At 36.6% G+C, this 68,861-nt stretch overlaps 1 protein-coding gene across 2 annotated transcripts; it reads left to right on the top strand.

Annotated features, from left to right (window-relative positions):
- The first annotated feature begins 22,989 nt into the window (after window positions 1-22,989).
- LOC121779553 (PH, RCC1 and FYVE domains-containing protein 1-like) lies at window positions 22,990-31,362 on the top strand. 2 transcript variants are annotated; one of them, XM_042176896.1, is made up of 9 exons: window positions 22,990-23,635; window positions 24,597-24,683; window positions 26,668-26,757; window positions 26,841-26,927; window positions 27,014-27,133; window positions 27,583-29,676; window positions 29,778-29,924; window positions 30,359-30,912; window positions 30,991-31,362. In XM_042176896.1, the coding sequence occupies exons 1-9, from the start codon at window positions 23,588-23,590 to the stop codon at window positions 31,148-31,150; spliced, it is 3,387 nt and encodes a 1,128-aa protein (XP_042032830.1). In that variant the 5' UTR covers window positions 22,990-23,587; the 3' UTR covers window positions 31,151-31,362. The 2 variants fall into 2 exon arrangements, with proteins under 2 accessions (XP_042032830.1, XP_042032831.1); XM_042176897.1 differs by lacking the exons at window positions 22,990-23,635; window positions 24,597-24,683; window positions 26,668-26,757; window positions 26,841-26,927 and having other exon boundaries at window positions 26,976-27,133; window positions 27,583-27,624; window positions 27,725-29,676.
- The last annotated feature ends 37,499 nt before the right edge of the window (window positions 31,363-68,861 follow it).

Consider the following 68,861-nt stretch of genomic DNA (forward strand, 5'->3'; position numbering starts at 1 on the left):
ATTTATTATCAATTTCTCTAAACACACGTGAGAAAAAGAAATGTGTGAAAGTGTGTCCATGCAAACTACTGGAGCTCGGCTTCTGAGCTCGGAAATGAAGCTCGGCTTTGAGTCCGGTTGTGATCGAGTGGTGGAGCCTCGGCAGCTCCGAGAAGAGATCAAGAAATAAAGCTCGGCTTTGAGCTAGCCGAGAAAGGCAGTTCGGTCGATAGCCGAGAAAGGCAGTTCGGTTGATAGCCGAGAAAGGCAGTTCGGTTGATAGCCGAGAAATGCAGTTCGGTTGCTAACCAAGAATGGCAGTTCGGTTTTAGCCGAGCAGCGGTTATAACTAACTTTGGGAAATAGAGTTAGTTGGATTTTATTTCTTGATTGCATCTTGTATAAATAGCTCGATAGAGCTCAGTAGTGAGAGAGCAGAATTACACCATATACACACACTCAGAGAGATTAAATCTCAAGATAGCAAGCAGTTGTGAGCGGTAGCGTGTGAGTGTGAGTTCGTTGTAATTGTAAAGAGTTCGTCAATAAGATTCCGGTCATCTTCTCCGTGGACGTAGGTGGATTATCACCGAACCACGTTATATCGTTTGCGTGCTTTATTTCCTCGTTCGTGCGTGTGTGAGATCGGCGGTATCGCGACCCAACAAGTGGCGCCGTCTGTGGGAAACGTTGAAACGTTTTCTTGATTGGTTTTCTGGGCGAGTTGAAGTCCGGGAGCTCTGTTGTCTGAGCCGATCTTGGCGATTGCCCACCGTTTGTTCGAGAAATGTCCACGGCCAGGTTTGAGGTGGAGAAGTTCACCGGCAGAAACGATTTTGGGCTGTGGAGGCTGAAGATGAAGGCCATCTTGATGCAGCAAGGCCTATGGGATGTCTTGAAGGGAAATAGTGATCCTAAAGAGAATCCGGAGGCCGACGAGAAGGAGAAAGGGAGGCTTCAAGACATGCAATACAAGGCCTATAGCACCCTGATCTTAAACTTGACAGATAGGGTGCTTAGAGAGGTTTCCAAGGAGGAGACAGCCGCAGGGGTGTGGACAAAACTTGAGTCATTATATATGACCAAGTCCCTTGCAAATCGATTGCATTTGAAGCAGAAACTTCTTGCCTTCAAGTTCTCGGATGGAAGAAGCATTGCTGAGCAGCTTGAGGAGTTCGGAAAATGTATTGATGATCTTGAAAACATCGATGAGGTAATCAAGGATGAGGACAAAGCCTTGATGTTGCTGAATTCCCTTCCTAAAAGTTTCGAACATTTCAAGGATGCGGTGCTACTTGGAAGAGAGTCCAAGGTTACCTATGAGGAGATTCATTCTGCCCTAAAATTGAAAGAATCACAGAGGATTGATCATCCAACTTCTTCAAGGAAAAATGATCCAGTAGCTGAAAGTTTGTATCTGAAGAAAAGTCAGAACAAGAAAGGCTTCAAGAAAAAGAAACCAAAGAAGGAGAGGGCTGAGGGAGAGAAGGAGACCAGGAGCTGCTATTATTGCAAGAAACCGGGCCATTTAAAGAAATCTTGCAATGCTTGGAGAAGGAAGCAAGGGCAAGAGATGGCTGGCAACCTGGAGACTGCTGATCTAGCTCAAGAGGTGGAGGCCAACGAGGCCTTGAATATACACTCAGGAGCAAAGATTGAAGAGTGCTGGATTATGGACTCGGGCTGCTCCTTCCATATATGCTCTCACAAATCCTGGTTTCAAGAATTGTCAGCATGGAGAGGATCAGTGATGCTGGGGAATGATCAGACGTGTGATGTCAAGGGCATTGGGGAGATCAAGCTCAGAATGAAGGGTGGAAGTGTCAAGACTCTCACAGAGGTCAGGTTTATACCACAGATCAAGAGAAACTTGATCTCTCTTGGATTGTTAGAATCAAAGGGGTACAAGTTTGATTCCAGTAATGGGATTCTCAGAGTAACAAAGGGTTCCAGAATCATTATGGAGGCCCAAAGAAAGAATAGCTTGTACTACTTGCTGGGAGAGACAGTGGTTGATGCAGTGAATGTTGCTCAGTCAGAGAATCTTAATATTTGGCATGCTAGGCTGGGACATGTGGGTGAAAAGGGCATCAGGCAGCTGGCCAAACGTGGTGTGATGAAGTTAGGTACATCAGAGAAACTGAGTAAGTGTGAATCTTGCATTCTTGGAAAGGCGAAGAAGCTGCCATTCACTGGTGGGAAGCACACTTCAACCGCACCCTTTGTGTATGCCCACAGTGACCTTTGGGGGCCATCTCCAACTGAATCCATAGGTGGAGGTAAGTATTTCATCTCCATCATAGATGATTATTCAAGAAAAGTATGGATATATATCCTGAAAGAGAAGTCCCAAGCATTTGAGAAGTTTAGAGAATGGCATGCTAGATATGAGAATGAGAAAGGGTCAGTGCTGAAATATCTTAGGACTGATAATGGCATGGAGTTTCTGTCTACTGAATTTGATAGCTTCTGTAAGGAGAAGGGAATAAGGAGACATAGGACAGTGCCAAGAAACCCCCAACAAAACGGGTTGGCAGAGAGAATGAATAGGACATTGCTAGAGAAAGTGAGATGTATGCTATTTTATTCTGGAATGCCAAAGAAGTTTTGGGCAGAGGCCGTTTCTACTGCAGCTGCTCTCATCAATAAGTGTCCTTCTTCAGCAATCTCTGATGAGACCCCAGATCAGAGATGGTATGGGAGCTTGGGAGATTATTCTGCATTGAAGATTTTTGGATGTGCAGCTTATGCACATATAAGGCAGAATAAATTAGAACCAAGAGCCAAGAAATGTGCAATGTTAGGATACCAAGATGGTGTGAAGGGATACAGATTGTGGAACTTGGATGGAGAAGGTCAGAATGTTATAGTGAGCAGAGATGTAATATTCAATGAAGAAGAAATGCCATTCAAGAAAAATGGAAGAGCCTCTGATGGTGGCAGCAGCTCTAGTATGCAGAACTTTGAGTTTGGTGAAGGATCTGGTGGGACAGATACAGATGAGGATGCTGATATTACAGAAAATCAAGAAGAAGGTGGAGTACTTAATCCTCAACCAGCTCAGGATGCGAGTGATCATGATCCACCAATGGAGCAAGCTGCTGCAAGTCAGGAAATTAGAAGGAATCCGAGGAGGAATGCAGGCTTGCCTAGTAGGTTTTCAGATTATGATATGAGCTTCTTTGCTCTATGTGTAGCAGAAGTACTCATGTTTTCAGAGCCCTCGACCTATGAAGAAGCCATGAGTTGCAAGGAAAGTCAGAAATGGATCAAGGCCATGGAAGAAGAAATTGAGTCCCTATTGAAAAATGGAACTTGGGTTTTGGTGATTGATCCAGGGATACAGAAACTGATCAGTTGCAAATGGTTGTTCAAAAAGAAGGTAGAGGTGGGGGAGGTTGAAAGCATACGTTTTAAGGCAAGGCTGGTTGCTAGGGGGTTCACACAAGTGGAGGGAATTGATTACACAGAGGTGTTCTCTCCAGTGGTGAAACATACTTCCATTCGGATCTTGTTGGCCATGACTGCTCATTTTAACTGGGAGCTGCATCAACTCGATGTGAAGACAGCTTTTTTACATGGAGATCTAGAGGAAACAATCTACATGATGCAGCCTAAAGGCTTTGAGAAACCTGGAGAGGAGAAGAAAGTTTGCTTGCTGAAAAAGAGCCTATATGGCCTCAAGCAAAGTAGTAGGCAGTGGAACAAGAAATTCCATGAGCAGATGGAGCTGATGGATTTTGAGAGATCAAACTTTGATAGCTGTGTGTATATCAAGAGAAAGGGAGATCTGATAGTTGCCTACTTATTGCTGTATGTAGATGACATCCTGTTGGCTGGATCTAGCAAGAATGAGCTGCAGATTGTCAAGAAGGAACTAAAGCAGAAGTTTGAAATGAAAGACCTTGGGGAGGCAAAGCGGATCCTAGGGATGGATATCATCAGAGACAGAGGAAAAAGGGAGCTGAGGTTGGTTCAAGCTGATTACATCAGGAAGGTGATAGAAAAGTATCAAGTGAAGGATGCAAGGTTAGTCTCCACTCCATTGGCAGGCCATTTCAAACTTAGCAAAGAACAAGAGCCAAAGACAGATGAAGCTAGAAGGGAAATGAGTCTGATACCCTATGCGAATATAGTGGGCAGTGTGATGTACTTGATGATTTGTACAAGGCCGGATGTTGCTCATGCTATAAGCGTGGCCAGTAGGTACATGGCTGACCCGGGCAGAGAGCACTGGGCCGCGCTGAAATGGATCTTGAAGTATCTAAAGGGATCTGTAATGATTGGTTTGAAGTTTGGTGGTGGAGCCTGGTCTGAAAAGGATGAAGTTCTTGAGGGATTTTGTGATTCGGATTATGCTGCCAACTTGGACAACAGAAAATCCCAAAGTGGCTACATATTCACGTTATTTGGCACAGCAGTGAGTTGGAAATCAAATCTACAGTCTGTGGTTGCATTGTCTACGACCGAGGCTGAGTATATTGCGCTAACAGAGGCTGCAAAGGAAGGAAAATGGCTGCAAGGGATACTACAAGATCTAGGAATGAAGCTGGGAGCAGTGAAGATTAACTGTGACAGCAACTCGGCTATATGTTTAGCAAAACATCAAATGTTCCATGAGAGGTCGAAGCATATAGATGTGAGGAGACACTTCATCAGAGATGAGATTCAAAGTGGAAAGATCAATGTGGTGAAAGTTCCTACCGAAGAAAATGCATCAGACATGTTGACAAAATCTCTGCCAACTTCGAAATTCAAACATTGTTTGAAGTTGGTTGAGATTGTGGAGTGTTGAAGCTTGTAACAAGGATTGAGAAGGGAATCCAGATATTGATGGAGTTTTGCAAGGACAAGGTGGAGATTTGTGAAAGTGTGTCCATGCAAACTACTGGAGCTCGGCTTCTGAGCTCGGAAATGAAGCTCGGCTTTGAGTCCGGTTGTGATCGAGTGGTGGAGCCTCGGCAGCTCCGAGAAGAGATCAAGAAATAAAGCTCGGCTTTGAGCTAGCCGAGAAAGGCAGTTCGGTCGATAGCCGAGAAAGGCAGTTCGGTTGATAGCCGAGAAAGGCAGTTCGGTTGATAGCCGAGAAATGCAGTTCGGTTGCTAACCAAGAATGGCAGTTCGGTTTTAGCCGAGCAGCGGTTATAACTAACTTTGGGAAATAGAGTTAGTTGGATTTTATTTCTTGATTGCATCTTGTATAAATAGCTCGATAGAGCTCAGTAGTGAGAGAGCAGAATTACACCATATACACACACTCAGAGAGATTAAATCTCAAGATAGCAAGCAGTTGTGAGCGGTAGCGTGTGAGTGTGAGTTCGTTGTAATTGTAAAGAGTTCGTCAATAAGATTCCGGTCATCTTCTCCGTGGACGTAGGTGGATTATCACCGAACCACGTTATATCGTTTGCGTGCTTTATTTCCTCGTTCGTGCGTGTGTGAGATCGGCGGTATCGCGACCCAACAAAATGTATCACTTATTAGAGATGAATGGACTAGGTAGTTTTTAACTCAATTAACTATATGATGAAATAAATTAAAATTTGACGGTATGAATATTGATTGAGTTTACGATTTTGATTATAATAATTATAGTATAATTTTTAATTTTTTGGTATGCTTTTAATATTTTAAAGCTTTATCAACAATATTTTTTCTTTTTCTTTGTACAACTATATGACTAACATTTAATTGACGTAAATGCTTTGAAGGAAGCAGTTTGTAAGATTCATAATGATTTGCATTTGATTTAGATATAATTAAATAGATATACATTAGAAAAGCAAATCTTTTTCCAAATCTATAATCTTTAATTTGAAAGTTTTAATTTTCGGATGTATTATTAAAGAACAAATATGTAATATATTAATCTATTAATCTATTTAAAAATAATTAAAAATAATAAACTGATTTTGAATTGAAATACCTAAAATATCCAATTATGTATGTTTATCACTACTAATTACTCCCATAAACATGATATTGACATGGTCGGTAGTTACATCAGTTTGAGATGATATGGTGAAATGTCATGGAATTTTTCCGTTTTAAGAAATAGATAAAATATAGATACAGTTTAATTTCAATTAAAAATTAGTAGTACTATCTTATTATTAAAATTTATGTTCAATATAAACATATGGCGGCTTATTCACTTTGTAGCTTAGTATTAAGAAAGAAAATTGAGTTTCTAACTTTCAACTTGTAATTAATATCTTTCTATAGTTAATAAATCGATAGCTGTCTTTGATTTTTCTATCCTTTGCTTAGGACAACTTGCTTTTGTCATAATAAATACGCAGAAGAAATATAACATACCTACTTATCTTAATTATTTTTGCTCAATTTTTAGTCGTGCACGTGCATCTACCTTGAGTTAGTTAGATAAATTACTTCTTTTTGTCAATTTTTCTCTCTAATCATAATCACGACAAATAATTTATCCGAAATCACTACAAAACAAAAAAGCAGACGATAGAGCACAACAAAACAGGAGCAAAGGTGTAGCCCTGACGTTATTCGTCAACCTCGTAACCTCATCCACCAAAGATAACCGGTATCGTAGCTGCTTCAAGGCGAAAAGTTGCAAACAATAATTACAGACCAAGTGAACTTAGAAGAATTACTTAGAAATTTCCTCCCATAATAACTAGAGATACACTATTGATTTTTAATTATACTATTATGTTTTTTAGCTTATACTGCATGCATGCGTTGTGTTGGATTACCAACCATCTCATATGGGATAAGCGAAGAAAGTTGTAAGTTATTTATAAGTGTTGAAGTTGAAAGCTATATATAAAAGTGGTGTTCAATCCTAATTAGTTTCAGCCATTTTAAAAGTGACTCAAACTAATATGCAGTCGACGATCATATTTTTGTGTATAACGTAGCATTGAATATCATATAGAGATTTCTGGCATAGGAACTACATATCAATTTAGATGTTTATCTTTGCTATTAACATAAAGATTAGTATTACCGTCTTTAATATATAAAGATTATATCCTAGTTGTTCCCATCTTTTTTCAAATTTATGTGTGTACGTATCTTCAATCTTAGTCAACAGTTCATCTTAAATAAAGTTAAAATTAGTTATTAATCCACCGCTAATTAATCAATTAAGTTCTCAAAATTTAACAAGTTAAAAAATTAATCAAGCTCTGACAACCATGGTAGCCGATCATTAATAAATAATTTCACATGTTCGAGTTGTCTAGGCACAATTGGAGAATGATAAACTTATACAAAATGAAGAAACTAATGTTTATGGATAATTTAAAATAGAAATTTACGGAAAATTGGTCGATATATTGATAGTGACCAAAGTCAAGGTTTGTTAGGTGCAAATAAAGAGCTGTTGATAGATAGTATATGTTTGCCGTGAAACTATTTTTCCAAATAGAAGTGTTACTTCCAAAATTTTATTACTTCAACTAATTAGCATATTAAAACTAGGACTTGGGTTCAACTACGCTTCTTTTCAATCTATAATATATATTTGAATTTTAAATTAATGTACGTATGTACCATCATTTTAAATCTCGTATTAAGTAATTTCGTCTCGTTTTGCAGCCCCCCAAAATTCATTGACCTTATGGTTTAACCAATTTTGTCACCTTTCTTTGTTACGGTGAAACATAAAAGAAAATAGAGGTAAATATATTTTCTTTTTTATTTAATATACTTATCAGAGAGAAATAGACAGATTGAAATTTTGTGTCAGAGAAAATGGTATACTGAATTTAAAGAACGATAAGGTGCAATTATTGCCATGAATTTTTTTGAATATGATTGATAAATATTTAATATCATGTGGGGACTTATTAATTGACGAGACTTTTCATTTATTATTCGAGCATACCGCGTCAATTTTTGTTCTTTCCACACTACTTTTATTCGACTTTTGTAGAGTAAACATATAATATAATTACTCCCTATTTTACATATAATTTTGTTGTAGCAAATTAGTTGGAGTAGTACTATATTTGTAGTATTATAAATAACACACTATTTTTCATTTGAATTTATTGAAATTTTAGATGCATCCATTCATGATCCAAATAAATTATAATGATTAGTTATATGCATATATACATTTAACCTTTTGATGGTCAAAACAATGGAAGACAAGAAATCTCTAGACTTTTGATGGCAGTGGTTTCATCTAAACTTGCTACTCGTAATTTTAATTTTCCTATTTACTGATTTTAAAAATAGCGACAGCTTGGGTTCATCTAACTCCAGTAATTTTTTTAAAAAATATTAATATTTTCTGTAAATTTACTTTTATATATAAAGCACACTTTTACTTTTCTGCATGCAGATTAGAATAATTATTTATACACTATCAACTTGATCGATGTTGATCGTCACCACTTAAACTATTTCTGATTGATTGCTAACTACATATGATAATTTTCAACATTTCACTAATTTTGATTATGCAATATTCAAAGCCTAGCTACTTTATGTCTATATATCAAATATTATGAAAATTACAATGGATATGATTTACAAACATTTTCAATCTTGCCACCGATGCATGTTAGCGTGTAGTGAATTAAGAATTATAATCATAATTATAATAGACAAAGTTGTCTACCTAAATTGGCCGAGCAAAATAAAATTATTTCTTAATTCAAATCCATCCCCCAATTTTAAAACCCAAGTAGAACATATTAATATTTACTTATCTTAATGCTTTTTGAAGAAACGAGAAAAAGAAAGAAATCTCCCTGAACTTTCACATTTCTTTAATTGATTGAGTTCGTACACTAGGTATCTCTTTATGTCTTTTCAATTAATCACATTTTTATCTTAATTACTTATAATTTTACCCTTAAGACTTTCCCAGTTTACGAGCACCTAATATCATCTCACCATCTAATTCTTACAAAAAAATCATAGATAAAATATGTAACTACTTGAATAAAAGTGAAATTTTATGTGCACTAGCTAAATATCCACAAATTTAATACTCCTAAGAAAGCTACTGGTTTAAATTTCTTATTTATAAACATCACAAATATTCGATTTAATCTTTATTAGTTAAAATCTGGAAATATCTTCTTAATTATTAAAAAAATTATCTGTTTCCGAATCAAACAAAACTATTAATTATATATATAATCCAAAATATCTTCTAAAGTCAATAAATCTCCTTACAAAGCCGCGTTTTTTATTTATTTATACATAAAGTTAATAATACAACTACTAAAAAATTATTGTTTCCCCCAAGAGCCCTAACTTTTAGTCAGCAATTGCAAACATGATTTATAAATTAATTGGTTTGTACTCAAGTATATAAATCGATTAGGATCCAAAGTTTAGTACTTCCTCCGTCAGCCATTAGAAATCTTAGTCACTTTTGCACATTCGTTTTATAAAAATGATAATAAATAGTTAAAGTGGAGAAATGGTAAAGTAAGGGCATTAGCAATGGGGCGCCCTAAGGCGCGCCCTAAGGCGCGCCCTATGGCGCGCCACGTTAGCAGTTTTATCCTCCTACCTCCTCACCTGCAGTGGGGCGCCCTAAGACGCGCCCTAAGGCGCGCCCTATGGCGCGCCACATCATCATTTTTTTAATATTTATTACAAAACTCATACGAATTTAACAAAATTAATACATTAAAATACGAATTTCAAAAACTTCATTTCATTGAATAAAAATTAATACATTACAATGCGAATTAAAAAAACGCGAACTCAACAACGGCGGTTGCGAGCCCACACTTCTTCGATCATGTCGTTCATGAGCTGCGCATGATCCTGTTGGTTGCGCATTGAGGCCTGTCTAGATAGAACCTCGTTGAAGCCTAACGGTAACCCTCTATCGGGTGGCTCGGTCGACGCGCCGGCCAAACTAGATGCACGATCATCTTCATTCCAATCGGTGATGCTTCCGCCTTCATTCTCGACTATCATGTTGTGCATGATTATGCACGCATATATGACATCGGCGATGACATCCTTGAACCAGAAACGAGCCGGCCCTTTCACAATTGCCCACCGTGATTGGAGCACGCCGAATGTCCGCTCGACATCCTTCCTCGCCGACTCCTGCTTTTGCGCAAATAAAACCCTCTTCTCACCAATTGGGCAGCTAACCGTCTTCACAAAAACAGGCCACCGTGGATAGATGCCATCGGCCAAGTAGTACCCCATATGGTATTGGCGTCTGTTGGCAGTGAACTCGATGGCCGGGCCGTTGCCATTACATTGATCGGTGAAGAGGGTGGACGAGTTGAGGACGTTAATGTCGTTGTTCGACCCGGCTACGCCGAAGTAAGCATGCCAGATCCATAGCCGATGGTCAGCGACGGCTTCGAGGACCATCGTCGGGTGGCTGCCCTTGTATCCACTTGTGAACTGGCCTCTCCACGCCGTCGGACAATTCTTCCACTGCCAGTGCATACAGTCGATGCTCCCGAGCATCCCAGGAAACCCGTGCGCCGTCTCGTGCATCTGCATCAGACCCTGGCAATCAGTGGCAGTCGGCTTGCGCAAATATGTGTCGCCATAAGCCTCTACTATCCCCCGGCAAAAGCGCTTCAGACAATCGCGGCCTGTCGAATAGGTCTATGGACTTGCTCAGAGGCCGCTGCCGCTGCCGCCTGGCGCTGCATCAACGCATAGCAATGCGTCATCGCCGTTTCAACGACTGCATTTAATGCTATATCTATGCTATTACTGGACTCATCAGAGGAACTAGAACTATTGGTGTCGTCGCCGGGATTCATATTGGTTGGATTTGTGAGAGAGAATATGTAGAGGTATGCACAAATGAATGACAAACGCTCTTTAAATAGAAAACCAAACCGCGTGCCATCGTCCGCGACCTATCGTCCGTGTACGCCACAATGGGGAGGACGATGGCGCGGACGATGCCTATCGTCCGCGGCCATCGTCCGTGTACGCCACAATGGGGAGGACGATGGCGCGGACGATAGGCATCGGGCGCGCCATCCTCCGCGCCCTTAGTATCGGCCGCGACGATCGTCCGCGACCTATCGTCCGTATCCGCAATGGGCGCGGACGATCGATGGCGCGGACGATGCGCGCCATCGGGCGTGCCATCGTCCGCCCATTGCGGATGGCCTAAGAGAAAAAAGGTATGCACACGTGTGGTCTCTTGGTGATACACATTTTATGACACTTTGCCTTTGTATTTTAGGACACACCAAACAGTATAATATAACTATATTTTTACCCACTTCATAACATTGAATATGTAATTGAGATTTTGCTTTTTATTTACTGATTCACGTTATAACTAACAAAATATATTGCTGAGTGATATATTAAATAAATGTGGAATCATTTTCATAACTAGCTACACATTTTATTATTGAAGGAGATATGCATAAGTTTGTACCTCCATTAGTGTTATTAATATTCGATATAGTAGTTCTTAATTAGGCCCATTAGTTGTGACAATGCTAGTTAATGTACTCATGAGTTAATTATATATAGTACCTTATATTTTTCTTTTTCAGAATATATAATTATCTAATTAACGTTATTATATTAAATTAATGTAGGATCAACTATTAATGTGATTTGGAATTATGCTCGAGCTTGGGTCATTGTTTCTCTTTTCCAAAAGACACACACAACTTATACAGTACAATTCTTTTATGTCATTTAACCCTCCAATTTATTAATTTGTACGAAAACATCTTATCAAGTTAATTTAGCTTCTCATCAATTTAATGCTAATAACTATATCAGTTGTATACTCCATTTTTTTTAGTATTCTGATGTGGTTATTTAATAGTAGTACGTATGATAAGAGTTAATGGAAAGAGTCACTATTGGACTACAACTTTTGAAATTATTTATTTTTAGGAACGAAGTGGAGAAATTTTAATTTTCCGTGTACTTATTTTTTACTGCAATATTTTTGTTCAAATAAAAGGAGGATTTCGAATCTAGAATGTGACAATCCAGTTGTGTTTGTGTGAGACTTTAGTCAAATTCAACAAATACATGTCGCAATTGAGAGGAGACTTCTTCTAGCCACGTCCAAAATTAAGTTGTGTGAATTTTATTTCTATTTTATATGTATATTTCGTGCCTATTTTAACATATAAATTTTATAATTTAAAACGTCAACTTGGGGCAAATAAAACGACATTGTCTCGACTAAATTTATCGCAATAAAATGACTAAGTTTGACGGCCATATCGGATCCATTCTACCGAAAGTGTAATCAATAGTTTGATTACGAAAAAAATGAATACACCAGCGGGATATTCTATTTGCAAGATTGTATCTCGAAATTAAATATGTAGTGTACTTGGTTCATGTGATTGAATTGCACAATTCAATCCTAGATGAGTAATCATATGCGATAATTAGTCATAACTAATCCCTCAACTGAAATAATTTCACAAACTTAAATCTAAATTATAGTTTAATACTAATATTTTATATAGAAAACCGAACTATCACCTATTAATATAATTAAAAGTCAAACTTAATAACATAATAAGGATTTGTTGACATACTATATAAAATGTCACAACTCACATCTATGTTCTTTTTTTTCTATAACAATAAGCCTTTTTCGGAAAAGAATAGTGCAAACTGAAGCCCATTTGGGAAAATTCATTATTATGAGTTGTTCTCAAAAGATGGTGGAATTAGATTTAATACTAGTATTATCTATTTGAGGTTAGTGATTTATATGACTAACCCTTTGTCTTAGCCCAATAAATTTGGATTTGGATGATAATGGTCTTTAAATTGAATTTTGCCCAAAATATATCTTAGACATAGTTGCAGATTCGGTATTCTTGATTTTTTGGACTCCCGTTAGATAAAATAGTAGTGTGATACATTATAATACTCCCTCCGTCTCTTTGTAGTTAAGTTGTATTTATTTTATTGTCTCACTGTAGCCGAGTCATTTTATTTTTTGACAAAAAACAATCCATTTCTTCTCTCTTCGTCTCTCTAACTTTTTCCTTTCTATTTTATTCTCCTTGTACTTAACTCACTTTAAAAAAATCTTAAATCCTGTGCCGAAAAGAAACGTCTCTGCTACAACGGGATGGAGTAATAGTTTTGTATAGGATTGATTGACAAGAGTATATCAATCATTATTTTTCTAAAATGTTTTGGTATGCAAAACAAAAAACAAGGTTAATTATGAATGTTGATTAAACAAGACCTTTTAGCTCAATGTATTTGGATTTGTATGTTAAATGGCTTTCATTGACTGGCCCAACTATTTATTGTTAATACATAGCCCAACCTGTTCGGACAAAATGAATCTTGGGCCGAAACATTTGAGGCCTGAATGCTCGATTAAAATTTAAATCTTGAATTTTTATTTTCGAAGTTTTAATTTTAATTGAGTCGTAGTATTAATAGATATCTGATTTCATAATTATGATAGAACATTAAATGCTAAAATATGTTTTGCAATCTCACTCAAATGACATATCTTAATTGCAATTGGGCCGTATTTTCTTTGGTTATTAGACCAATAGTATTTGTAGTATGCCACTCAACCACACTTTTTAAATGACACATGGTCTTTTTTATCAATGAATTAGTAACTATTAAATTTATGAATATATAAAAGAGTGATACTAAATAGCCATAATGTGGCCGGCCATAAAGAGTTAATTTAGTCCATTTACATGTATAAAAAAAATTAGAATTACCAATATAAACTTATATGTGTGTGAATGGACTTGTGAGTTGGTACTTATCTTTGAATTCCATTACGTAAAATACATTAATATCACGAATTACTGTATACGTTGAGCAACAATCAAGAAATGACAGTAGTAATAAGTTGAGCAAAAACTACGAAAGAGCAACACTAACATGTTGAGCAACATATAATGAAGATGATATAAAAGTAAAATCAAGTAGTATTAAACCAAAAAATTGAAAAAAAATCAAATTTTTTATTATTTAATTAATTTATAGCTGGTCATAATGTGGCCGCATAGCTTTATTCTATATAAAAACTCTAAAAAGCAAGAAACACTAATCATGATTTAACATGGACTTTTGGGAGCAAAATTTTAACACGAACCAATTTTTGAGGTAGATTTCCCTAACTTTGTCTTGCTTTTCGGCCAAAACCTAATATTTGATTCTCTTGCACTCAAAGGGACTGTTTGAGTTAATTAATTACACCTAACAACTAACTCATTTAACCTTCATCTCCCATTGTTCTAGAATAAACCAATTTCTCAAAGACATTCTTTCGCTTGTCGCTTTTTTTTTACTAGCCATCCTTAAAAAGTGAGTTTAATGGAGTCAATAATTAAGACATTAAAGCTGCAATTCAAGGATATATGAATCACTCAGTTTAATCAAAGTGAACATTTTAAGTCTCGTTGATACATAGTCACATTTAAACTACCTATAAATAAAATAACAATTTAGGAAAATAGCCACAATATAAATAAAATAACAATTTTAGCATTAAAACAATTATGCAAAATATGAAACTGCATGGGGTCAGACTAATATAGAAAGATGGAAGTGTCATTTCAAAATTCCCTTCGAACTTTAAAATTTGGCTTCTTCTCCTACAAAGTTAGTTCTTGTACAATATCTCTATAGTTAGTGTGGGTGTGTATTGGGGGTCTTCTTTGTCTTCTAAATTACTCCTATTATTTTTCCTTTTTCATCATATATTATTTTGTCTGGCTTTCTGTTTTTTAATCATTTCGATAATTTTTTCACACTGTTTATTTAGCTTTCTTTCATTCCTCACGATGATTAAAGAAACATAAGGCGGCTTTCAAACGATGGATAATTATATAATGACAACTATGATTGCCTTATGCTATCATTACAACTAAATCCCTTTTACATTATTAGAAATGTCACTTTTCATTATTTTCTATATAATCATGTAGTCGAATGTGTCAGTCATTTCTATCGTCGTCACTTGGGATGTGTAAAATGGGTCAAAATTCAGGTTTAATTATGCAATTGTATAACTAATATCTTTTGTGTTGGTAATCTCTTATACTATTAATTAATTCTAATCTTCATGTATTACACATTCACTTGAAAGGTTGAAATATTGTTAAGTCGACTTACTTTTATATAACTACCAAACAAACATCAAGGTTGTGAGGAAGATTTGGTGAAAGATCTCGACCTAGCCGTGGATCATGACTCCACGAGTGAGAGTTCGAGGGATCTGAGATTATGGGCTTTTGACAAGTTTGACTCTTTCTCTGTTTCTAATTTTTACAAGCAGGTCTTTCGCATGGTGGGACAGGGTCATGGGAAGCTCACATGGAACAATGTGGCTCCATCGCGTGCATAACTCCTTGTTTGGTTTGTCCTACATGGCATACTAAATACAAAGGAGAGACTTTTTAGATTCTGATTTCCCGGAGTTGAGGATGAGCTTTGTGCATTATGTGGGGAGGAACCTGAAACAGTGTATCACATTATCTTTGATTACATGTTCTCTAGTAGCTTGTGCTATTTCAGATACAACTGTTGGAACCTTGCTTTTTGTCTCCCCAAAGATCCAATGTCTTGCTTCTTTACATGGATGGATGCACCATTCACGAGATTTGACTTGAAGATTTGGAGTTCCTTATTCTATGAGATCTGATGGTCTATTTGGTGGCTCGGAAATAAAGTAATCTTTCAAAATATGGAACCGAACTCGAAAACTGAGAAGAGACTCATTCTTTGGAGGCTTGGAGCATGGACTAAAGGATTGTGCCCGAAATTTCCTTTTTCACCAGGCCAAATGTGTGAGGACTTACTTAAAGCTAGAAGATGAACAGAAGATAATTGCAGAAGCAACTCTGGTGAACATAAAGGTGCAATGTAGCTTGCCCTACTTCCTGGTCAGTTTTTGCTTGGTGGCTTTGGTTGATGTTTGTTTTGTTTTTAGTTTTCTTGTTTTGCTTGGAGGATGCACTTCTTAGTTCTCTCTTGGTTATCTTATTTTGGTTTAAGTGTTTTGTTTTCTTGTTTTTATTGAACTAGTTTGTATGTTATGAACTTTGGTTTCTTTGCTTATCGATCTTAGAGCAGTTTGAGTCTTTTCTCTCTTATAAAATAAAAATTAAGGTTGGGAAAATTTAATTATGTTCTCTTTGTGACAATAGAAGAATTCATTTCCACTCTATATTTGCAATATAAAGTTTTAATTCGTAGTGATCATATTTTGGTGGCTGAAAGCATAAACCAAGAGAGGCCAGAATAAAAGTAAAGGTTACTGCTAGGATTTTCATGTATCAAATTAAAGGCAAGCATTAGTACTACTATCAATTTTTATTTAAAAACATGTTAATGACTGAAAGCATAAACCAAAATACGTATAATCAATATATAAAGCTAATGATTCTTTTTCTCAAACATTTATATAGTTAATGACTATACTTTGTATAATAGGAGTAATATTTTATAATTTCCGTAAAAAGTTACTAAGTTGCTTTATCTGGTGCAATTCTTGAGATGTTTTTAAGGAACATCAAAGTACATTGAATTGATTAATTAAAACAATACTTTGTGTTAATTTTTTAAGTATATTCCACTAATTAGTTTTTGTTAATAGTTGTACTTCATACACAGATCGATCACTAATGTCAACATAAATAAATATTCTACACATCCCACTAATTATGAGTGATTATTAGTGGGATAGATGGTGTGATTATATTTGATCATCAAGTTATATTATATTGTGCTATTTTTTTACTAGCTACTCAAGTACTCAAACAATATACTCCACGTCATTTAAAACAAATTATTAGTAAATTACATTTAGTGTATGCACAATATCGACGATGTGAGGATATGGTTGGATAAGTAAACCTAAGTTAGTAGTAATTGTGAATATGTTGAAATTGGTATTAATCTATCCGTCCTAGCTAAGATTAAACATTTATAATTGAAACAAAATTTTAGAAATGATTGATTAATGTTTTTAATTGGGAAAACGAAGGGATAGATGTACTGTGTACGTATTAAATGGTGATAGAAAGAAACTTGAATATTTGAATTAAAGAAGAAATTAATTATGTGTATTAATTGAATTGAGAAAATTACTTTATTGTTTAAAAAAATAATAGGAGTACTATTTTCAATTCTACTTGCCCTTATACATTTAATATTTAACTTTTGTATTATAGTACTATAAAATGTGTGTAATCAAATATTTTTTGTGGTTTACTATAGGATTTCAAATCCTAAGTGATTGCATTCATTCATCTAATCAATATTAGTATTTGTCTAATACTATTATTTATTGTCTAGTAAATATTTTAAACATGAGACTCAATAAATTAATTGTATCTAAAATTATAAACTTGGCCTAATTTGGTATTTCACCTCAATGAATTTCCATTAATTGAGGAAATGCTGATTTTATAAGAAACCCACAACTAAATTCATAATCTTTTATACCACATTTAAAGTCGGTAAAAAATACCCAATTTTGGCCAAAATTTTTCCCAAATACAAATGACAAATTCAAGCCGAAAATCGATTTAATAAAAGTCAACCAAATGTACCGCTGAGATATCATTCCATTTAAAGAAGGTTGGTGATCTTCCTTTCTTGACAGTTGGCCCCACCTCAGTGGTGGGTGCTTCCTTGCTTACGCTGTTCGCTCACCTACCAAATCCAAATGCCTTGGAACGAGGAGGAGATTTTTATTATACTCCAACTTTTTTTTATGGATTCTATTTAAAAATTCTTTCGTTTTTGTGAAATCACTTGGATTTCGGATCCTTAATTCTTCCATTTTCCTATATCTTGGGACAAGTTTAAAATCTCAATTTGCCACTGTGCTAATAATTTACTATTCCAATTTGATAGATGAGTTTTTAATAATTTACTATTCCTATTTGATAGATGAGTTTTTTGGAGGAGTGTCCAGAAACCGCGGCGTATCCAGAGTTTTAAATTTGGGGTACGAATTATACGACAAATAATTGTGATATAAATAAAATAATATTAACAACAAAAAAATTTAAATAGTAAGAACTTTTTTATATGAAGTACGAATTTTCTACTCCCTCCGTCTCACAATAGGAGTCACTCTTATTGTAAGCACATGTTTTAAGAAATGTAAAGAATAATGAGTTGAAAAAGTTGGTGCAATATGTGACTCACTTTTTTACATTGATTTTATAATAAAATGTGAGTGAAGTGAGTTAGTGGAATGTGAGACCACTTACCATTTATGGTATAAATGAAGTGTGACTCTTATTGTGGGACAGACAAAAATGACAAAGTGTGACTCTTATTGAGGGACGGAGGAAATATTACATAAAATATTTAAAAAATAATTTGATATTAATAAATAAAAGAATTAAAAAAAACTAATAATTTTTTATTTGAAGTACGGAGTTACCTTACTTAAAATGATAAAAAAAAATAAAAGAGTATAATACAATAAATAAAACAATTAAATAAATAACAAACATAATAGGAAAATCAAAATAATTAAAGCATAGTAAACAATCCTAATGTCTAGAAATAAAATAGGAGTGCAAATTTGTAATTAACTTAAAAAACTAATTACTACTACATAGCAAAAACGAAAATGTTAGCAGGAGTGCATTTAATTAACTAACTAAAAAAACTAATTACTACATACTGTAACAAAAATGAAAATGTTAGTACATACAGAAAAAAAGTATTCAAACATAAACATAATTAAAAACAATGAAAAGGAGAATACATAACAAAAATGAACATGTGAAAAGGTATTAAAAAAAAGAAAAGGAGAATGAAAATATAGAGATTTGAGCGCCAGCGAAGATTCAAACTCTGAGTAGTGGAGAGGTATTACCAGCGAATTACCACTAGAGCACAAAGGTTTTATATTAGTTCCCACTAAATATATTATTAATACTATGAATTTTGGGGTACAACAGTTGTACCCCTTTGTTTCCACGTGCATACGCCACTGTCCATAAATAAGGAAAAACAATAAAATATAGTGCTCAATTATGAAGATATTAATACTAGTAGATTTGGAATTATAATATTACTAATAATAGTAGAGTTAAGAACCACTGTCGTAGTCCGACCTTTTCTAAATTATATTACTCCATCCGTCTCATAGTAGATGTCACACTTTTCTTTTTAATTTGTCCCACAAAAGATGTCACATTTCCTTTTATGGAAAAAGCTCCCTCTCGCGTTAATATAAATATAATATATTTTCTTTTTCCATCTAACACACAAAATAACATCTCTTAAATCTCGTATCATTCCCCAAGTGTGTCATCTATTATGGGACGGGGGAGTACTACTAATGGATAACCCACCGAAATTCGAAAAAAAATAATTTATATTTTAAAAGTACAAATTATAAAAAAAATTGTACTTGGACAAGGTTCAACTACTTGATCCTACAATTAATTATACTCTTCAAAATATTTTTTTGTCAAAGTTAAATTTAGAGTGGTAAACAATTACTAGTAATAATTAATTCAGAGTTTAATAAAAGTCAAGCTAGAGTGTAAGAGAGGCCAATAAATTTGTATGACGAGTCAGGATTAAGATAATACTCCCTCCATCCCCAACGAATATGCACTTTGAGTTCGGCATGAGTTTTAATGCAAAATTGATGAAGTAAGAGAGAGGTAGAGAGAAAAAGTAAATAAAGTATTGTTAGTGAAGAATGAGTCTCACCTTATTAGAGAGAAAAGAGTTTCTAAAATTACATATTTTTGTGGGACAGACTAAAAAGGAAAGAGTGTATATTCTTATGAGATGGAGGGAGTATGACATCAAAATAAGAGTTTGAGTCCTCATTTTCGGTGATAAAACCGATTAGCTTGAAAGAACTTTCGCAAACTAGATCTAAAAACATGGACATATTGTAAATTCTAGTGATACATATAATAATCATGTAGCAAAATTACATAGTTTGCACTTATAAATAGCTACGGCTTGTCAAAGTTCTTTTTAGCAAAATTCTAGTAAATTACATACGGACCATCTCTTTCTGAACTAGGATGGACGAGTGTTGTTTTGTCATCTTAAATTTAATTTTCTTGCTGTTTTTTTCTTCTTCCTTGAGCCTGATCACTTTTGTATCATCCATGTATATGTGTGCTTAGGTACGAGGGAGGCACCATAGTTCTTTTTTTCTTTTTTTTCCCTATTTGGTAGATACGAAGGTGGTCTACAATATGTCTGTCCTCGCTTACATTTTTGGTTTTAATTATCCCTAATTATAAACGCAATGGCATGTTTTGTATTACGGGTCTAAACACTTTTAGTTCCAAATTAGTTTTTGAAACTTTGAGGAAAAGTCATTTTTGGGCTTGTTCTATGTACTAAATTCTTGATACATACTCTTTCTGTTCCATTAGAAATGAAACGTTTTCTAAAATGTAAACGATACTATATCTACTTTTTCATCTCTCTTACTTTACTCTGTCTTCATTAACTCACAAAATAACACTATATAAATTCTCGTGCCGAAAACAAATGTTTTGTCTTTATTGGAACGGAGGGAGTGCATACTAGAGACCCGCTTAATCCATTGTTCATAGGGTGCTTATTTTTTTTAAAAGTTTCTACATATTAGTAGTGGCAAATCATACCAAAGCATTTCAGATCCATATCCAACGATTATTCCAAGAAAGTAATTACAGATTTAAAAATTAGATCAATTAAGACCACCAAGAATCACTCAAAACAAAAACAAAAACTTGATTGAGTTGAAAGATCGAATAGATACCTTATAGACATATATAAGAATGAAACTCAAGCTTAGAATCTGCCTATCACAATACTATAATCATGTTGTTTCATGGACACAAGAAAATAAAAGGATATTCCTTAATTATGATATAGAAAATATCGAATTTTGCCACATTTTTGTTTCAAAGATTCCATTCTATGTCTATGTTAACAAGCTAGAACTACCATATATTGGATGTGCTTGATCGAATTTTTACTATCACTACTATTAAGAATGTCAATTCAGTTTAAAATAAACAAATTACTCTGAATATACATACAAACCCTACTATTGTGCTAAGAAATAATTGAGACTTTAATTTCCTACTGATGACTTAATCACTTGTCTGCTTTTACTCTTGTGCTTATTAATGGATTAACTTTTTCTTGAATTTGCCAATTTAAATTTTTTCTTAGACCTTTAAATAGTTTTACATACGACTGCAGTAGTTTAGAATTTCACTCAAATAAGTTACCTCGAATAATGTTTTTAATTAATTTTTCTTTGTCTTCTACATTTTATGTTCAATGTAAGATTTAGCATGGACACAAAAATTGCCAAATCCAACTCAATCAGCTCGAATACCAAAATTTATCTTCTTCTATAATTCCATTATTATCGGCGGATCTACGTGGGGTCGCGATCTACCGACCCTATTAGCGGCCAATGATGTTCGAAAAGCTTTAGTAAATTCGGCATCTGAAACAATGGGCAATTCCCTTGATGCGATAGCTTTGCCCAACTTTCGTGGTCTGGATTCACTGTTGTTCTTTGTTTGTCATTTATCGCCAACGATGGCTATCACACCTTCTCTATCTTTCGATTGCAATGATGGCCTTTTTCACGGTACCCAATAAATTTGATGACTTAAAAATTTTTATAAGCAAATGAATATAAATTTAAAAGCCATATACCCATAGTGAACTCAAACACGAAATTTTTGCTAATAGATATTAATAACTCTACCACTAAACCAACTCACGAAGAAGTTACAGTGTTGTCTCGTTCAATGGAAAAAAAGCGAGGGCGTTTTGGAATCTCAGCGACATGCAAAAGCATTTGGTCCACTTTGAGCCAAGAATGGATAATGCACGGTCTAGTCAATTTATTTGAATCGGACTATGTATATCCATTTATTTTTATTTTTTACGAATATAGGTGCAACCCTTCTAGATCAGTTTTTACTACGACAAAGCTTGATTCATAAATCACCCATTAATGTCAAATTTCTGACTAATCTTACTTTGAAAATATAAGCTAATGCGATTATGCGAAACTGACCTTCAGCCTTGACCTTGTGAATTGATTGATTTGATCCATCAATATATCTATTATAGTAGAAATACATTTTTGAATCAATCTTTAAATCGTTGGTTCAATAATAAAATGTGAATTTCAATACGCTTAGCACGTGAATTTTACTTTTATTAAATTTAAAGCGGATAATATCTGTTAAAGAAAATGCATACTGAATTTTGATAAAATTTAGTACTACCTCCGTCCCTAAATGACAAGAGAGAGGTTGAAAGAAAAAATGATTGAAGTTTTGTTAATGGAGAATGAGACTCATCACAATTGAGAGAAAAAGTTTTTTTTTAATTAGAATTTTGTCTATTTTTAAGAGATATTTAAAAATGACAAATGCAGTCTATTTTTAAAAGAGGAGTATCAAATTAAGATGGAATGTTAATCTATTTGAAGTTTGATAATTATTTTCAGTTTAACATTATTGATATCTGTTCTTAGAAAAATTTGCAGTTAATCTATTTAAATAAATGAATAAGTCCTTTACTAAGTCCTTTTTCAGTAACATTATTTGAAGTTAATCTATTTAAATAAATGAATAAGTCCTTTACTAAGAATAAGTTTAATTACTTTTAAGGACATTGAAAGATAAAATCACAAATTATAACCGAATTTTTGTATTTTTTCCAAATTTAAACTGTGGTTAAAACTTAAAAATATAGTAATGAACTTTGATTTTATAATCGATTTCCAACATCTTAGGATACAAACAATGAGTGAGATGAGACCGATGAAAAAGAAAAAAATATAAAAAATAAAAATTAATAAAGTTTAAAATATTGTTTCGAATAGTAGAGAATATAATTTTTATGATTTACATTTACCAATATGTTTCCCTTGAGAAAAACATTTAAGATATACACATGTGGATTGAATCTGGATCACACTCATTCCCAAAAATCTTACAATAATTTCATAAAAATAGTGGTTATTATCTAATGAAATAAAAGTATGGAATAAAAGAGAAAAATGGATTTTGGCAGTTGCAGGGAAGCAGAGGTACAACTCCCCACATATTAGCGCAGCTCAATATTTCTCGTTTCTCACTTCTCAGGCAAAGTTTCGGAATTGCTGCATCTCCCTCTCCTTTTTCCTCTTCTTTGACTCCCTTCTCTCTCTCTCTTCTACGCTCACACCACCTTCTCTTTCCGCCATTGCTTCCTCTCTCTACCTCAACATTTATTTCTCATTTCCGTTGATTGTTTTCTCCCCTCCGCACATCCTCTTCGCCGGCGACGGAGCCGATTGAAGCGCCACCGCTCGGCGGAGTCAGTATACCGAGTGCTGGAATTAGTCAATTGGAGAGAAGACTTATTTTGACTTCAGAGCTTCGGCGGTGAGGAGAAGAGCGGAAAAACCGAGGAGCGTTTTTTTAGGGGAATAGTCCTCGAGATCTGCAGGAGAGAGAAGGCGAGGGTTTTGTGGTTGGATCTTCGTTCGTTAATTCGAAGGGGAAGGTAGGGGAGTTAGTTGGCGGTGTGGATGGTAGTGCTCGGCGGAGGACGAGGTGGCGGAGTGGTGGCATGATAATGAGTGGAGTCGGATGGTGGTGGCGGTGGTGCTGGTGTGGAGGTGAGTGCTTCACATGGAATGGCAGATCTTGTTAGCTACAGTAATGCCGACCGTGACATCGAGCAGGTATACTTGCTCTTTGATTTGTCTATCTATCTCTGTATTTATGCTTTTGTTTTAGGAGGTGTGATTCTAATTCATGTTTCACTTTATATTTTGGTGATCGAAGTCGGAATTTTCGTTAACTCGTTTGAGGAAAATACTGTTTGTTTGCCAGCTGATTGATAATTTACGTGCATATATATGTGTGTAAATTTCCAGAGTTCGTACTGTTGTTGTGGAATTTAGAAGAGATGCATCTTCTTCCTGCTCCCAATTGTGCTTGCTCTATTCTTTTGTACATCATGTCTTTAGCATTGTTGATCATTTAAAAGCACGTGGCCCCAAAGTTGTAACTATGATTTGTCCGTATGTGAGTGTGTAGTTATGAGCATGGCTTTTCTTCATGATTGTCTCTCTTAACAAGATACACGGATGTGTTTAACTCAGAGCATTTGGAGGTTTAATCTTGCTTTTATTCGCAGTCGATGTCTTATTCGAGTAGAGATTTTGAGTCTCATCTATAATCTTGCGTCTGGGTGTCACTTCTTGTACTTGTTTTTATTCGTTTTGAATGTCTGCCCATTCTCAAATCATGAAAATCTATCAAACCATTTACCGTGTGGCTAACTGAGCATAACTTGAATACGCATTTGCTTTTCATATCATCTCTCATTTCCTGTCACTCTTTCCTCTATTATTATTTGATTCATGTTGGAGAAAAATGTGATCAGTCTCTGGATATAAACTTGGAAATGCTAGACATAGTGGTTGCCTGGTTGGGGAGTTAGGGAAATCTGTGGTAGGCACATCACAGTATTTCCTCACTCAAAACTTCACCGTCAATTTCTTAACATCCACACTTCTCAATTCACACCTACTTTGGCTGGTTGATTTTAATTTAGAGTATTTGTAATTTTGTATAGTCAAGTACTATAACATGTTTAAATGCCAATATTTCTTTTGACAATTATTTTCACTTGTGTAGGCGTTGGTTGCTCTAAAGAAGGGAGCTCAACTACTTAAATATGGTCGTAAGGGAAAGCCTAAATGTTATCCGTTTAGACTCTCTAGTGTAAGACTAACATACCATATACAGCCTTATGCTACTTTTTACTATGTTATTGCTAGTTATGCTTTGCCTATTTCATTCTGCAGTTGCAAGTGGTGTATTATTCTTACTGTTCTTGCTCTTATTTGTTCTTTAATATGGAATTGAGTGCAAAGAACTGGCTCTTGGGTAATTGCCTCCATTAATTATTCTAAGCTCACATATGTCTTGCCTTTCAATCTTCCTTAATAGTTTGCAGTTCTGATATTCAGGACTGATATGTTTAGGTCTGTAAACCGTAGCATTTGTTATCACTTATAGATACAGTTATCATTTTGTTCAAGTAATATTTTTGAAGATCGGCATTGTACGCGCATGTTTGACTATTATATTTTGTTTTATCTTTGAATTGTTTTTGAGGTTTGCTGCTATCCTATTCTTTTTTGGGACATTGAAAATTCTTGAACTCTTCTCCATTCTTTGAATAGTTTTTTTCAAGCTTAATTTTCCAAAATAACATTTCTCTGGAACATTACAAAAATACATTGAGCAAATTGGACAAGTTGGAAGCTTCGCGCAGTATGTTGATCTAATCTACACCTTTGGATCTAGCTTTACCTTCTTGCACATCTAAAGAAGTAGAACCACCTTAATGCTTGGAATGGAGTGTGGGCCTATCTTGTTCTCTGGAATACACAATTTAGCTCCTAGATTCAAGAGGAGTTTGTTAGAGGCATATAAAGAAAAAGATTCTGGAGGCGAGCTTATCTGTAGAGAGGAAATACAATAACTGTGAATAACTCGTATAGAAATAGGAACCAAATACCCCAATGATTTTTTAAAATTCTCTCAAATATATGGCCACAGTGTAGTCTGGTAAAATTGACCTTGTATTGTTACATGGGTTAGAAAGCAATTGGTGTGGATAGATACAACATCCTGGATTCAAGAGCTAGTTGTCTAGTTGTATATTTGAATGATGGTGTTGTACAATAATAAATTATTTGCCCCTTAGGTACTAAATCAAAGTGGTATGCAATCAACCACATATGAGAATTATAATATACTTTTCGTGACTTGTGCTTATCTAGCTAAGGTTGACTGAGTTTATTAATAACAACTAACGAGTACCACTTGTAAAATTATCTTAACATCATATAGTACTTCTGTCACGAGGCAATTCAAATAGACCATATTGAAATTCAGGAATGCATTAGTAGAGGTCCAGAAACCTTGCTGTTGTTTTAAAGCCCTGATTCCTTCCCTACAAGTAAATTTAGACAAATGGTCACGATTTTAGGATAATCCCCATTTGCTAAGAATGTCCACAATCACATTGCCAAACTATTTATGTTTCAGATACCATATGATAAAAGCACTGTTCAAAGCGAACACTCCTTAGTGATCTGTTTTTATGGATGGACTATTAGTTACTGGTTTAGTGAGATAGTAAGTTAGTAACTACTATCAGATTATAAATATTAAAGGGAATCACAATTTAAAACAAACTGATAATAAAACTAAAAGGGTCTTAACTGAGACATCATATAATAATTGCAGCTATTAAAACTACTTTAAGTGAGACCTATAAAAAATTTATCAGAAATGTATCAAGCTAGTTAAAAATTGTTTCCCTTGGAGAGTGAAAGAACTTTCTGTTAAGTTTGCTTATATCATCGATGGTTGCTTGAACTCCTAATGGACTCTGTCGTGGCCTGTAATATGAAACAAAATCTCAAGTATGGAGTCTCCACTTTACTGTCATCTTCTTTCTTATAGAAAATTTGTGCAAAGTTCATCCAGTGTAAGTAGTGTAGTTGTTTAACTGTTGAAGCCCATCAGGATTCATAATATTTCAAATATCAGTTGTATAGTAGAGAAGGCTTCATATTTAACTGTTATATTAGTTGTCGATATCATCAATGCTTTTCAACATTACTACCTTTTACAAAGTCGATTATTCTTGTGCTATTTACTTCCATTCTAATGGTTGTTAAATTTTTTGCAGGACGAAACAACTTTAAATTGGATTTCTAGTAGTGGTGATAGGAGTTTGAAGTTAGCTACAGTTTCAAGAATTATCCCTGGACAAAGAACTGTAAGATTTTGAGGACTTAATCACTCCATTGATTTCCTTTATCTTATGTTGACTTTAGTGATTGGGATGAACTTGTTACCCAGGCTGTTTTTCAGCGATATCTGTGCCCTGAAAAGGACTACTTATCCTTTTCTCTTATATATAACAACGGGAAAAGATCTCTCGATCTGGTTAGTGATGAGCTAAAATTCCTTGGTTCTTTTTAAATTTGTTTAATTGGGCTGTTTGCTCGTAATTCTTTGTTGCATATTACTAGATCTGCAAGGATAAAGTTGAAGCAGAAAACTGGATAGCTGGACTCAAAGCATTAATAACATCAGGACAAGCTGGACGCTCAAAAATTGATGGTTGGGGTGATGGAGGCCCGTATTTTGATGTGAGTTTTACAACTTGGTATCATCACTGTATCATCCTCCACCGAGGGTTATATGCTTAGTTTTAGTACCAGCTTTCTCCTGCAATAGTTGCAGAGTTAAGCAAGTTGTTTATGTGGAGTCGCCATTATCTCTTTCGTGTATGTTATGCAGGTCATTAGAGTGTTTTTTTAGTATTCTTTCTTTGAAGCATATTCTAGTTTTTGATTTAGTGATTTCTTCCTTCATCCAGCTTTTGGTGTCAGCATTGATTTATATTTTTTTTCTTGCCATTTGGGGCAGTTACCTAATGGGCTGTACATCTGGCAAGCTTTTCCTAAAACAGCAACTTTCTTAACTGGGAATTTTCGTCAACTTACTTAAAAGTATTTCATCCGAGTGGAATTTGATTAGTAATATGGTGGCATTTCTTAGCATGTATCTATCATAATCATTGACTATATGCTTCCAGGAAAACAGAGATTTAACGTCAAATAGTCCAAGTCACAGTTCTGTAAGTGCTACACGGGAAGTTAACTCATCTGAGGTTTCCGTTAGTTCAAACATAATTGCTTCTCCTAAGAGCTACCGTCCTGATAATTTGGTATATTCAGAAAGGTCACATGTAGCTTTGGATCAAACAAATATGCAAGTGAAAGGATCTGGTTCAGATGCTTTTCGGGTTAGTGTATCTAGTGCCCCCAGCACATCAAGTCATGGTTCTGGACCAGATGATTGTGATGCACTAGGGGATGTGTATATTTGGGGTGAAGTTATATGTGATAATGTTATCAGGGTTGGGCCTGAGAAGAATGCTAGTTCCATTGGTACCAGAGCAGATGTTCTCCTGCCTAGGCCATTGGAATCAAACGTGGTGCTGGATGTGCATTATATAGCATGTGGGGTACGGCATGCTACTCTAGTCACTAGGCAGGGTGAAGTCTTCAGTTGGGGTGAAGAATCTGGTGGGAGGCTTGGTCATGGAGTCGGAAAAGATGTCACCCAACCTCGTCTAGTGGAATCATTAACATTTTGCAGTGTTGATTTTGTTGCATGTGGTGAGTTTCACACTTGCGCTGTTACTATGGCTGGTGAACTTTACACCTGGGGCGACGGTACACACTATGCCGGGCTCTTGGGCCATGGTACTGATGTCAGCCATTGGATACCAAAGAGAATTGCTGGCCCTCTTGAGGGACTTCAAATTGCAAGTGTGACATGTGGTCCATGGCACACTGCATTGATAACATCAACTGGACAGCTTTTTACATTTGGAGATGGAACTTTTGGTGTTTTGGGTCATGGAAATAGAGAAAATGTTTCATACCCAAGAGAGGTTGAATCTCTAGCAGGTTTGAGGACAATTGCTGTTGCATGTGGAGTGTGGCATACGGCTGCAGTAGTTGAGGTGATTGTAACCCAGTCTAGTGCAAGTTTTTCATCTGGGAAATTGTTCACTTGGGGAGATGGTGACAAAAACCGCCTTGGACACGGTGATAAAGAACCAAGGCTGAAGCCTACCTGTGTGCCTGCACTTATTGATTACAATTTTCACAAAATTTCCTGTGGGCACAGTTTGACTGTTGGCCTGACTACATCTGGGCGTGTTTTCACAATGGGAAGTACTGTATATGGTCAACTTGGAAATCCTCAGTCTGATGGAAAGCTACCTTGCTTGGTAGGAGACAAGCTTGCAGCTGAATCTGTTGAGGAAATCTCTTGCGGAGCATATCATGTGGCTGTGTTGACTTCCAATAACGAGGTTTACACATGGGGTAAAGGAGCCAATGGGAGGCTGGGCCATGGTGATATGGAAGACAGGAAAGCACCCACTCTAGTTGAAGCTTTAAAGGATAGACATGTTAAATTTATTGCTTGTGGCTCAAATTATACAGCTGCCATATGTCTTCATAAATGGGTCTCTGGTGCTGAGCAGTCCCAGTGCTCTGCTTGTAGACAAGCTTTTGGCTTCACAAGAAAGAGACATAACTGCTACAACTGTGGATTAGTTCATTGTCATGCTTGTAGTTCTAGAAAAGCACTACAGGCTGCTTTGTCACCCAATCCCAGCAAACCTTATCGTGTGTGTGATTCATGTTTTGTGAAGCTATCTAAGGTGGCAGAATCTGGAGCCAACAACCGGAGAAGTTCTGGACCACGGCTTTCGGGTGAAAACAAGGATAGACTGGACAAGGCTGACCTTAGATTAGCCAAGTCAGCCATGCCTTCTAACTTTGATTTGATCAAACAATTGGACACGAAAGCAGCTAAACAAGGAAGAAAAGCTGATACTTTCACTTTAGGTCGCTCTTCTCAAGTATCTTTACTGCAGCTACGAGATGCTGTTATGTCTACCGATGTACGTCGAACTGTTCCTAAGCCAATTCTCACAACCTCGAGTGTTAGTTCAAGGTCTGTATCGCCTTTTTCGAGGAAACCTAGCCCTCCTAGGTCTGCAACACCAGTTCCTACAACATCAGGTTTATCTTTCTCCAAGAGCATAACTGATAGTCTGAAGAAGACAAATGAGCTTCTGAATCAGGAAGTGCATAAGTTACGGGGGCAGGTACATCACTATATTCAGTCTATGTCCTTTTATGGTTCTCAGATATTGGGTTAATAAGCCACTTTGGGTTCCTAATTTTTGTTATCATGAACTTGATTTAGGTAGAAAGCCTTAAACACCGATGTGAATTGCAAGAATTAGAGCTCCAGCAATCAGCCAAAAAAGCTCAGGAAGCAACAGCAGTAGCTGCTGACGAATCTGCTAAATGTAAAGCTGCAAAAGAAGTGATCAAGTCACTTACAGCTCAGGTTATGTTTGGTTTAAAAAATAATTTGTTGGTATTTTTCATTAATCAGTAGCTTCTATGTTTATGCTTACTTTACATTACTATTTGTCAATTTCTGTATCCAAGTTATCAATGTTCGGCATTGCAAGACTTTGGGAAGGTATAGGTCTCGACTATCAGGTGATAGTGTAATATACTTTCAACGTACTTAGGCTTTTCTTAAAGGACATTATGAAAAGAGCCAAAACACGATATGTTTAATTAATGAACCGACTTTGCAACCTACGAGATTGGAGTTATGAGAGTAAATTTTGTCACATGGCAGGGTATTACATACTACCTGATTTCGTTCTTATGTTAATCTTTGAGTGAGCTTGTTTTTGTCTGATGATTCGAAAGAGTTTTATAAAGTGCCAAAAGATTCGTTGTTGATCTTAGCAATTTTTGATGTTCCAGCTTAAAGATATGGCTGAAAGGTTGCCGCCTGGGTCTTATGACCCTGAAAGTCTCAAACTAGTTTACTTGCCAAATGGATCAGAATCAAATGGCGCACACTTTTCTGGTGCGAATGGAGAGAGGAACTCAAGATCAGAAAATATCAACAGCGCATACTCAGCTTCTCACCCTGAAACAGACTCAGGTGTGCAAAATGGAACGCAAGGTCCATCTCAATTGCTCCGAGATCCTATTGGAAGCAGTGAAAGTGTCTTAGATCCACAAGGACTTGAACATGGCTACTCAAATGGAACAAATGATCGCCTGGATACTCGGCTTCCAAATGGCGGGGGAGTTCTCCAGTCTTACAGGAGCAGCGTTTCTGAAAGTCTCGATGGAAAAGAATCAACTGCTAACCGCGACAGCGATGCTGGCTCGAAATCTAGAAACTCAGCAGTCCCAGGCAGTGCTAGCCAAATCGAAGCTGAATGGATTGAACAGTACGAACTGGGTGTGTACATAACACTTGTAGCCCTTCGTGATGGAACCAGAGATCTCAAGCGTGTACGATTCAGGTATTTGCTGCCCTCTCGTCTCGTTCTAATCGATATCTCCCTTCCTGGGATCTCATATGGTTTTGTTTGCATATAAAGCCGGAGGATATTTGGGGAACACCAAGCGGAGATGTGGTGGTCGGACAACCGAGAAAAGGTTTACGAGAAATACAATGTGAGAGGATCGGACAAGTCATCGGTTAGCGGGCAGGTGGCCCGGAGATCGGAGGGAGGTCTTTCACCTTCTTCGCAGATTTAGGTAATAACAGAGGCTATTTAGAGGAAACAGACATCCGATTTTTGTCCCTTTCTCACATTCCTCGCCCTTTACTTTTATTCTTTGTTATTTATTTTGTATGTATTTAAATGTTTTGGTCGATTTCCTCTGCAAGGGAAGGGCATCCACCTGTTTTTATGCTCATATTTTGTATATATTAAACTCTCAAGTTAATTCTAATTTTGTTTTATTAATATAATATTTTTTATTAAGAAATTAGGATAAATAAATATATGCCATTACAAATGATATAAAATAAGAAAGAATTCAAAAAATATATGGGACTAAATTGAAAAATTAATACTTCCTCACTTTTGTACTTTTATACATCCATTTACTTGACCGACGTATCGCCAGTTTTTTTATAGTCTTTTATTTTAATTGAAAAATTAATACTTCCTCACTTTTGTACTTTTATACTCCATAATGAATCATGGATTTAGGTCAAGTAAATGGATGAGTCTGATTTGGATTTGGATTTGGATTTATATTTAGATTTGATTAGGAATGTGGAATGTATTTGAGCCGGTTCGGTTTGGATCCGTACTGACCCAAATGGCACCTATGGCAGGCCCGGCCCGCTCCTATTTATGAAAGGCCTTCAATTAATTGTATCAAAATACACGCATGTCTCATACATGGTAGTCTAAATGTATACACTTGTAATCTATTAACACCATAAGTTAACAGCCAAGAGTATCTCATAGTATTACATCGAAAATTTTCATACAAAATGCAAACACCTAAATATTACTCCATTACAAATATACTTATAAATGTGATCAAGCATAGGAGTCCACATGTAAAGAGCATCGCACGCTTTGATTAATTAATTTAAGCGTGTTAATGTCCAAACCATTGAAGTATGTGCGATAATTAATAATGGTTTAATTTGATGACGATTTTCTACGTAGTTGACACTTTCATCTACCTCATACAATTATTGAAACCAATCCCCATATAATATTATTTTACACAATTAATCAATTACTCTGCATTAGATTTTTTATTTGTGAAAGGTGTATAATTAGGGGGAACAAAATGGACCACGGGTTCTGATATAAATTAGTAGTAATTAATTCAAAAATAACGCACCGGCAGCAAAGCTAATTTCAAATTATGATGATATATATATAACTCCTCCATATTATTTTTTATTTGTTATCATTTAATCTTGTAAGTTATAGCTATCTTAATTTACGTTATTATAATAATCTTGAGGGTATAATTTAATGATACTAATAGTGCACTTTTTATAGGTTGGACCGACTTAGGAATTATAACAAAACTAGTATCACGCCCGTGCGATGCACGGATCATTTTAATTTCTTCATATTTATTTCATTATGCGAAATAAAATTTGTGAAATGATAAACAAACGAATATTTGACATATTCTTACTTTGGATTATACTTTTTCAATCACAATAACCCCACATTGTCACAAAAGTGCGTTTAAATGCTAACTTTTCTTTAAAATGTCAATACGATCACATTAAAATTTCAACACTTATTTGTGTTGACATTTAAATATCGGACTTAAAATTAAAAAGTATTTTAATTCTGTGAAAATATGAATTAACCGTTGAGTTATAACTGCAGGAGCAAGTTTACGTTGCAATAATTTAAGATTGCACTGGTGAGACACTTCCTAGTGTCACCCTCGTGCGATGCACGGATCGATTTAATTTCACTATAGTAAATTCATATTTTGAATTAATTAAAATCAGATATAACTATATTATCAAATGATTAAAAAATCACAAACATATAAAACAATTTAAATATACTATTTAATACATGTGGGATGCACACATGTTAAATTTACTTAATATTAATCAAAATTTATAAAAATAAAGTAATCACTAAAAACCCAAACCTCGAAACCTAAATTCTAAACCCTTAACTTCAGTAGAAATTATAAATTATCGAGCTTCATTTCATTACAATATAGTGATCCTATACACTAAAAACCCAAACCTCGAAACCTAAATCCTAAACCCTTAACTTTAAAATATATTTATCATGACCAACAAATGAGCCAAATATCAATAAAATTCTCCCTCCGTCCCAATTCAATTTTACTTTGTTGATCACTTATTCTATTTTGGGGGTTTTAGATCTGTATTCGATATCTTACACTGAGTTGACCTACTTGATAATCCTTACTGATAGTGGAGGTTTTTTATCTGAATCTTGCTTGTAAATCTGTTTATATGCTCATATCAAGAAAGTGTCTTACAATAGGACTATGTGAACGGTAAACAAAAAAAATCTTGCTTGCATTCATCCAATCAATAATTTCCCTATTTTGATATTTTAAGAATACCATAGTCTTTATTTGTTTATATTTATCACATATACGATGAAGTTAATTAACACCCAACACCAAATGTTTGCTATTTGTATATTTTTAGTCCTCTTTTGATAGTTTGCCTAAATAAGATATCAAAAGGTAAAAAGGTCAATTATAAAATTTCGAATAAAAATAAAAATTCTTTTACTATAATTTTCACTCCAATTCCCACTATTCTTATGATTAAAAAAAAAAGAAAAAAAGCAAAAATAGAAAGAAAAAAAATAACCCACCCTAGCAAAACCCCAACAACAAATCTCAACCGTCCATATAACAAATAGAAATAATCACTCCTTCTATAATTTGATCACGAAACTAATATGTAATGATTTTGGGAAATGTTCCTTGAATCCTAATGCTCAACAAAACTCCAATAACAAATCTCAACCGTCCAAATAGCAAATAGAAAGAATTGCTCCTTCCATAATTTGATCACGAAACTAATTTTTTAATGATTTTGGGAAATCTTCATTGAATCCTAACGCTCTGCATGATAAAAAAAATTAATAATTAATTATTTTAGATAAATAGCTAAAAAAATATAATATGATAAAAACGCTAAAACACATACCGTAAAATCATAGAAAAAACATTCCAAGCTGACAACATTTGATTTGTCGTCCAGGTTTGGTCATTTTAAAAATACATACACCGAACATTGATAACTGATGAAGTTATGTAAGATTGTAGATCATTGAGGAAGATGAATTCCATGACTTCATTTTTCTTCTGGTAAGATTACAATATTAGCAAAACATACAAAAAAAAAGTTAAATAGATGAATACAAATACTCCATACTACTATCTCATGACCGTAGGAGTTTTCTTAAATTCTAGAAAATACTCACCAATTTTAAAACAAAATTTGGTGATGTTCGTGCCTTGTTTGTTTGGTTGGATTTTTTTATTGGTATTTATAGAGGTTATATCTACGGATTTAAATTGGATACATTAATTCTGTATTAGTAACGATGTTCAAGGGTGCAACGGTTTTCATTAATTAGTTAAGAGCGTTTCAAATTAAACGTTAATTGGCTATTGAATCTTTCCAAAATTGAATATCAAATTTAATTAGTCTAAATTAATAAAATTACATATAATGGTTGACCTATTAGTTAAAAAATGGCTGCCTAAACCAACGTTCAATTAACGCTCAATTAATTAGTGGAATAAAATGGTTGTCAAATTAACTCTCATTTCATTAGTGGGAAACTATTTTAAATTGGAATCGATGATTACATAATTTACATCAAATAAATTCTCATTAACATTTGCCTTTATTTCTATTTTTCTCCTAGTAGCGTCCATTCTCATTCCACACCGAATGGTATTCATAAATATTTAAAATCTTACCCTAAATTTATAAATATTTAAAATTCATACCCAAAATTCATAAATATTCAAATTAAGCTCAAAACCCACCTTTTATATATGTATAGATAACAGTTTTAATTAAATTGTAATTTTTTTAATTAAAATGGCATTTCTATAAATATCTCTAAAACTCCCCTTTACATGTATAAAAGAAGACAAGTTTTGGCTTTATTTTGAATATTTATTAGTTCAGGATATGAATTTGAATATTTATAAATTTTAGCATAAACTATATATCATATTATACTAAGATACAATCAATAATACAAATGTATGCAAATATGATATAAATTTGTAACTGCTACTAATAAATTTCTTCCAAATTTTCATTAAAAACTTGGCAACGGCAGCTCAATGCAAGGAAATCACTTTTTCAGTATAATATAATTGGATGATTGGAAATCATTTGGATTTTCGACTACTCTTAATTTCTTAATGTCAAGAAATGGCCCTCCATAATGGGTGTCAATGGGTTTTTACCGTTTGTATAATTAATGTGAAAAGTCATACAATTAAAAAATCATAAATCATAAAATTATAATGATAGAGGTTAGAAGAGATAGAAAGTCAAAAGGCAAAATATTTATATTTATAGTCTAAACAAACCGTACACATTATAATGTCATTTAAATTTAAATATTTATAGTGGCATATTATAATCCCAACCAAAATTTTTAATTCCCAAAATGCCCCCAAAACTCAACTTTTATATATGTACCTAAATCATAAACCCTTAACTTTAAAATATACTCATCATGACCAACAAATGAGTCAAATATCAATAAAATTCTCCCTCCGCCCCAGTTAAGAAAAATTTAATATCAGACCAACTATAAATAAAGTATTTATATTTTAGTATATATTTGATAACTCAATAGCAATAAATTGAAGAGTTTTTAGATACTGATTTTAAGTTATCTTATAAATAATAGTAAGCGTTGCTCTACCTCTTTTAAAATGTCGATGTTACATATACGTTGCTTTGTCTAATGCAATTCCAATTTTAGTGTTATTTCACATTTTCACATTTTTAAATAAGGAATATTCATTGTATTAGTACACACATTTTGTTAGCCTTAACTATTAAATGCGCAAAAACATAGCAATTTACAAACATAAATAAATCAACAGCTCAAAAAATCAATAGCTTTTTTTTATAGAAATAAAATATATTACAAATATAATTGATAAAAAAAATGTCAAAATACTAATTATTGGAATAAAACATATTACAAATCAAGAATTGATTTTTTTTGTTATTACAACCAATTATAATTATCAATTTTTAAAGCAAATATAAATACTAAAAACACTCAATAATTATAGCTTTGGAAATTTACACTGAGAGAAAATAAAATACAACAATACATTTGTAACAACTAACACATAGCTAGCATGCGATCTCACGGATTATTCTGCAAAATTAAATCTATACTAATCAAATCCTAAAATCTATATTAATTAAATCAATAAGAAGGGTAAGTCATTAGTGTGAAAACTAATCAATCACAATTTCCTATTTAGTGGGGTTATCAATTACCCACGCTAATTAATCAATCACAATACTTTTTTTAGTATCACTTACCACAGTTAATACCTTGTAGTATATATAAAAGTTAAACAAATTTGGATGCCCTATCTGCCACGGCACCACCTCTCAGCCCTTCTACATGTGACGTTCTACAACGGCACGCCGCTTGTTCTATGCAATATATTTTTCCAAACATTTCATCACCATTTTGAGTCGTACTTCCAGGTTCGATCTCATCTCGACTCTACTTTTCTTGCCAAAATCATGGCGGATGATGCTAGCACAACGATCATTAATTCGAGAAAGCTCTTGTGTTTTTCTCTAGTTATTTTTAGTCGTGAAAGTAGAAATGTTTGATGTTGTATGATGATTCAACAAATGAGAATATTTATAGGGAGAAAAAAGGTAAGAGCAGTATATAAAATTAATAGGGTCAATAAATGTTTGAGAAGAAGAAGAAATGGCTGAGAATTTAGAGAGTTTTGTAACTTGCTATATTTTTATGTCTAATTTAATTCCAATTACATTTAATTCTTAGTATCAAATTGTCATTATGGATTTCAAGTACAATAACAAATTGTCAATATATGTATCAATTACACTTTTCTTAGACAACGTATATTACTATTATTAAGAAATTTATGTTAAATTTATAATTGAATGTTAAAAGGAAATAAATTATATGGAGCCCATTTTCCATTGTCAAAGGAATTGAAACCATTCCTTCCACTCCAACATAAATTTTATGATTTCCATGTAATGAATTTAAACATGTGAGGAAGCTAAAGCGTACAAAAGTAAAAATTTAAATAGAGTTGTCATTACATTTATGAGCAATATGGCAGTTACAATTTCATGATTGAATTCAACATTTATATGTAAACAAATTAAATAAAAAATTACATTCAAAATCCAGAACTTATAACTATTTAACATTTTGCCCAAAATTTATGAATATTTAAAATATGGCCAAAACTCTCCTTTTATATATGTATAGATAGATTATGGTCCACGTTTACAAATCATGGTTAAGAATTTTATGGAATACAATATGATATTTGCACCTATGGACCATATATTTATAGCTATGAATTTAAATAGGATAGGTTAATTCTCTGTAATTTAATATTTTAATTAGTGCAGAACCGTTACAATAATCATTTAGAAGTGAAGTGAAAATTTGTACCCAATTACTTATTTTATGTTGATATCAAACATATCCAATTACATTAGTTAATAATTGAAAATCACAAACACGTAAAATAATTTAAATGTACAATCCGAAAATCATAAATAAAGCAATTGTAGAAATCAACCAATCATATACACATATTTAAGATAATTATATGGAATTTACATTGTTCATAAAATTAATCAAGCTTCCAATGGCCACAATTAAAGTACTTTGTTCATCTCTACCACAAAAACAATAATCATAATTTCGTATATGTGTTCGTTGTATATTCCATTTTGTATCCATTTCTTTATGCAATTAAGAACAATTAAATACATGCAAAAATTGACTAAAAAAATCACAATTGGGGACGTGATAGAATATATTGTTACTACTACTACTACTTTACTATGCTAAATAAGTGGAACACGAAAATATAATTTTATTTAGAAATAATTATATAAAAATGTCTATCAAATGCATACAAATTTAAATAGAATTCCTATTCCTATAACAGTAAAAATTCTAGCCCTAAAACCCCACAATTTCTGAAACCTCATTTCCCCAATCACCTCAAAGTTAAAACACATCCATGTCTTCTTATTATCAAACGATACATATATCAATCAATCAGCATTTCTATAAGAAAATCCAAAATCAATTTACACAACACAAACATAAAGTTTATAGAATGAAATCATTCCTCCTCTCAGTCCATCCATCTCCAATTTCGTCAACGCCGAAGCTTCTTTCAACCTCTACTTTCATCTGAAACATTCCAAGATTAACCCCTCCAATCTAAACTAAGAAATCTTTTAAATAATAGGCAGCGGCAATAACAGAATTCACCTTTCGGATTTGTCACTTCTTCTTCCATAAATATCATTGACGATCTCTCATCCTCTTCTTCTTTCTCATCCTCTTTCCACCACCAATGTTTTCTTCCATTGAAATGGCACCACCGCATGCATTGTCCATAATTTTTATTAAAAGAATTATCATGTGGTGACTATTTATAGAGATTTTACTTTATTTCATACCAAGAGACAAGAGTCTTTCGATTCAACTGACTTTTGATTCATTCTTATTCCTGTATTAATGAACATTTATGATATAGCAAAGAGAAAATTAATGTGTTAATACCATTAACGTTTCAATGAAGATCAATAGATATTTCTTCTATTGGTAGCTAGCTATTTTTATTTGATTTTATTCTTCATAATGACATTAAATGTGATTAATATGTCCTAGTAACTGCCCTATTAATTTTAATTTGTTTCTTTTATAAAATATTTATAGTACGTATATGATATATGGTCAAATAAGATGCCTAAATAACCTAATTATGATTCCCAATATTTAATCCCCAAACCAAAATTTTTAATTCCCAAAATGCCACCAAAACTCAACTTTTATATATGTATAGATTAGAGGAGAATATGGTTTCATGTGTTTAGCCACATCAATATCAGTTGATTAGTTTCAAGAAAAATTAATAAGAAATTCTTAATTGAGCTTCATATAAACAAATTCAAATGGGAAAACTTGAAGATTTCAACCAACTAAGTTGATAGTAGTTTGAGGATTTGGTAAAAATGTTTGAATTTATAAAGATGGATGGCATATGACTTGGAAGGACGAACACCTTTTCATTTTATTTTAGGGTGTTGTTTATTTACATTCATCACATGGTGATCTTTAGAATCAAATTTACAAATATTGTACTACTAATATATTGTGTACTCTTCTTTGTTCTTCACTTAATAGCCTAGTCAAATTTTTTGGTCAAATAAAGTTAATGTGTATCATCGAAAGTTGATTTTACAATATTATCATTCTTTTCTATGCTTTGTAAATTTTAATTAAACAAATAAAATGCTTCCCTACATCAGTTGGTATACATCAAGAGTACTCACTACTCATGCTACAATCTTCCTACATGATGACATTGTTTTGTAACTTTGGACGATAATATTTCTCGGTTTGATTTATTGTCGATTATCAATAATACTCTCTCTGTCCCATAATAGTTTAATCGTAAATATTTCTTTTGGGACTATCGCACTATAGTTGGTAACTTAATTTTTTGGCAAAAACAACACATCTCATCTCTTTTACTTTTTTCTCTCTTATTTTTTTTCCTCTTACTTTATTCTCTTTCATACTCTATTATGTCTCCACTCAACTTACTTAACACAATTTTCATAAGTTCTATGTCCAAAAGAAAGTCTTTATTATAGAGGAACGGATGGAATGCTATTTTTCGTTTTTGAGTGAATTTTAGTTCTTGTTGCTTATATTGCTTATCAATGCTGCGAATTTTAGTCATAATGTGACCATAGATTGACATTTATCATTTTCCATATATTCAATCAATGTGATTTTATCTGTGAAAAGAAGAAACTATTGCCAATTTATGTACATTTATCTTTTGTCTTATTTATTTTGATCCTTTTATGCTTTTGTGGGTGATACTTCATCGTTTGGATTTTCATTTAATATTGATTTGAAATAATTAAAAATATCAAGAAGTCCTAACTTGTAAATTTTTTAAGTTGTGGTAGAAAAGATAAGGATAGAATGAAGAATAGGAGAAATAATTGGTATTTCAAAACGACAAACAAGTTTAGTACACAGTTGCGGAGACGTTTTCTCAATTGCTTTAAATTGCTACGTCTCTACTTTTGTCAATTCTTTCCAACATTTCAAAAAAAAAAAGTTAAAGAGCCAAATTATTAATGTTAGTTACATATTCCTTTCAAAATTTATTTAGTTACATATTCATTCCCCTATTTAAATTTTCTCATTTTTCTAAAGTCTCATCACACAGTTTAAAACAATAATTGATTCGCGGAATGTAATATTAATATTAGTCTTCCCGCGTTTTTCTCAATTATCAAACTTTTATTTTTAATAATTGGCTGTCAGAAAACTTTAAATCTTAATATTATAAGTAATCAAATGTTTTTTCATGAGATATATCCAGGAACTTTTTGCCTTTTCGTAGTCAACCGTTCTTAATAAAATTTCTCAAGATTTCACATTTAAAGTATATTTGACTCATAAAATGGTAAAATAGAAAAATTGGTCATTTTACTAATTTTTACCACAACAAATACATTTTTCAATTCCACAAGCAACGAATGCAATTTAATAGTACTACTAAAATGTACCTTAAAATTCAAGAATAACGAATCTCGTGTGAAAGCAACAGACTCTAACACAGAAATATATGAAGATCGACATTAAATGGCTTTGTATGATTATTACTAGAAATTCTCAAATAAAGTAAATCTCATAGCTAGAGATAGTTACATCTTCATGCAATAATGTAGCTATGTAGGAGTAATCAAAACATGCAACAATCAAAATCAACATATACTATAAATTTTCTTCTCCTAAAAAAACCAGAAAAGAATTCTATTACAATCAGTATAGGTCTCACAACTCATGTTGGCCTGCAATTGATAGATCAAAACTCTAAAAAAAATTGACTCCTAAAATTATCATCTCTCATAAAAATTATATACATATACCTCCAAGACTTCACGGAAGGCCACCTTCGCCTTCCAAGCCGATGCTATTGTGCCTTTTGGATGGAGCGGAAGGCGGTATAGGTACGCCTTTAGGCAGAAAACCATAGAAGGTGCTCTCCGGTGAGGAACGCCGTTGGGGCCTCACTTTGAGAAATTGTGTGTGCCTTGCTCCATTTGCATCCTCAATACAAAACAAGATGCATAGCACTAGTATGATTATTGGTATTGCTTGGTGCTTCTTTTTCCCCATCTTCACAACAAGAAAATCTTAGAATTGGAGAGAGTGGGATGGATAGAAAGAGAGAGAGAGAGAGGGAGGGAAGGTTTGAAAAGGGAGGTGATGTCTCCAGTTGAAATACTAGTGTATTGTGGTGTTAGTTGGAGGAGGGGGTTTTTCTAGTTGATGTTTGAAATAAATAGAGTTGTTCCATTTATTCACTAAAAGACATAAGGGTAACTTGTGTCTGAAGAATATGTGGGCATGGAAGAACACAAGGGAGAGGTGTAGGCATGGGGCTTTGACTCCTTATCTTTTTGCACTAGGGGATTTTACACCCTAGTTAATTAACCCTCTTTTAAGTTTTAACTCATATATAGTGTAATAATTCAACATCCCACATCAATTCTGTAATATAATATATGTAGAATAAATAGGCTAAATGAGTTCTCTCTCTGCTATCTGATCAGAAGCCTAATGGCTCAGAATAGTGGCTTAAATCCCCTAGTTAATTAACCCTCTTTTAAGTTTTAACTCATATATAGTGTAATAATTCAGCATCCCACATCAATTCTGTAATATAATATACGTAGAATAAATATACTAAATGAGTTCTCTCTATCTGATCAGAAGCCTAATGGCTCAGAATAGTGGCTTATAGCCTAAAATCTGACTATGGGCTCAACGATTCAGAGTGTTAGCCCACGATCCGGTGGCATGGGAAAGGAGCTAGCTAGCCAAGATGGGCTAGAGTAAGTTATAAAATTAAGTATCCATAAAGAATAGTACAAGGAAGAGGAAAGTGAGGATTTGGATGTTTGAACGGGTCTTAGGGAAAAGTTAATTGGGTGAAATTAAATATGGTAACATGGAAAATGTAACAAGATTGCATACATACATACATGAGGAAAAAGAGGCGCAGTGTTGCATGGTTAGGTGGCCATGTGGGCCCCATTTGGCCGACTACTAGTTGCTCTGGCAAGGCAAATTGTCAGATATGCCCTTTGAATATTTACAATTAAGCTATTTTCTTCTTCTACAAGTTCAAGAAATGTATCTACTTCAATTTTGCATTTATGATGAACGACCTTTTCTATTTGGGAAACAATTTGCTAAAATTGTCGGCTAAATATATTTTTTATTTTTCTTTGCTTTATCTCTAGCTTAAGGTGGGAGGGTGTCAGTGTTGCCGGCGGTTCATATTTAATCAACATTTTTGGGTTGGTTTTCAATAGTTTTGGTTCAAAATTAATGGCTTTCTAATTTTTTTATATTTTGTGTTTATAAATCAACATAATATGATATTAAAATAGAATATAGAACAATACGTAATCAACAAGTGAAAGAGAGAATATTTGTATTTAAATTTATTTAATAATGAAATATTTACAAATTAATATTCCCTCCGTCCGTCCATGAAAAATAGGACACATTGTGAATGAAACGAGTTTTAATATAGAATTGGTAAAGTAAGAGAGAAGGAAAAAAATTAAGAGAGAAGTAGTGTTAGTGGAATGTGGAGTCCATATTATTAGTAAGAGAGAAGAGAAAAAAGTAAAAGATGAGTACTGTTAGTGGAATATTATTAGTAAGAGAGAAGGGAAAAAAGTAAGAGATGAGTATGTTAGTGGAATGTGAGGTCCATATTAGGCCACTCGCAATGCGTTACACGGGTGGCCCGAATCTCGTTACTCCGTGACGGAACGGTGGCGGGACGCGTTGTAGCGTCTCGTCCCGTCACCGTCTCACCGGATCTCCTGTCACGCCGAGACGCGACACGGGACGGCTCGCCACGCGCTCCCGCGACGTGGCGTCCTCCCAGGCCATGCGTGACGCCCACTCGCCGGCCCGCGAATGGGATTCGTCACATTGACGCAATAAATCATTTTTTTAAAAAAATTCGAAAAAAAAATAAAAGTGGAAAAGCCGTCTTCCAATTTTTTTTATTTTTTACTCTATAAATACTCCTAATTCATCCTCATTTCACACACAACTACACATCTATTCTTCCCGAATAATCTCCATTTCCTCTCCAATTTTCATCTCAAATCATCTCACTTTTATTCTTCCCCCAAATTTAATCGATCTCATGGATCCATATGAGCAAATGCGTCAAATAATGGAAGAATCACTTGAAGAAGATCGAAGCCGGGAAGAGGAGGAAGCCGCGCCGCCCCAAAGACGCTCCCGGACATACATCCATCGTAACCGGGAGGAAGCCGCCGCAAGGTTAGTCCGCGACTACTTCTGCGATAACCCGGTGTGGGGAGATACCTACCTCCGTCGCCGTTTCTGCATGCGGCGAACGCTATTTCTCCACATCGCAAATACATTGCCGGCCTGGGAAGAGTTCTTCCAAGAAAGTTTCGACGCCGTCGGCCGTCCCAGCCACACGACGCTGCAGAAATGTACTGCAGCAATCCGTCAGCTTGCGACTGGACAAACAGCGGATGTGTTCGACGAATACCTCCACATTGGAGACAGTACTGGGAGAATGTGCTTGCTCCAATTCTGCAAAGGCATCCGGGCAGCCTTCACCGACGAATTTCTCCGGAAGCCAAGCACGACAGATTGCCAGTTCCTGTTCCGCCTTCACGAAGAAGTGCACGGATTCCCCGGGATGCTTGACAGCGTCGATTGCATGCATTGACAATGGAAGAATTGCCCGGTGGAGTGGAGGGGGTCGTACACGAGCGACCAAAGGCACCCACCCCACCGTTATACTCGAGGCCGTCGCCGACTACCGGCTATGGATCTGGCATGCGTACTTCGGGGTCCCCGGCTCGAACAACGACATAAACGTGCTCCACCAATCCGACCTCTTCGCCGAAGTTTTAGATGGTAAAGCGTCGGCCATCAACTTCACCGCTAACAACCGGCGCTATAAAATAAGGTACTATCTTGCCCACAACATCTACCCGAAGTGGCCAACCTTCGTGAAGACGTGCACTAGGCCTGTGAACGCAAAGCAGACGCTTTTTGCGCAGAAGCAGGAGGCTGCTCTTGCACAACATGATTGTCCAAGACGAAGGACCCGAGGCGGGAAATTGGTTCGACCCTAAAGCCCCCGGAAGCTCAACCGCAAGTTGTCCGCCTCGAAGTGGAGTGCATCCGTCTATACAAGAACGGTTGTTTATTCGGGCAAGAACATGTGACTCTACCGCCCATGCTCAACTCCAAGATGATCTAATGGAGCACATTTGGGAAAACTTTGGCAGATGAAATTAAATTGTGTATTTTTAATTTTTTTAAGATTTTTAATTATGTTTTTTTTTTAATTTTTTTTGAATTTTATGTTGTAATGTTATTTTATTTTTAATGAAGTGTGTTTTTTATTAATTGAATATGTTGGAAAAAAAATTAAAAAATGAAATTGAATGAATAGTAATTTATGGGACGGTTAAGGGACGGATAAGTGACGGAGGGTTGCAGGTTCCGTCCCTTAGTTAAGGGATGGAGTAAAAAAGTACAGTGGGCCCGCGAATAGTAATTTAAGGGACGGTTTAGTGACAGCGTTGTGGATGACCTTATTAGTAAGAGATAAGGGAAAAATTAAGAAGTTGTTGAAAACTTTCATTTTTTAAATGTGCTCTATTTTTCGTGGACAATCAAAAATGACAAATATGTTCTATTTTTCGTGGACGGAGGGAGAATAAAATTGAAGTAATAATCAAACTTAGAGTAATTTGTAGATTAAAATGGATGGGAAATTTTGAATTTAAAACATTAGAAAGTTTGGGAAAAAATTAAAAAATAAATAAAAGATTCACAGTTTCTATTAGAAAACTTGATGTTTCTTATACAAAGTTGCGAACACCTAAGCTTGAACACTTAGACAATCGACAACCGATTTCGGTTAAAAATAACTCATCATAGCAGGTGTTTAAGAATCATTGACTGCTTGTATGATTTTGAATTGAATTAGAGATTTTGGATTAACAATACTTACATTGCAGTTGAATTGAATTAGAGATTTTGGATTAACAATACTTACATTGCAGTAAGTAGTGTGTCCTAAATTCTAGTTATGTAGAATACAATAATGAGAATTCGATGACATAATATAAATTAAAAAATTTCAAGCCCTTCCATTCTATGTGATGCACCGATTACGTAGATTTATTATCCTAAACCCCACTAATTTTATTGACATTTCACAAAAGAAACACAAACCACTTCTCTTAAAATGAATTAGTGACCTCCAATTTAGATGTGACATTTCAATCACGGAAATATTTATTTTGTCCGAAAGGTCAATCAAGAAAATATTATGTGTGAATTATCATTTATCAAGGATAGGGGTGAGCAAAAAAACCGGAAACCGAATATCCGAACCGAACCAAACCGAAATTTTGAAATTCGGTTCGGTTTTTTCGGTTTTTCGGTTCGGTTCGGTTTTAAAAATAAAAAAAAATCAGTTTTTCGGTTCGGTTCGGTTCGGGCGAAGAAAAAAATCGAAAAACCGAATTATATATATATTCTATTAATTTAATATATTATATTATATATAATATATATATTCTTTTAATATATTCTACTATATAATATATATTATATAGTAATATTAATTTTATATTATATATAAATATTCTATTAGTATATATATAAAATAAATAAAATACACATATATAAATATATATTTATATTATATTTATTTTTTTCAGGTTTTTTTCGGGTTTTTCGGTTTTGTTCGGGTTTTTTCGGTTTTTCAAGTTCGGTTTTCGATTTTTCGGTTTCGGTTTTTCGATTTTTCGGGTTCGGTTCGGTTTGGATTTTGAACTAAATTCGGTTTTTCGGTTTTGGTTCGGTTTTGGCAAAAAACCGAACCGAAACCCGAATGCACACCCCTAATCAAGGATATAAGCATTCATGAGATAATCATAGGTGACATAAGACACTATTAGACAATCGACCCACTCAAAAATTTTACCATTACCAAGAATTTATAATGGCTATTCTTTGTTTATGAATGTGGAAATCAATGATGGCAATATGAGATCATTTTTAGATGATGAGTAAATAATATGCCGTTATTTAAAAGGCGTTGATGAGATTCGCAATTAAAATCTCATCTTATAATTACTCATTCCACGTTTACATCATCTTAATAGAGCAATTTATAATTTGACTTTAATGACATAGTAATTTAATTTTTATCGCATTTTCACACTGAATACTTCTTAACGTGGTAGCAAAATGGAGAGTTCAACTCAAGCAATACTATAAAAGTCACAATTTGTATAACAATAACAAAAGTAACTTAACAACTTTAAATATATTTAAAAGGTAAAATATGGTAGATTTATCTATAAAAAAAGCTTTGCGTGGGAACCATATTATGCTTGCATAGTTTTAGAGTTCTTTAAAATATATTGCTATTGATATCATTTTGTACCCACAATATAATCGCCCCACAATCTATGCATGTAATCCCTATATAAGACATTTTTTAATTAGTTGAAATAAAGAAGATTTTTGTATAAGGATATTATCTAGTATCAAATGCTGAGTTAGGAAATAGAATTCATAGCACGCCAATTCAATATGGAATTGAACTACAACTGTGGCAAGATAAAAGAAGTTACCACTTACTACTTACTTTTATCTTCACAAAAAAAGAAAATATTTGAATCTTTTCATATAAACAAAATAAAATATATCTATATGTTACGATAGACCTACTCAACTATCTTTCATATAATGGAAGAATTATAGATGATAAGGACTCAAAAAAGTGAATACTTTCGTTTTTTTCAAAGTGCTACTTTTCACATAAAAGAAAGCATGCTATCTTTGGCATCTCTCTGAATTATGGACACAAAATTGAAGCCATTTTTTAAGTTTAATGAGATTAAGATAAATGTGGACAAAATTCTAAACCATAAGAGACAAAAGAGAGATAAACAATAGGAGTAGTAAAATGGTGTATATAACTACCGATAGAAAAACAATAATTTTTTGCATCGATTGTTCACTGTATTTTCTACTTTTGAATATTAATTGTGCTATTATACATCATTGAATGGACCATTTCGCAGATAATTATAAATATACCAATAATTTTTTAGTTTAGTATTTTCGTAACTTTTTAGGTACATTAATTTGAAATATTTTTTTATTTTCGTTTTTTGAGATAAAAGTATATCTATCTTGCTAATATCCTATCTAGTGGAAGAAAATTATGTGTATATTTATTGAGTTTATATGAATATTTTATTTAGTTAAATCAGCTTTTTGGGAATTTAAATGTTATTGAGTCCATCGACTTTAATTTCTGAGCCTCAAACTAAATATTTTTAGCAATAGTGTCGAAGAGGTCCATTATTTGATCTAAACGTGGCTATTTCACATTTATCAAACACTCCCCAAAATATAAATTTTGTCAATTAATGGTAATAGAGTTAACAAGAAAAAGAGGACGAAAATTCATTTACCCATTCCAAATAAAAGAAAACAAGAAAATAATACTCCATTTGCAAAAGGTTGATTTTGGATATACATTGGGCCTGGGCCACAAGATACCAAACACTTGGGCTGACCTTCGAAATTATTGCACTATATGTACATATTATTTTGAGGGGAAAATAAATTAATTAAAATGTTTGGATTACGAAAAACAAGTTCATAAATCATACGGAATTGTCTAAGACTGGATTAGAATGCGATAACTAGTGATTAATTTTGTCAAGGAGAAGGCTAAGACTCATAAATCAAGGCTAATCCTTTGTAGTATTATTCTGAGATTAAATATCTTATCGAATGTGAGTGTAATAAAGAGTCTTTATGACAAAAAAATTATAAAACTCAATTCTGTCTAAAATCCAACAAGAAAACTAGCGAGCGTGTGGCAAAATTTATTACATGGTTGTGACATTAATTGGGAGTGTTTGTGACAATAATTATAGCAACTAAATATATGCTATTTAATATATGAATAAATTCTTTATTGGTATAGGTTTGAAAAGCATGAATTTTCTAATTTTAGAATACAATATTTACTCTTATGCATTATTTTATTTAAAGTTTATATTATTACACTACATTATTAGTGATGTGAAGTCCACTTTCTACTAACACTACTTACACTATCCTTTTTTTTCCTCACTCTTATTTTACCAATTACTCATTCCGTCCACAAAAGATAGAAAAAGTTGTAAACGGCAAGGATTTTAATGTACAATTGGTAAAGTAAGAGAGAGGGAGAGACAATGTGGTGGAAGTAGTGTTACTGGATTGTAGGGTCTACATTTAGAAGGATGTGTATGGTTAGTATTAGTTTAAAACTTTCAATTTTTAAACTTAATCTAATTTTAATGGATGGCCAAAAATGGTAAAACTTGTCTATTTTTTATGGACGGATGGAGTATATATTAAAATTCATGTCAAACCAAATGTTCATACTTTTCGATGACAGAAGGAGTACATGTTTTAACTTGACACGAGCTTTAGGAAATTAGTTGATTTTATAAATAAATAAATAAATAAAAAGTAAGTAGAGTATTAATTTTATAGTAGAATTAATGTGTAATAAATTAATAGAGTATGATGTCTACTTAATAAATACTACTATTATAAAAAAATGTGTCTTTAATTATCGGACAATCCAAAATAGCAAAACCTATTATGTTTTGGCAGACGGGACAATATTAATTATAGACTTAGATGCCGTTCGGTTGCTATAACTCATTATTGTGAGATTGAATCTCATGAATCAAACATAATACTATATATTCAATCACGAGATATATCTTTCAAACCGAACTAACCCTTATAGTGCTTAAGAGCATCCCCATCGCTGCTTGATGGGGCGGACGCTGTCCGTGCCGACGGCGCGACACACTCGTGTCCGCCGCTATGCTCGATAATAAGAGCACGTCCGTGCCGCTGAGCAGGTCGACGTGGCAGCCTCCTATTGGCCAACGGCAATGCTGTTGGCTTTTTCTATTTTTTTTATTTTAATTTAAAAAATTGTTTTTAAATAAATAAAAATATTTTCCCACTTTCCAATAAATTATATCTGTTTTCTTCCCACTTTTACTTTATTTTTCATTTTTCCCCAAAAATTCATATTTTTCATCTATAAATACCCTCATTTCCACACAAAAAATTTCACACAACACTATACAATTATCATCTAAATTCTCTCATTAATTCTCAATCTTTTCACTCTTGCAAAAAAAATGTCCGGCTCCGGCGATCACTCCTCCGACTCCCGCGGATGGAACCACGAATGCTTCAACCCAACACCATTCCCTCACCCGGATACAGAATTCTCGGTCCCTCCTCAAACCCAAGGTTCTCAAATTTCGAGTGGCTATCGGCCTTATTCGGTGGACGAGCAAGATGCCACCGATGGGCAATACGGGTGGACACCCGAACAAGGATCGGGAGGGATCGACGGCTCCCAAACTCCGGAGGACTACCCCAACGCTCCTCGTCCTCGTAGTGTTCCTACTCATAGTTGTGGCGGTGGCGTTCACGTCCGCACCGCGTACACTCCGCCGGAGATGGAGAAGATGTTCACAGCCTATTTCGAAATATCCGAAGATCCGATAACCGGCACGAACTAAACCGGAGAGATTTTGGTGGCGCATCTCTCGCCGGTACAATGCCAACCGACCGGATGGAACCATCGAGCGCAACGAGAGTATGGTGCGCAATGCCATTTTCAGAGCCAACGAAGAAATCCAAAAGTTCCAGGGGTATTACCTCCAAGAACAGCGGTTGGCGGGGAGCGGCATGAGCGAGGCCGACATCATCACGGCCACCATGTCGACCTACCATTCCATGCATTACAAACCATTCAAGCACCTCGGCGCTTGGCAGCAGATGCGTAGAAATCCGAAGTATAGGGGAGGCTTATCATCCTCCTCCAGCTCCTCAAGCAAACGGTCGAGGCCGTTATCCCTATCCGACGGCGGTTCCGATGAGGTGGCTAGCCAACATGCCGGAGCTAACTTGGGTAGTCCCGATGCCGGCACGAGCAGTTCCCAACGCCGGCTGCAAGGAAGGAAGAAGGCGACGGTCAACCGTCGTCGCGCCGAGACTCCATCCGCCCCCGCTCTCGCTCCCTTTGTGCTACCTCAACCCCCCCCCAACTCGTTGTGGACCATTTTGGCTCAACTCAATTTGGCCGATAGGTCTCGGATGATTCCCGAGCAACTTGATTCACATTTGGCAATTATACGGGGTTTCCAAAAAACATTGGGGATAGGGCCAGAGGATTAGTCTTCCATGTGGGTATTTTTAATTATGTAATTTTAATTTGTAAGATTTTAATTATGTAATTTTTATTTTTTAAGATTTTAATTATGTAATTTTTAATTTTTAATTTGTAGGATTTTAATTATGTAATTTTTATTTTTTAGGATTTTAATTATGTAATTTTTAATTTTTAGGATTTTAAGTAGGTACTTTTTAATTTTTAATACTACATTATGAAACTGCAAAGTCTTCTATAATACTACATTATGAAACTGCAAAGTCTTCTACTATTTCAAAATAATCAGTAACTTCTAGTTGTACCAATTAGAATGAGTCAGAGTCAACATAATCGATATTATAAGTTCACATTTTTCTTGTCTTTTATTTTCCTTGACCACGATAATTCATTCGTCTAAATTAATTTCTGAGTCATACACGCATCAAATACATATCTATTTATTCAAGAAATTTGACTTTGTTATTTGATACCTACCCCTTTTGTTAATGTTCAAACCTCAACAATAAAAAAGACAAAACCATCGCCACCAAACTGTGGCTGGTCTAAATTTTCTAGAGAAAAATGTTTTTTTTTTTCTGAAATAATAAATCAAATGATAAAATCGTTTTCATTATAGTTATTATTTGCTACGATTTCTAAAAATATAGATTAAAAAGATATTACGATATATTCTCTTTATTAGTGAATGTTGACATTAAAAAGACCAAGAATTTTTAAATTTTGAATTTCCTAGTGATGTGATAAGTCGTATTCTAGGCCTTGGTTACGGGTCAGTATGATGTGCTTAATTGATTATATTTGCAAAACAGTTGTTTAAAGTGTGCAGGTTAAGCATTCTAGCCAGTAGGGAAGTTTCGGAATGTTCAGGTGAAGGAGGCGCCAGCATGATCTCATACTGATCAGTATTCGTGCTAAAACGGCTTGAGATGGAGAAGACGGATAGCTGGGGCGGATTACCCACAATTAAGGGCAAAGAAGTCAAATTGCAACGAGGATTTACCCTAAAATCAAGGGTAGCCTCCCTATAAAAGGAAGCCAAATTGGAGAGAGCAAAACATGGACACATTCACTCATTCACCACCATCTTTAGGTAGAAAGTTTTCTCGGTAGTTTCAGCCTTTCAGCCGTGTCCCGCTTCTTGCCTCGCCGTAGCCATGATCACTTGACGTTCAGATGTTCCCAGAATTCCAGTCATCGTCCATTCCAGCCAGCAAGATCGTAGTTTAGAGTCTCATCGCCCGGAGTGGCAAAACACTTTTACATTGCTTTCGTAGTTTTAAATTTCTCGCTTTCCTTACGTTGGATCTTGTTTGCCTTTGGATATTTTCTGCTTTGAAGTACTTTGTTGAAGATCCGAACGTGTTTATGCTATGAAGTTGATTTCCGTTTCGTTTATTGTGGTGTTTCTTTATTCCCTTGCCTAGTTAGCTTAGATCTAAAGTTTCTCGGTGTTTAAAGTGCTGAATCTCTCAATTCCGTTTACGTAACAAATTTCTTTAGGATAGATAAACAAGTACTGTTTGATCGGAAAGTAGATCGTTGCATGCAAAGCTTAGTTTTAATTTCTGAATCGTTCTTTCATGTTCACCAGTATGCAGAAGTCCAGTTTCAGTGTTTGATTTCAGATTTGATTTCTTAGTTTTGGATCTGTGTTTGTGAGTTGTTAATCTGAGTTTTCCGTGTTGAATCTGGAATTGTTATCTGAATTTTGGAAGTGTTTGTTGAAGAAGATGATGTCTATTTCAATTGGAGGGGACCACTTACTTTTCGAGATGCTTTTGCTTTTTTCCTTCACTTTTAGTTAAGCCCTGTCAGCCTAGTCATCAAACTTTCACTACACTCTGAATATTCTGTTTAGCCCAAAATAGAAACCCGTACCTTCCAAATATTTTCTGTTACAAAATTGTCTCCCCATTCCACGTACACAGTCACATTCCAAATGTTTTCCTTACCGTCTGACCAGTAGAACACCTCCCTTAAGTTTCAGCCTAGGTAGAAACTCAACCCAAGCGTGGTAGCTAACCAAATCTTCCAATTGTCACCGCGGTAGTTTAAGAACGCACCATCTCTGTGGGATTCGACCCTTACCACCACTATACTGATCAGTAGAAGTGGGTTGAGGAATCTTTGAAACCAAGGTCTAGGTTAGTTAGGATCTCTATCCTGATCAGTAGGATATATCCTTGCTTGAACGACACCTACGCACCAAGGTCCTTTCAAATGGCGCCGTTGCCGGGGATGGATAGCGTTATTTGCAATTACTGTGAGTGATACTTCGGTGTATATATTGTGCATAACCTTTCTTTTTTTCTTTTCTTTTCAGTTTATGAGAAGCAGTTCGGCTCCTGACCAGTGGAGGCCGAAGATACTTCAGCGAGGATCGATACTCGTAACCACTCGATCCGGGTTGTCGACGGCTTTATCTGACTTAGGTTCGAGTAGCGACGAAGAGCAATACAACATAGAAGGACCAATACCAGAGGAGATACCACTGTTGGAAGGCATTCCAGTTCAGATGGCCGCCAACGGAGATGAGGATCCAGAGATCGGTACCCTTAACGCGCATACCGAGGGAGAACCATCGCAAGCCATAGTCGTCACTCCAGGGCAAACCGCCTGCGATGTGAAGCCTCATGTGATCGCGATTCTGCCTACATACTGTGGGAAGAGCTATGAAGGGCCGTATGAGTTTCTGCATGAGTTTTGTAAAATTTGTAGGGCGCAGAGGAGACCAGCAGGAGCGAATGAGGATGATTATAGGTTGAAGGCCTTGCCATTTGTGCTCATGGGGGAAGCCAACACCTGGTTCATGCGCCTGCCCCCCAACTCCATTGAGACTTGGGCCGATTTCAAGTCAGCATTCCTAGGCGAGTTTTTCCCGTCATCAAAGACAAGCGCGCTGAAAAGGGAAATAACTAATGTGAAGCAAGGGTATGATGAACCCTTGAGCGATTATTGGGCAAGATACATGGGTCTTTTGGAATCATGTCCCAACCATCGCATGGCGGACATTGAAGTGCATCATACTTTCTACGAAGGTATGAACGCGGTAACCAAGGATCTAGCAAATTCATCGTCAGGAGGAAGCTTCACACAATTACGGGTCAGCGAAGCGAAGAGAGTCCTAAGGAAGCTACTGAATGCAAAGAAAGAGTATGACCATTCAAGGGAAGGATACAACCGAGAGCGGGCTGCTGTTGTCTCGTCTACTGATCAGGAAAATAAACTGGAGCAGAAAATGGACTTGAAGATGGATGAGCTGAAGAAGTCACTTCTGAGTGCGATCGAGAAAAGCACCCCACCACCTCCCCCAGCTGGGAATTACAAAGGTGCAGAACAGGGAAATCAAGGACCGAACTATGAACAGCCTAGTGACTACGTGAATATGGAACAGGTCAATGCTGCGGGGTACTTCAATTCCAGTGGGCATTGGATTCAGGGTAGACAACGGGATGCACCATGGAGGGATCATCCAAACTTTCGATGGGGAGACGGGGGCCAAAATCAGAACCAAGGACAGAACCAGTATAACCCCAATCCAAACCAAAACCCTAACCATGGACTAGCAAACCCAGACTACCAGCCCAACTGGTCAGGAAGAAATCAACAAACCCAAAATCAAAGCCCACAAAGCCAAAACCCGAATCCTGTTTATGTACCACCCCACCAGAGAAACTTCCACAGTTTCCAAAATCAGCCAAATCATGCACCCCAACACCATCAGAACCAAAATCAGTTTCAAGCCCAGCATCAGAGTCAATATCCTCAAGATCAGTACGTCCCTCCTGCCCAGTATAACCAATACCCGCCTAATCAAGGCCAGCAAAACTTCCAGAACTATCAACACCAAGGGCCGAATCATTTCCAAAATCCGAACAGGCCAAGGAGGTCCATTGAGGACATGATGGGTGAAATGCTAGCGTCACAACAGAGCATCAAAGGAGACTTGCAATCCCATAACGAGGTCGTGCAGGGGATGCAAAATGCCCAGAAAGAACATAAGGCGAACATGGATATGATGAATAGGCAGTTAGCCCAACTGGCCAGTTCGGTGGGGGATTTGAAGGGAAATGCAGGTAAACTCCCATCTACAGTCCAAATGCCCGACAAGGCAAATGTGAGTAAGGTTACGTTGAGGTCGAGAACCACTTATGACGCGCCTCAACCGAAACAACCTGGTGGAGGATCTAATGGAACGAAGATAGGAGGCGATACCGTTTCAGCGGAAGAAATAGGGAGGCCTATGCCTCAGATGCAGGATCCATTCTTCTTGGATGCTACACCAATTGTAGGAGATGAACCCGAAACCCTACTGACCAGGAAGGAACCTCATCGAGAGGAAGAACCCAGAATGGAAGCCCAGACTCAGGAACTACCCCGGAAAGACTCCAAGAAGGTTGCTAAGGGACAAGTAGATGAGAAAAAAGGGGAGAAACCATTCCCATTCCGATTTGTTACAAAGAGGAAGAAAGAGAACCCGGTTGACTATTTGTCGATTTTTGGGAAGTTGGATGTCACCATACCATTTCTCCAAGCCGTGAAACTACCCCATCTTGGGAAATTCATAAAGGACTTCATAGCTGGGAGAGCCCAGAAAGATGGCAAGATTATGGTGGAAGGGATAGCGTCAGCAATAGTGCAAGAGACGTTACCACCCAAGAGAGCCGACCCAGGTATGTTTACCTTACCAATAACTGTTGGAGATGTGAAGGTCGAACATGCAATGTGTGATTTGGGAGCGTCTATAAATGTCATGCCATTGTTTATCTATAACCGGTTGAAGGGAGTGAGGCTGTCAAGTACTAGAGTATTGATCCAACTGGCTGATAGGTCGAGCATAAGTCCGGAGGGAGTTTTAGAGAATGTATTAGTTAGAGTGCATGATTTTACATACCCTGCTGATTTTTATGTGATCAAAATGAGTGAGCATGAAGCGAGGGAGTCTAGTGGAGTCTTGTTAGGAAGACCATTTTTGAGAACGGCCAAGACGATCGTGGATATGGCTGAGGGGACTATTTGCATTGATTTTCATGGGGAGAAGTTTACCTTTGATATAAATGATGCCATGAAGAAACCTATTGATTCTGAAAATCTATGCTATGTTGATGTGATTGACCCTTTAGTCCAAGATTTTCTTGAGACCGAACTATTGCAGGAGAGACTCCAGGCTTTAGATGTTTATGAACAGGCTGACGTAGAAGCTGCTGCATGGTGTGATCTGATCAGTAGCCAGGGGTTGACCGATGAAGAAATTGAAGGAGCAATCAAGGATTTTTGTCAAAAGTCGGAGTTCATAGGAGCCGCAGGGGCTCAGCTACCAGTCAGTATAGAAGAACCATCAGAAGGAGATTTAGAAAAAGGGGAAGAGTCCGAGAAAAACCCTCTAACCGAAGACACACTTCCACCCCAAGTTGAGCTGAAGAAGTTACCCTCGAATTTGAAGTATGCCTTCCTCGGAGGTGAGAACTCTTATCCAGTGATCATCAGCAGCAGCCTTACGAAGGAACAAGAAGCTAGGCTACTGACCGTGCTGAGCAAGAACAAGAAGGCGATTGGATGGAGTCTTACAGATTTAGTTGGAATTAGCCCCGACGTCTGCATGCACCATATTAGGCTGGAAGAGGGAGCAAAGGCACATCGAGATGCCCAAAGGAAAGTAAACCCTAACATGCGAGAGGAAATATTGAAGGAAATCTTGAAGTTGTTGTCGCTAGGGATTATCTATTCAGTGCCAGACAGTGAGTGGGTCAGCCCGATCCACATGGTTCCAAAGAAGTCGGGAATCCAAGTCGTCCAAAATGAGAGGAATGAGCTGATTCCAACGAGGCTAGTCACGGGTTGGCGAATGTGCATCGATTACCGCAAGCTGAACAATGCAACAAGGAAAGATCACTTCCCTCTGCCTTTTATCGACCAGATGTTGGAGCGACTCGCTGGGAAGAAGTACTTTTGCTTCTTGGATGGGTACAGCGGATATTTCCAAGTCTACGTGGATCCTGAAGACCAGGATAAGACCACCTTCACTTGCCCATTCGGAACTTATGCATACCGGCGCATGCCTTTCGGCCTATGCAACGCTCCAGGGACGTTTCAACGTTGCATGATGAGCATATTTTCTGATTTGATTGAGGATTGCATAGAGATATTCATGGATGACTTTACGGTCTACGGAGACTCGTTCGATTCTTGCCTTCATCATTTGGATATAGTTCTTGAGAGATGTCAAGCGAAGAGTTTGGTTTTGAACTTTGAGAAGTGCCATTTTATGGTCACCGAAGGGATTGTTCTGGGACACATGGTCTCGGAAAGGGGAATCCAGGTGGATCGAGCAAAGGTGGACGTTATATCTAAATTACCGTTCCCTACTGATCAGAAGGGGATTAGGGGTTTTCTGGGGCATGCCGGATTTTATCGACGATTTATTAAGGATTTCTCCAAAATCGCCCAACCCCTTACCAGGCTACTTCAAAATGACGTGGAGTTCGTTTTTGATGAGCAATGCAAGGCTGCTTTCAATCTTCTCAAGGAAAAGCTGATATCCGCACCTATCATATGGGCTCCTGACTGGGACCATCCTTTCGAAGTAATGTGCGACGCCAGCGACTTTGCGGTAGGGGTCGTGCTGGGTCAGAAGATCGATGGGAAGAGGTATGTAATTTTTTATGCGTCCAAGACTTTGAATCAAGCCCAGCGGAATTACGATACCACTGAAAAGGAGATGCTGGCAGTGGTGTTATCTTTCGAGAAGTTCCGGCCATATTTGTTGGGATCCAAGGTCATAGTATATACTGACCATGCAGCCATTAAGTATCTGATTTCCAAGAAGGAATCCAAACCACGCTTGATCCGATGGGTACTCTTGTTACAAGAATTTGATTGGGAGGTGGAAGATAAGAGAGGAGTCGAGAACAAGGTGGCAGACCATTTGAGCAGAATAATGCAAGATGGAAACAGTGACGAAGTGCATGATAAGTTTCCAGAGGAACATTTATGTGAGGTGATTTTTGCGCCTAGGAAAATTGATTGGGAAGAAGTGTACAATCTTACTGGTCAGAATGATACAGCAAAAGGAAAGGAGAAGGTAGGGCAGGAGCCATGGTATGCGGACCTGGCCAACTACCTAGTAACTGGAGAACTTCCAGAAGCACCAAGTGTTACCAAGGCACAAAGAATGAAGATCAAGAGTGAAGCAAAATGCTACTTTTGGGACGACCCCTACCTATGGAGGGTAGGATCCGATCAAGTGATAAGAAGGTGCATTCCTGACTGGGAGCAGCGGGATGTTCTAACCCACTGCCATTCGTTAGCATGCGGAGGACATTTCGGATCCAAGAAGACGGCAAGGAAGATTATGGATAGCGGCTTTTATTGGCCAACACTCAACAAAGATGCGTACGAGTTCTGCAGAAGTTGCGAGCGTTGCCAATTGACCGGTGGAATATCTGCCCGGGACGAAATGCCGCAGGTACCCATAATAGTTTGCGAGCTATTCGACATATGGGGAATGGATTTCATGGGGCCTTTTCCTTCGTCCTATGGCAATCTGTATATCCTAGTCGCGGTAGATTACGTCTCCAAATGGGTAGAAGCCAAGGCCACAAGTACGTGTGAAGCAAAGGAGGTGGCCAAGTTCTTAAAGAGTCATATCTTCAGCCGGTTCGGAGTTCCAAGGGCGATCATATCAGATCAAGGTACACATTTCTGTAATCGCACAATTGAAGCCTTAATGAAGAAATACGGTGTGCACCATAGACTTTCCAGCCCGTACCATCCGCAAGCCAATGGTCAAGCGGAGATCTCTAACCGTGAGATAAAGAAGATTTTGGAGAAGACTGTGAACACTTCGAGGAAAGACTGGAGTGTGAGGTTAGAGGATGCTCTCTGGGCGTATCGAACAGCCTACAAAACCCCCATAGGCATGTCCCCTTACCGGATCGTTTTTGGGAAGATGTGCCATTTACCGGTTGGGATCGAGCATCGAGCATACTGGGCAGTACAGAAAGTGAATATGGATGCTACAGCCTGCGAAGAGGAAAGGAAGCTGCAGCTGCAGGAGCTTGAGGAACTTAGATTGGAGTCATTCAACTCAGCCATGTGGTACAAGGAGCGAACCAAACTGTGGCATGATCGAAATCTGATAACTAAGGAGCTCCACGTTGGCCAGAAAGTACTACTCTTCCAGTCAAGATTGAAGCTTATGCCAGGGAAACTCAAGTCCAAATGGACAGGACCTTACATCATAACTGCACTCAGATCCAATGGAGCAGTAGAAATTTCAGGGAGTTTTCCTAACTCGGAACCTTTCATAGTAAATGGACATAGGTTGAAAATATTCAGGGAGAATAGCGAAGTGGGTGTAGTGGATGAAATTCCACTGCAAACACTTACATCGGTTTCATACTGATCAGTAAGAAAGGAATTTGGAATTCCACATGGCTAGTTCCATTTTGATAATTTTCTGCGTATACTGGCCAAGTAGGGTTCCAAATTACCCAAGAAAGGTGTAAATATTGTAAATACGTAATTAGTCTTTGCATGTCAGATAATTTCTAAGAAAATCCAAAAATATTTTCGGGCCTTAAATTTAATTTGGAGTACACATTGACCAAGAGACTACCTATTTGGTGCTATTTCAATTCTAATTTAAGAGCCCATTTGAATTATTTCCCTTATTAGGCAAGTAATGGTAGGTTTCGAGAAAAGACGAAATTTTGAATTAAGACTTATGCAGCTTTTGCAGGGTGGCAGCGGCTGGAGTGGCGTGGAGCAGAGAGAGTAGACGCGATAGCCAATCAGGGGCCAGCATTCCTAACCGCCTTCCGTCCAAGCGTCGCGACCGGCAACTCCCTATAGCCGGTTGTAACCACCTGCAACTGCTATCTCTCGCCTAAATTAAACGACCGTCCCAAACTTTATCCCTCACAAACCCTCATTTTCAAATTCCCTTTTTCAAGAGATATTATCCCATACTCTCTCAAGAAAGCGTAAATCACAAACCCTCATTTTCTTCCATTTTCTCCCAAATATCAAGACCAAATTCCACTCTTTACAAGCCCTAATTTTCAGCCATGGGGAAGAAAGCATTTGCTACCAAAATCAAACCGCCCTCAAAGAAAACCAGTGAGGAAGGAAACCTTGAAATACCACCACCACTAAACCCACAACGTCCCGCGCCAACACAACAATCCCCGCCGATGGTCTCTCTGGATGCAATGGCGGAGTTTCTCCGATTGCAGGATCCGAATAGGAATTGGGCAGCGGAGTTAGAGTATTTTAACCAAGGTAGAGGGCAAGGGAGCGGAGCCGGAGCAACTCATGCGGCAACCATGCCAGTAACCACTACGCAACCCTTGACCCCTATTTCATCTACATTGCCGATTCCGTCGATGATTCCCCAAGAAAGCAACCCCCCAACTGAAGCCGAAATGACAGAGACGGAATGAATTTTTCCGACGACCCAGGAAGCCGAACTTGAGGATTTCGAGGCCATTGTGGCTTATTATGCCTCTGGTGAAGAAGAAAGAGCGGAAAGGCTGAGAAGGGAGCAACAAGACCAGGAAGGGGGAGAAGGAATTGAGGAGACGCCAGAAGTGGAAGCGGTTCGCCAAGAAGTAATTAGGGAGGAGATCGACCTGAATAAGTCGGCCCAAAAGCGCGGCCTCATGACGGAAATGGAGTTTGAATCAATAGTGGAAGAGGTGAATCGCAGGGAAGATACTGCTCTAATGGCTGAGGGTCTAGACCTCGCATCGAGGGCAGTAGGAGAGGATGAACAAGCTTTTACAGAACCCATACCGAAGGATAAGATATCCCAGTCTGTAGGGGAAGAGGAGAGGGAAGAACAGAGTGAAGAGAAAGGGCCAGAGCCAGTTGATACCCAAGTGGAAGCAGGGGATGATCGAATACAAGTAGATGAGGAGAGACCAACCGTAGACACTCAAGTACCGGAAGCTGTGGCGCCCCCCGTCTTAAAATTCCACCCAGTGAAGCGGCAATTGGTTCTGAAGACGCGGGTATCTCAGCGATGCCTGGGTAAAAGAGCAGCCAGCAAGGCCAAGACAAGCACGGCTGAGAACCCAGTAGAGATCGAGAGCGAGGAAGAACAAGCCACTCCAACGAAGGCAGGGGGTGAACCTGCACAGCCTACTGCTCAGGAGGAAGAAGCACAATATCAGCGAGCCAGAAAGAGGAAAGGGAAGGCTTCAATCCAGAAGAAAGCAGTAACAAAGAGGTCCAGGGCAGCAAACACAGGAATTGTGATTACCGAAGCTTCTCAGAGGATCCCATCGAGCCGGCAAGAGCAGAGTGATAGTGAGTATGAGATTAGTGAGGAGTCTGCATCGGATAGTGATGAGTCCGTGGAAGAGGAGGAATATGGGGAACAGTCGCTCCCAGGTGATCACCGAGAGCTTGTCCACCCACCAGTGGAGAGGCTCTGATATAGAAGATGGACCATGGATTTCACAAATGAGATCGCCGAGGAGATGAAACTCTTCAAGAAGCAGAAACTGAAGGATACCTTCGAGAGTCTGGACGATGGCAGCAAGGAAATTAAGTGCGGCAAGGTAATACACTACCCTTCTCTGGATGAACAAGGTGTTCGTGACCAATTCCTTGCTTATATAAATGCTTTGGGTTTTGAGTGGCTACTGCAAAATGGGGATCCACGTATCAGTGTGAGATTAGCGAAGGAGTTCTTCACTACCTTTCGGTTTAAGGTGACAACGGACCTGGATGAAGTGTCCATTAGTTTTAGATTGTTTGCGGCATAGTTTAGTATGAACTTGATAGAGTGGACATGTCGGATGGGCATGTGTACATTGGAAGAAGCGATCAGTTCTGAGTGGAGAGACAGGGAGAGGGGTATCCCTCGTAGGCACGTGGATTTTGATCAACAGGAGGCCTGGGCTGAACTTACTCACCCCGGCGCTGGAGAATTCGCGTCCACTGTTTCCCGTTCCATCCATTTCAATGATCCAGTCCTGCGACTAATACAGCTCCACCTTGATGCCAACCTGCTGGGCCAATCTAACTCAGCCGTCCGCACTTCAATGACGGAGGTGTATCTCCTTTGGTGCGCAAGACAGGGACGCAAGCTGCATCTTGGATTTTGGACGGCGTATCAGTGCCACTTGATCGCTACGCACCCTGCCAGAAACCTCACTCTTTGCCACATTTTGGGAGCTTTCGTAGGCAACAACCTCATTATCACTGAGGCTGAAGACTTGTCTCCGCTGCCCATGGTGCGGCCACCGGGATTATTCGACATACCTTACTTCGTTAGGACAAATGCGGTCTACATGAGGGTGGGACGACCGCAATTTTATGCAATGGGTGAGGAAGCCACGGCAGGAGGAAGAGTCGCGTTATTGGAAAGGACGGTTACTGAATTGGCGGAGGAGAACAGACAGATGAGGGCAGAAATGATCCGATTGGCATCAGTAGTGGAACGGGTGTTGAAGGAATCTGCGGAGCAGAGGATACTGACCCAGAGGCAAGCGTCTATGGAAGTGATCGTGACTAATTTAGGAGAGGAGAACCACAAGATACAGACGGAGATGAATAGGATGTTGTCCATGATCGACAATATCCTAGAGGAGGTGAGCCACCAGAGGGCGGCTGAAGCTATGAGAGTAAGGGGCAGTGTAGCCCAGGATACCGGACCAAGCGGCCATGCTGGCCAGGATGTTGAACCACAAGTCCCAGAGACCGTAGTGAAGGAGCAAGAGGAAGAGAAAGCCGAGGTGCCGGCAACTGCCGAGGAGCCGGCAAAGGATGATGAGAACCAAGCTGGAATGGAGACAGACCAACCGGAGGACCAACCGATAGAACGACCTGCACCACCTGCCCCACGAAGGAGCAGGAGACTCCGATAGACCCCCCCCTACTGACCAAGTTAGTTTTTCTTTTTAAGTTTCAGTTTTTCTTTTAACTTTTCGTATTGTTGTTATGAGTTGGTTTTTGTTTAGGTAGTATAATTTGTGTTTGCGCGCAAACCCCACTTCATAACACTTAGCCTATTCCATAGTCTAAGTGTGAGAAGTTAAGGGTTTGTTTCTTTGGAGCATGTTTTCTTTGTTTTGTTTGTTTTGTTTTCTATGTCGCATGCATGTTAGCTCACACTTAGCCCATTGTATGGTCTAAGTGTGAGGAGTTTGTATATATGTGTTTGTGGTTATGTTTTGTTGATCTCTGTATAGGTGATAAAACCTCTCTCACTTAGCCTATTCCATAGTCTAAGTGTGAGAAGTTTTTGTTTTAGTCTTGCTGTTTGTTGTCTGTGTGCCATCGTACTGGCCATTACCTTTTCCACTTCACAGCCTTATCTGAGGGCAGACACTTGTGAAGTGAGAGGGGGGACGCAATGGCCAGTAGGATGTATGTATATATGTGTAGTCTTTGTGTTTGTGCTTTTGTTTTGTTTTGTTAGGTCTAGTTTTATGTTGTGTGTGATTGGGCATAAAACTCAACCGTCTTGAGCTGAAGGTGAGGGGAATTGAGGGAGATAGGACATGCTGGAAAACCTAAACCATCCCCGTTAGTACCTCCTAGTCAGGATAGATGAGGTGAGTATGAGAGAAAAGCCCATACTTAGAGCCAAACACGAAAGCCTCTAAAAATGTGAGTTATAAGCCTTAAAGTGGAACCACTTTCCACATATATTGGAAAGAAAAGAGAGGCTGCCACAATTCGCCTAGGGTGAAGTGATCACGGGTAGCAAATACTGAAGGCAGTAGGAACCCCCACCCGTTTAAAAAAAAAAAAAAACCGCCTTTAGAACCCTTTCTTCTTAACCTTTTATATACCCAGATAAACACCCCAGCCGACTGGGACTGTGTAAGGCATGAAACAAAAGGAGCTTACTGGCCAGGAAGAAGTGCGGAAAAGCAGAAACCAGCTGGGCGAAAAAATTAGAAGAAAATCGACCAGGGAGTCATTCCCAGTCCAAAAAAGAGAAGAAGGAATAAGGGTGGCGAAGCCACGAAGGAACGAAAAAAAAAGAGGGAACCGAGAAAATGAAGAAAATGGTCAGAAAGATTTGACCACAAAAAAGGAGATGAATGAAGGAATAAGGGTGGCGAAGCCACAAGATGCTACTGACCAGTGGAGACCAAAGCCAGAAGCGCCAACTAAAGAAAGCAACTGATCAGAAGCCTAATATACACAGTCCCCCCCCCCCCCGCCCGCATAAATAAAAATAGAAATTTTGAACCTTAGAGCCTTAGGAACATCCACCGAAAACATTACAAGCCAACAACCCCGTTACAAGCCTATAAGTCCTTCAGTAGCCGCTCGTGGAATCTAAGTCCGAAGCAATTGTGGTGAGCATAATGAGAGAATGCAGTCCTAACATTCCTGGTGAGGTATGAGTGACTGAGCGAACCTAGTGTTGGGCCGAGAGTGTGGGCGATCTTGACAAACAGATATACTGACTGGAAGAGAAAAGGGGGGTGGCAGAAGTTCAAGGCTGTCTAAGGCCGGATTGCACCTGATCCAGAGGGGAGGGATGGTTGAAAATATAGCCCGATCTATGTGTTTTCAGTCTTTTATGTGTTTATGTTTCTCTGTGTTTGTTTGTGTTTTTCTTTGCGTCATAGTTTAGAGTCTAAGTTAGGTAGAGTCGGTCAGGGGAGTAACCAGGCTAGAATTCGACTTATTCTTTTCTTTGTTTGTTCTTCTCGCTTGAGGACAAGCCTGTGGTAAGTGTGAGCAGTTTGATAAGTCGTATTCTAGGCCTTGGTTACGGGTCAGTATGATGTGCTTAATTGATTATATTTGCAAAACAGTTGTTTAAAGTGTGCAGGTTAAGCATTCTAGCCAGTAGGGAAGTTTCGGAATGTTCAGGTGAAGGAGGCGCCAGCATGATCTCATACTGATCAGTATTCGTGCTAAAACGGCTTGAGATGGAGAAGACGGATAGCTGGGGCGGATTACCCACAATTAAGGGCAAAGAAGTCAAATTGCAACGAGGATTTACCCTAAAATCAAGGGTAGCCTCCCTATAAAAGGAAGCCAAATTGGAGAGAGCAAAACATGGACACATTCACTCATTCACCACCATCTTTAGGTAGAAAGTTTTCTCGGTAGTTTCAGCCTTTCAGCCGTGTCCCGCTTCTTGCCTTGCCGTAGCCATGATCACTTGACGTTCAGATGTTCCCAGAATTCCAGTCATCGTCCATTCCAGCCAGCAAGATCGTAGTTTAGAGTCTCATCGCCCGGAGTGGCAAAACACTTTTACATTGCTTTCGTAGTTTTAAATTTCTCGCTTTCCTTACGTTGGATCTTGTTTGCCTTTGGATATTTTCTACTTTGAAGTACTTTGTTGAAGATCCGAACGTGTTTATGCTATGAAGTTGATTTCCGTTTCGTTTATTGTGGTGTTTCTTTATTCCCTTGCCTAGTTAGCTTAGATCTAAAGTTTCTCGGTGTTTAAAGTGCTGAATCTCTCAATTCCGTTTACGTAACAAATTTCTTTAGGATAGATAAACAAGTACTGTTTGATCGGAAAGTAGATCGTTGCATGCAAAGCTTAGTTTTAATTTCTGAATCGTTCTTTCATGTTGACCAGTATGCAGAAGTCCAGTTTCAGTGTTTGATTTCAGATTTGATTTCTTAGTTTTGGATCTGTGTTTGTGAGTTGTTAATCTGAGTTTTCCGTGTTGAATCTGGAATTGTTATCTGAATTTTGGAAGTGTTTGTTGAAGAAGATGATGTCTATTTCAATTGGAGGGGACCACTTACTTTTCGAGATGCTTTTGCTTTTGTCCTTCACTTTTAGTTAAGCCCTGTCAGCCTAGTCATCAAACTTCCACTACACTCTGAATATTCTGTTTAGCCCAAAATAGAAACCCGTACCTTCCAAATATTTTCTGTTACAAAATTGTCTCCCCATTCCACGTACACAGTCACATTCCAAATGTTTTCCTTACCGTCTGACCAGTAGAACACCTCCCTTAAGTTCCAGCCTAGGTAGAAACTCAACCCAAGCGTGGTAGCTAACCAAATCTTCCAATTGTCACCGCGATAGTTTAAGAACACACCATCTCTGTGGGATTCGACCCTTACCACCACTATACTGATCAGTAGAAGTGGGTTGAGGAATCTTTGAAACCAAGGTCTAGGTTAGTTAGGATCTCTATCCTGATCAGTAGGATATATCCTTGCTTGAACGACACCTACGCACCAAGGTCCTTTCATGATGGTTGGGCATTGATTTGGTCATCCACTCACCATAGTGCTAGAAAAGGATAAACAAACTTTGACACTTTATTTTCCTTCCTATTTCAGTTCATATTAAGATATGTGTTTATAGAGGATTAAAATTGGGTTGGATCTAAATTTGACATCTAACTTTGTATGTTTCGAGTGTGTTCCTTGTGGGTAGTGATTGACAATTAGTTATGACCGTCACCTAACTACAACAAAAAAAACTCGTTAAGGACATTTTTTAATATATTTAAGGACGTTAATTTGTGTTTCTAAATATACTACCAACGCTTCAAAAAACATGTTCTTATTGTTGGTGTTCTAACTAAAATTAGATGATGCGAATAAAAGTGTTATAAAATAGCAAAAGATTAAGTTAATGTATCATTAATTTAAGAACACTTTTTTTGCATTATTAATTATTGTTATTTTTTAAGAAATTTCTAACGAAAATAATTGCATCTAGAATTTTGTGTCCTTAAAAAATATTCTTATTTATTATTTTAAGTGAAATAAGATACAAGGAATACCAAAGTTGGTACTCGATAAGATTTAGAATATTTGACCATCTGAATTAAGTTTAGATTTAGGACTAAAGTTGAAGTTTGAATTTAGGATAAATTGGTGTAAATTTAAGTTTAGATTTAGGACTCGGGTATAAATTTGTGAGTCAGGTTTAGAGCATCTCCAATAACCGGCGTCACCACCGCGACGCCGATTTTTCGCCGACGCCGGTTTGACGCCGAACCATTGGAACCGGCGTCGGCGAAATCGGCGTCGCCATGCCGATTCCCGCGCTGACGCCGGTTCCGACGCCGATCCTCACGGGCGCCATTGTGCGTCCCGGATCGGCGCCAAACCGGCGTCGGATTTAAATTTTTTTTTTGTTTTTCGAAAACACTATATATACGCGAGTTGTGGGCGCGGAGGATTGCAAGGCGTTAGTTTTTATGCAAATTTATGTAATTTTTTAAATGTAATTTTTTTAATTATTATCCTTTTTTTTTAAAATTAATGTACTTTTTAAATTTTAATATTATTATTCGAATTTTCCGTATTTGTCTCGTAAATTAAATTCCGTATGTTGATACGAGTGTAAATTAAATTATATAATTGTTATTAGTGATGTGGATAGGTAGTGTGAAGGCTATGTGAGGGCTATTTGATATCCAGTTGATGTGGCAAGCTGATGTGGCAGGAGAATTGTAGTGCTGATGATGTGGCAGTGTGAAGGCTATTTGAGGGCTATTTGACGTCCTAACCTATTGGAGATGCTCTTAGGAAACTTGAGTGTGAATTTGAATTTTACATTCAGGACACTTGAGTGTAGGGACGTTAATGTAGCCCGCAACTCGTGGGTTGGCCCGAATAGCCCGATAAATTTATAGGGTTAGGGTTGAAAATTTCTAGCCCGATAAAATTACAGCCCGATTAGCCCACACCCGATTAACCCGCAACCCGTTAAGGCCAGACCCAAAAACCCGATAAAATTTCTATCGTTCTATTTATTTGACTCCTAATTAAACACTTCATTGATTATTTTATTATATAGATAACTAAAATATATCTTTTAATTTTATATATTAAATATATAAAATTATATATTAAATTTTTATTAACATAATAATAAATAAATAAATTAGAAACTTCAAATTCACTAAAAAAATATTTAAATTTTAAAACATGCTTTAAAATTTCTTGATGTTTATGTTTTATTTTGCACAAATTTCAAATATTAGTATTTGATCATGTTTATGTTTGAGTTTAAGCATATATCTCAAATTTATCATAATTAAATATTTTACATTTTATAAATATAACTAATTTTCATCATTATTTATTGGATTGATTGCATATAAATTTTATCGGTAGCAACCCGATTAACCCGTTGGGCTAGCCCGAAAACTGAGTTTTTAGGGTTAGGGCTGAACATTCATAACCCGAAAAAATGACAACCCGATTAGCCCGCACACCGATTGACCCGCAACCTGAATAGGGTTGGCCCCAAACTCGCTGGGCTGGCCCGATACATCCCTACTTGAGTGTATACTTGAAAGTAATATTTACTCCATCAAAAGTTAATTGAGATTTTTTTATTCACGTGATAGTAAAGAATTACTAATATTTAAAGATTAAAATATAGGGAGAATAAAATAGGAAAAATAATAAATATGAGAGAGAAGAAGGAATAAGACTCACCTATCTTGAGAAAGATGAGGTACATGAGTAAATTTTCTCTCTTTTTCTTGTATAAAATAAGAGAACAGTAATGATTTCTTATTATCTCTATGTGGTGATTCGAAAGTCTAATCACTCAATTCAAGATGAAGTATTTTACTAAGTGAATTATACTTCAAATTAAAAAAAATGTCTAAAAGACATTTTTTAGTCAATTAAAAATACTAATTTATGTTTTTATATACACCACACCTACGCTTTAAAATACATCATCAATTTTGATTATCCCAACTAAAATTAAGGTATGCAAATGAAAGCTTTTCAAAATATAAAAGTTAAGGTACACTGGATATTTGTGTCATCAACTTAAAGATGATTTTCTTTGCGTTCTCATTGGTCATTTTTCAATACCCATATTTTTAAAATCACAGAATGAAAAAGCAACTTGGATTAAATTGGGACAGAGGATTATCATTTGTTTGTGTGGATATATGTGTGATCCGATTCAACAGCTAATTCCGACAAATGTGAGGGGAAATATAAAATTGTGAAAGTCTGAGTTTGGACCAACTAATATTTGTCGTTGAACACATAATTGTGAATATGCTTCGTGCAACCAAAATATGCATATATCCCATGTTTGCTTAATTATATCATTATTCTCTTTTATATGTGCGCACTACAATAACAAGGTCAAATTAGATATATTTGTTCTTCAAATACTCACTTTTTTCAAAACCTATGCCTCTCTAATTAGCCTACCGCATTACGTTTTGTCTCTCGAATATTTCTCTCTATATATATAGAACTCCCCCGTCCCATAGTAGATGTCACACTTGGGAGATGGTACAAGATTTTAGGAGATGTTATTTTGTGTATTAAGTGGTGAGAGAAAATA

The sequence above is a fragment of the Salvia splendens genome, chromosome 19 (assembly GCF_004379255.2).
Source record: "Salvia splendens isolate huo1 chromosome 19, SspV2, whole genome shotgun sequence".
Lineage (NCBI taxonomy): Eukaryota > Viridiplantae > Streptophyta > Magnoliopsida > Lamiales > Lamiaceae > Salvia > Salvia splendens.

Coding starts and splice junctions, on each gene's coding strand:
- LOC121779553 (XM_042176896.1), top strand. CDS start 23,588: ATGGCAGATCTTGTTAGCTACAGTAATGCCGACCGTGACATCGAGCAG. Junction 29,925..30,358: donor TCAAGTCACTTACAGCTCAG/GTTATGTTTGGT, acceptor TTGATGTTCCAG/CTTAAAGATATGGCTGAAAG. Junction 30,913..30,990: donor CTCAAGCGTGTACGATTCAG/GTATTTGCTGCC, acceptor TTGCATATAAAG/CCGGAGGATATTTGGGGAAC.